The 68,691-nt window shown below is 39.2% G+C and overlaps 2 protein-coding genes across 2 annotated transcripts; both read right to left on the reverse strand.

Moving 5' to 3' along the window:
- Positions 1-2,131: 2,131 nt before the first annotated feature.
- Positions 2,132-9,141, reverse strand: LOC124156483 (dual specificity protein phosphatase CDC14AB-like). The gene is made up of 4 exons (XM_046531054.1): positions 8,668-9,141; positions 7,617-8,033; positions 4,315-4,859; positions 2,132-2,513 (listed from the first exon to the last, which is right to left on the reverse strand). The coding sequence occupies exons 1-4, from the start codon at positions 8,695-8,697 to the stop codon at positions 2,243-2,245; spliced, it is 1,263 nt and encodes a 420-aa protein (XP_046387010.1). The 5' UTR covers positions 8,698-9,141; the 3' UTR covers positions 2,132-2,242.
- A 16,373-nt stretch (positions 9,142-25,514) lies between these two features.
- Positions 25,515-39,840, reverse strand: LOC124156484 (phenoloxidase 1-like). The gene is made up of 13 exons (XM_046531056.1): positions 39,536-39,840; positions 35,668-35,860; positions 34,695-34,918; positions 32,991-33,193; positions 31,948-32,098; positions 31,031-31,132; positions 30,747-30,914; positions 30,337-30,465; positions 29,749-29,937; positions 29,301-29,439; positions 28,958-29,193; positions 27,349-27,608; positions 25,515-25,749 (listed from the first exon to the last, which is right to left on the reverse strand). Exons 1-12 carry the CDS (start codon positions 39,659-39,661, stop codon positions 27,375-27,377), a joined length of 2,094 nt encoding a protein of 697 aa, XP_046387012.1. The 5' UTR covers positions 39,662-39,840; the 3' UTR covers positions 25,515-25,749; positions 27,349-27,374.
- Between the last annotated feature and the right edge of the window lie 28,851 nt (positions 39,841-68,691).

Genomic DNA, 68,691 nt, shown 5'->3' on the forward strand with positions numbered 1-68,691 from the left:
TTAAATTCAGTCGCCGCTAGTGCCTGGCAATAGGAATTTGTGGGATTTTGAATTACAATAAAAAAACGATATACCACTGTCTGCTAATTGCAGTGGCGAGCTCTAAGAGTAATGGACAAGTTTTTCTTTAATCGATCCATTCCTCGTCCAGCAAATGAGTCACACAATGTTGCGACATTTTGGGAAAATATTTTGCTTTCCATATTGATTGACAATGCCAATCACATAAGCGAATCAGTAAGCTTCACATCCATGCATACCACTTCCAATTCCCTAGTTGGCTCGCGAGTTTTTTTCTTAAGTAGTCGAACATCCATGTGAAATCACGACTCATTCCTAAATAAACTTTGGGCCCTACTTTTATCATATTTTTAGCGATTTTTGATGTAATGTTACGGAATGTAAGTAAGAGCGAGGGTAAGAGTTCAAATCATGTTTATTTTTAAGATGTGAAAATGAGTTGTTGGTCGCGTATACGTATTAGGCGTACATATTGCGTTTCGGGTGTTCGTGAAATTTGGATTTTCGTGACTTTCGCGATTTTTTGACCTTCACTCCCCCCTTAGTGAGATATCGTCAGATTCCGCTCGATCCCCTCCCTATATTCTCACGTGAGATTGTTCCAAATGCATATTTTCAGTGTAATTACATTAATCTATCCTTCATTGCGTTATACTTCTAAAAAAACAATTTGTTTCGTTATTTTTATTTAAGATTCGTCAAGACTAGTATTTAAGATAGCTAAGATCGTAATTTCACTCTGTTTCTCACAGAAAAAAACGTAAAACGTACATTAAAAAGTCACGTAAGTGAAAATATGCTTAAAATACGTCCCCTTCTAAACGCCTCACGTAATCCCCCCCCCTTCCTCCCAACTTGATTCCCTCTCATTTCCTTGGTTTAGGCGACAGCGTCAATGACGATCTTCACCCCCCCTTGGAGTATTTCTTCAGCCCATATTCATCAAACTGTTCGGAGAAATATTGGATTGGAATAGCTCCCACGGTATTGCTGCAACGCATAAAAATGGAGTTTCAATGAAAATTCTCAAACCAGATAATATTTACGACACTGGATTTACGTCAGGCGTTAAGTGGCTTGCCTATCTATCAGGAAAACAGTTCGATATCATACCACTCGTCCGTCACACTTCGGTATAGTATGGTGACTGGAAGAGACAGCCTCAGTTGAAGTAATTTTCGCCATGAGGTAAGAGTAGGGGAGGAAGGGTGGAGAGAAACCCAGCGTTGGAATCAGCCGACGAAAGGCGCCAGTGGGTACCACTGTTTAACGTCCCATCAGACAGGCGGAATGCTGTACGTGAAGTACCCTCCTCAAGGCACCCAAGCAGGAATGGGTCTCTGCAAAATCTTCCCCACTGCCTGGATTTGGACTCGGCCACTCTTGGTGAAAAGACAGCACTCCGGCCTCCACACCAACCGTCACGCTATCAATTGCATACAATATATGACGCATAAATACGTAATGTGCGCCATACTTCCAGATATGATTAACGATCTTGGAATGCCAATCTTATACCTGGAGCTAGCATATTGAATGCATGACCTTATACCTCCATGCACAATGGACATCTCATCGAGCCGATGAATTGAAAAAAAATTCGTGGGGAGAATATGCGATTGCGAATATTTCGCTTCTACATGTTTCCATCGAATAGAACGAGTATAAATACATCAAGCACGAAAATCGATGCGACTAATGGTTACTCTGAGTTCAAATCGAACTCAAAAACGCTGCATCAACCGCATCTAATGGTAAATATTGACCAATTGATAATTTATCGCAGATCAATCATTAAATGAAACGATAATACTCTTTTAACAAGAATTACATCGGCTCGAACGATGAAATTATCCCTTAACTGATTAAAGATGAAATGAAACGTAAGTTCCCGTTACTGCATGCATCTCACTAACAGCTCTAAGTCTCATTCTAAGTCTAACAGTGATTCCAACGTAAGATGATTAAAACTAATACTTTTGTTGAGGCTGAAGTGTCTACGATCATCCGATTACATCTGTGTGGAACAAATATTTAACTATTCTATAATTATATTTAATGATTTTAGGGCCAGGGAACAGATAAGAATTGATGAAGTAAGGAGACAGCATTGGGGTGCATATGGGTTTTAATTATTCGAGAGCGATTCAAAGGATTTGAGGCGACTGGTTATTCAACGGTCAGATGAGACGGAAGTTAGATGGTGTCTGAACTTCTGATTTCACCGGGGCGACGACACCTTGGTGCCCCAGCCTGAGAGGCGGCGCTTCCCGCCTTCCGCGTGCCGCTTGTTGCCGCGCCGCACCCGACGATGCCGCCGCGCCTCCCCGATGCGGCTCATGCCGAACCGGATGCTGTGGATGCCGAACGGGAAGACCTCGGATGCGGTGTTCGGGTCCAGCTGCTCCGTCCGGCGTCCGTCGTCCACGGATCGGAGGAAGCCCTCGTTACACTCCAACCACTCCTGCTGCGAGCTCATGATGGAGCCGGGCCTGCGAGCACAATCGCGGTTATGGGTTAGCACGAATATTACATTAGAGGATTCTCAAGTCCGACGCTAGAATAGGGTAGTTTTCTTCATAAAAATAACGAAATGCATTGATTGCGATTCGTTACCCACCATTTGTGTATTCATAATATACAAATTATTTTGTTTTAGAAATCCCAGTTAAGATGAATGGCATGGTCAATTTTATCCTCATTTGAAAAAGGCCAGATTGGCGCCCATGCGATGCCACTCCACGTGACGTCACATGGACCTAGTTTCTATACGAGTAGATAGGAGTTTTTCATCGTCTGAGATTACAAATGCACGCATGAGGCACAGAGCTCAGGGAAACATGTCTTAATAATCACCCGTTAAAATTGCCTAAGTTCGGAAATTTTCCTTCGTTTGATAGGGTAATAATAATCCTTACTTAAGCCAAGCGCTACCTGCTGGCAGGGTAATCTGCTACCTGCTGGCAGCCTGCGTCGTATCAGCGCCCAAACCCTCGCCCCAAGGTCACCTCACACGGCGACAGCTGGAACCAGAAATACGTCACACGAACTTTTCCCAGCATTCCTACTTAGCCATCGCGATTTCGCGCGCTTGAAAATTTTCACTTTTCGTTTAGTCGCGAAAAATAGATATCGTCATTCAAAAATCTAAGAGTTTGAAATGCGTACTCCAGGAGTAATAATCTTTCGATTTAGGCAGTAAAAAAATAATAGGAAACCACCCTGTTGTTGCCGCTCCGCGCGCATTAAAATCAGATTTCAAAATTACCACTCGCGGCATTACATCTACATAATACCCTGCGAGCCACCTCTAGGGTGTTTGGCAGGGGGTGATCAATCACCAGCATGCAGCATGCAATTGGACTCCCACATGCACACCACGCGGTCCAAAAAACGTCACGTATGGTAACAAATTATACTACCATATTCAGCTTATTAAAATCACATGTCTGTTTCCACACACTTTTATTTACACCGACCATGGTTTCGGCAACTTGTGCCATTATCAAGGCACAAGTTGTCGAAATGGCACAATGGCACAAGTTGCCGAATAATGGCACTCGAAAGTAGCAAAAAAAAACAAACAGGCTTATTTAAAGATAATCAGAATATGTGAATAAATATGCTTCATTATTAAATTATAGAAAGCTCGAAATATGTCGAATTAGCATCCTATTCTTTGCGTAAAACATATTTAAGGGGATGAGAGGCTAAGGGGTACAAGTGATGTTTTCCTAGTTTTAAGAAAAAATGGTTTAAACTTAAAGTATTCAGGGGTTGTTAGGAAAAGGTTTTGTTAAAATAAATCAGTATATCACTACATGTCAGCGCAGAAGAGAGACTCACTCGCTTGCCTTGGCATCCAAGTTTTTATATATTTCATCTATCGATTTCTTTTCCTAACTCTGATCAGAAAATAATTCACTTGTCCTCCTAGGCTTCTCACTAGGGCTGTGCGGGACTCTCGACCACCCGAGAGTCTTGACGGTCGAGACGACAATTTCATTTCTCGGCATTGTCGGGACGATATTTCAGACATCGAAAATAATTTAGCAAAAAGATTTTTTAAAGACTTGTTGAATATTTCCAAAACCAAAAATAGTTGAAATATAGAATCGAAATTGACAATTTAAGCATATTTTATTATTTAATTAACCATAATTGACTGGTAACTATGAACCTTAGTTACCATATATAAACTATGCAATATATTAATATGCTATATATATTCTGCGTCAAACCAATCTTAGGAGTGCTGACCAGTGAAGACCACCGGCATGACGTGGCTCTCACCTGCAGAGGCGCAGCCACGCGACGGCCTCCCGTGGTCTGAGGCCGTATCTGCTTACGAGTCGGCTGGCTATGAGCACGCCCGTGCGCCCGAGGCCCGCCTTGCAGTGCACCGCGAGCGCCCCTCTGACCGCTTCGGCCTCCGTGCACAGGCGCAGAAAGTGGCGCGCCAGGCCGCGGGATGGCGGCGTGCCGTCCGGGAAGTAGAGGTCGTGCACCCGCAAACCGACCCGCTCGAACTCCTCGGCGTCGTACTCGGGGCGGTTCAGCCGCACGACGCCCACCACGCCGCTCGCCTTGAAGTAGTCGACGAAGGCGGAGGGCCGCAGGCCAAGCCCCGAGCCCCTGGGGCCCCCGAACGCCAGCAGCCGGCACGGCACCACCCAGCTCATGTCGCCGCGGCACCGCGCACGCTCGCAATCCACCACGTCGAAGTCGCAGGGGTCGAAGAGGCGAAGGCGGCAAGCCACGGCCAGCGCCGACAGGCAGTCCGAGATGCGGATGTGTCGAGAGCTGGGATTCGCAGAGGCGTCGCGGTACGGCGGCACCTGTTGAAAAAGGTCCATTTTGTACAGGTCATGTCACACTCCCATAATGGAATTCGGTTTTACCATCTTAACTGCTGTTAACGTGGTTTTTACTTAGAGCTTGTGAATTAATTTTTTTTAAATAGCTTGACCTAGTGCTATACATTGCTCCATTTCCTCGAGGAGTATTAACTTTTCGTTTTCCTTCTGATCCTAAAAGAAGGGGTGTATGTTGGATAAATTCCCGAAGAAACAAATGGAAACCTAAAACCGCATCACGCTTGTGTGGTGTGAGCTAGTAGCAATTTATAAGTATTTTTGCCAGCAATTGTTCCTTGTAATTATGTTTATATTCAACGTAATACTTAACAATGCCGCTACTAATTCATCTCAATGATATGGCGTCTCATAGTATAAATATAGGCATCTTTTAAGTTGCAGTTAATAACGCGCATGGCACCAGCACAAGTTGACACGGTTACATCACGTTTTGCCTTGAATTTATATTTAATAATGCAAAAGTCTCAATATTTTTGTTGCTACAGAGCTTCAAAAGTTGGTGAAAATTAAAGTCGCCCGTGCGCGAGGCCACAGTCAATGCCGTGTGTTTTATTTGAACTCCCCAAAAGCTACTAAATAGTTGCTTTGTAAAGTTGCCAGTGCGCGGGGGCCCCTTACTAAATTCATTCGCGCTACAATAACACCCTGTGACGTCATAATACGAATATGCAGATTCGCTCCATGGCAATAACAAACGACAGTAACGACCATAGCAAAGAGATTCGGCTATACTGATTCATAACTTGAAGGGCGCGTCAAAAACAGTTTTGAATGGTTTTTAAGATTTTACGGTGTAGGTACGTATTGCGCGACGGCTGATTCCGACTTCGCAAAGGCGCGTTCTGGGAACATTCTGAAGGTATATTAATTCATTGTCGCTGATTTCTTCTCCGGCAATAAAGATTTCTCGGCGCGGAGTTGAGATTTTTTCGAGTTTGAGAGTTTCGGAGCTGCGAAATTGAAATATAACATATATTAAATCAACTATCTTGTTCACTAGTAACCCAGAGCTCAGTTTGTATCTCATTTAACTACTGTCATTTACTCATTGGTTTTAATGTGTACAGGGTGCAATAATGGAATATTTGAAGGTAGCGTTTTGGAGATATACAACGGAACATATTTGATGCCGATTTTTCCTTAGCATTCCTATGGTCTGGAAGATAGGCATACGGTGATTCAGCAGTTGCATAGGTTCAAGTAATAACAAATTTGAGCGCTTGAACTGTTGGGGCTAAGGTGACACCAGAACGTAAAATGAGAACAATAGACTTATATTGTGGAAATCGCCGTAGATGAGGAGGATGAAAAAGTAATAAGCGCTATTTGCCAAGACTGTGTTGCATCTTCCAGTATGCATATATTCTTTATACCTGTCAATTATTCAGAATAAATCTTTCACATGATTGATAATGAAATTAATATGCATTGCTTTTTTTTGAAACTGGGACGAATAGTCTAGTGGCACCACGTAAACGTATTGTTTGCTGGACTTTGATGTCACGCTCAGCCAACATGGCGATGGGTCGTTTGGAGCGCAAGATTAATATCCAATTTTCAAAGGGGAATTATAAGAATAATACGTAGGTTAAAGAAGATCTGCTTTCAATGTAATTTTACGTATGGAGGTTATTTCTTTATCGCATACATATCTATTTTCAGACGAATTCCCCAGTTGAAACATTCCATTGCTTCCTGAAGGCGTATTTTTTTTTCATTTTTTTGTATTTATTTTGCGGAAACTTACGTTTAACTCCTAATTTTACGATTTTCAATCGGAACAATGTTTTTCTGGGTTGAAAATTTTTCATATGCGCATGATACGTTTGTTTTATTATCCTTTTTATTTAAGTTGGTTTTTATCGAACTGCTGTTGCCATTTTGATAGAGTTTATCAAACTGGGATGGTAATTGTTACCGAAATATTCAATGTTCCATAAGAACCGAAAGCTTGATAAATTTCATCAGTTTTTTTTACGTAACATTTTTTCAGTGTAAGTTACGGCAGTAAACACTGTCATAACAATAGATGTGAGATATTACCTTGAAAATGACAGTTTATATTTTCGAAACCTAAGTCGGATAAGAAATGAAATCTGTGGAATTAAAACAACTGTTTTATCTTTATGGTGATATCCCTTCCTCCAAATTCCCATTTTCCTCGCTAATTTCCCATTTTCCCGTCATGAATTTCAAGCTGAAGTTCGTGACGGGAAAACTTTATAAATCCCTTTTACTTTCAGCGGATGCAAACAAAGTAGGGATGGTCGGATCGGATACCTCGGATCCAAATATCCGCGGATATTGCCAATCATCGGATCCAAAGTCGCGCAAGACATCGGATCTGGATCCGAAATTTTGAATAATAGCTTCAGTGAATGCAACAGCAAATGCATAAGGGTGGAGAGGTTTCCGATTCTCTCTTGTTGAGATGTTTTTTTGACAAATATGTTTTTTTAAACAGCTTGGAATCCTATAAAATGATTTTTAATTTATAAAAATATTAAAATGTGTATAAAAATCTAAAAAAGCATTTCTATGATTGTTTGTCCCCAGAATAAACTTGAATAATTACTTCGTTTAGTAGCAGGGATTTGAAAATGCATTTGTATCCGAAAATATCCGATCCGAAAGATCCGGCTCGGAAAATCAAGGATCTGATCCGGATCCGGAACCGAAAAAAATCCTGGATCCGCCCATCCATAAAACAAAGAATACCTTGAGTCCTGGCGTGGAGCAGCGCTCGAGGGCCTCTGCGGGGCTGTGGCCCAGGAATAGCACGGCGAAGGCGGAGATGAGGAGCGTGGCATTGGCCCGGTCGTACGGTCTGTCCAGCGACGTGTAATGGATGATGCGCTTGTCCCTCAGCTCGATGCTAGACAGCTTCGTCTTGACGAGGTAGCAGTAGCGGATGATGCTCGGCAAGCATAGAGGCCCAAAATCGAAGTTGAACGGCAGGTAGATGAACACGTCGTCGGTGGTGAAGAAATGGTCTTTGTCGGTGCCGTGGGGCCGGCCGGATGTTTTGAAAGTGGCGAAATACAGGCGCCCGGGCAAGTATTCCGCGATTTGAACCACCTCTCCCTCATTGGGGGAATATTTGCGGGATGTCCTAGTCTTGGCATAGTGTGTTTCCTGGTTGTATTCGGAGCAGGATGAAATCAAATAAAAAAAGCGGTCCAAACGAAATCAGATAAATTTTGAGCTGATTATCCGGTGAAAATGACCACTGGTTTAAGAGTTAACGATGAAATTAAGAAGATGGCGGATGTAAAAAATAGCATGTCTCGATACACGGATGTTATGACAGATTAATATTGAGACTGACGAACTAAATACTAGAATAAAATCCGAAGACTCAGGCGTGAAGGAGTGGAGTTTTTCCACATTGAAATAAATACTTTCAATTTTCCACGATTATAAAATTTACTTACGTTTCAATCTTACTACAAGAAGTAATATACCTTGAAGATGAGTAGTGCACCTTGAAGATAATATATTAACATTGAAAACTAGGTCGTAATAATTTTTTTAACTTTGGAAAATCGCAAGTATATATTTCAATATCAACACTAGTACTTTCACTTAAGCTTTAACGGCATTAAAAATGTGAAAAAAGCTGCATATTACATATAAACAAGTGCTATTGGGAGTAAACATTATCCAATATAATGACGATGGAATATTTTAAAAATTAATTTGACGTAAAAATATTTTAGCAGAATGGCTTATATTTAAGTAATCGTATATTTATATGGAAAATATTTACCTCAGGTAGAGATGAGGGAGAGTGGCTCATCGCCCAAAGGATGACCCTGTTTGTCGAGCTATTACTATTACTTAATCATTTTGAATTTTGGACCCAGCATTGCCCATGTTTATGTTTTTTCGAAACTTGAGAAACCCATTGCCTTGCGCCGGAATATTTTGTTTGTTGTCATCCTTGAACGCCTTGACGACCACTTATTGTTTATTCATTCCTCTAATATTTTAACCAATTCAGCCAACGTGTTCAATACAATCTCCAGATTAAATGCTAAACATGTAATTGTGCGTAAGTTTGAGTTTATTTTCCGGTAAGTAATTGCTGTCGTTATTTTGTAGACATGCAATTTATTTGCTACCTTCAGTCACAGATTCCTCCGCTCGGGTAATCATTGTATCTGAAATTCGTTGAGTAACAGCTTCTGAAAATAACTACGACAAGTAAGTGCGTTAAATATTAATTTAAGGATAGTTAAATGTTGTAAGCAAATGTTGTAAGAACCAGTCAAAATACAATGCACATGACTCAGCTTTCGACACCTTAGCGTCACGATCATATGCGGTGTCATATGTGCATCACCTGTGTCATATGCGGTGTATATCTACGAGAATAATGTATCTAATAATTCCAATGTATCTTATAATGCCATAATGTTACTGGAGAAAGTATTTTATTAATTGATGTACCCAGTGTAATAAGAGGTCGTCTTACGAAAGCAGAATCAAAGAGTATTTTAAAATAAGCGTTGTAAATAGAGTCAGGGTCAGAGCTAGGATAATGTGATGGGGCAGGGGGGGGGACACTACATGGGGGATTAGGGAGGTGGATAACATGTGAACATTTTTATCACTAGAAATGATAACTTCATGCTATTTTGGCAATTAAAATTACAACATCATCGGGAGGCTGTTTTGCCAAAACACATTGGTGGAGTGAAATAATTTTGTTTTATAATGTTTTTCCTGCTAAAATTAATTGGTTTTACGGGGTGCGTGTCTTGTGGCTTTTTGGCTAAGCAGCTGAAAAGAGCAGTAAATATCAACCGAAATGCATTTTAGTCAATAAAACACGAAGTGATACGATTGCTTGTGTTCAAATTTAGCGATAATTCACCTGATGCTTGCTAATGGGAGTTTGAATGGCTTGAATCCTGCATGCAAAAACTTGCATTTGTAATCATCGTGGCTATCGATCATAATATAAAAAATTCACTAAAGTCCGATGTTCTTCACTCAAATTCCACCGAGCTCAAGTGCACATCGTATCACTGAAGATGGGAAAGCTAACTCTATACTGCGATGAACTCGCCATAATTCGCTCGGATTTATAACAAAAGATTAAACCCCAGTATTTCTATGCCAGGTACGTGGAGCAGTATTTAAAATGGATGAAATAGATGGGATATAAGCGATTTTTATATCCATTATCATGGATGAAACGGTATGCAATTTGATCCAATAAAAATGTACCATAGATGTCGGAATTCGACGCAGGAAGAGAGGAAAAACGAAATACTTGAGCAGCAAAGTATATTTCATTGAATACATCATTGTGGAAGAAAAAATTGGCGATGTCTGTCTGGCTGCTCAGCTGCTGTATCCATTCACCTTTCCTAAACCGCAGGAAGGTTTTCTGGCAGTGGTGATGCTATGATGGGTGTCTTCGCGCCAGCCATCTTCTTCACTCTTCATTTCATTTCAGTAACTGCCGGAAGTACAGGAGGAACAGTGCTATTTGAAGGTGAGAAGAAAAAAATTATTACGGGGCTATCAGAGCTCATGAAAACGAGACAAAGAGTGCATGTCGCATCATAATGTAGCCAAACGCCAAAGGAATGCCAACAGTTCCAAAAACAATATGTGGTATTACATTTTACTCTTAACTTGGATTTGAGAGTTAACTTTGGTGAAAATTCTGAGCGCAAAAATGCGGTCCGTATGCTTCTAAATCAACGGTGAGTGGATCAAGGGTAATTACGGCACGTGATACTATACGAATAACCGCAGAATACGATACGACTTTCAGGGCTCAAATTTAGAGGAAAATGCAACGATGAATATAATTTTAAAATGAAAGGCAATGATCAACGATCGTATTATCTTCGGGTAAATTCCGCGTTGATTCAATCGGGGGGAGAGAAGTTTCGCCTTCCTTCCAGTCACGGTCATTTATAAATAACTGTGGAGGCCTCCGTACCAAAATTCAATGATTGTTTAATCGCAGCAATAGGTAAAACCGGAATGATATACAATTCGTCCAGGCTTCATGCCATTCGTACACATGAATTCGGAATAAACACGAGGTGTGCTCAGAAAATAACGGGAATTTTAGTTTTTTTTTTTTAATACTTGATAATTCCCCTACATTAATAATTTTTTGTCGCTTAAAAATGGTCCCCATTGGAACTATGCACTTGTGCCAGCGCTTCATCCAATCCTCAAAACACTTCTCAAACGCGATCTTTGCAACGGCTTTTCGCTCTGTCAGCGATTTCTTTTAATGCCCTGCATGCTTGTTAAACGACGCCCCCGTAAGGTTATATTTAATTTTGGAAATAGGGAATAGCCACACGTAGCCATGACTGGAGAATATCGAGGTTGGAGTATCATTACATTATTGTTTTTGGCCACAATTAACGAACATGCAATGAAGTGTGAGCCGAAAAGCGCCGAGTTAATAGATACTTAATATGTATTACATGTATGTATTACATATTTAACCGTAGCGACTGTCACAGCTAAAGTAAACAATTAACTCAGCTGAAAATTGTATCATACTTCAGAGGCTTGTGTACCAACATAAAAAAAACTCGACAATCGGACTCTCCGAACTCGCGAGAAATAAAAAAAAATTGGTTCCCGTTATTTTCTGAACACACCTCGTTCATCTACGCATTATTCCATCCAGGAAACCTGCTCTCATCTCCAACATGTACCCACGCTTAGCTGGTATTCGACGCAGGAAGAGAGGAAAAACGAAATACTTGAGCAGCAAAGTATATTTCATTGAATACATCATTGTGGAAGAAAAAATTGGAGATGTCTTTCAGGCTGCTCAGCTGCTGTTTCCATTCACCTTTCCTAAACGGCAGGAAGGTTTTCTTGCAGTGGTCTATGATGGGTGTATCTCGACCGCTGTTTTCAGCCTTCCGTATTAGTGCAAGCACACCAAACCCAAATGTATTCTCCATTTTTTCTAGAATTTTCCTAATTTCACCCATCATGTCTAAAGCTACTTAACCGATTTTTGCTTATCCCCTTCGTCCCTAAAACCTTCTCTGTACTCTCCTTCACTCACAAATAAAACGCCATCAGTCAATTTTCATTATTCTTCCTCAGCGCCTTCATTTCTATATCGTAAAACACCACGCTCCAGGTCAGTGGCGCAGCGAGGGGGGGGGGGTTTTGGGGGATAAAACCCCTCCCCCCCAGAGCTCAGAGAAATTTTTAAGTTTAATCCATTTTACTTAATTGGATTGATATTACTATTAGAATAGTGTAAGGATTAATAACATATCCCTCGGAAAGCCGTAAACTCACCATTTTGAACCATTTATCTTAAAATTTCGCAATTTATTAATCTCGCACCTAACGCTTATCCTGGTGGGTATACCATACCCCCACATACACCGGTATTAGTTGCACCTAAACCCCCCCAGCCTTAATTACTGGCTGCGCCCCTGCTCCAGGTAAGATCAGACTAGGCTATTACTACATACGGAGGCTATTATTTCGCAAATTATTACGCTAACCCTTTCTATGAACTTTTACAAAACCATCCTCACGTCAACTATAATTCATTGCAAATTTTGAAAAATAATGTTCTCACTAAGAGACTCATTTTATTTTTGATCAGCTATCTCTTTCAATTTCATCTATGCCTGTAAAACTGCGACCCATTAAGGTACTCTTTATTTTTTAATATATGAAAAAGTCACACGGACCCATACCTGGCGAATATATGGAGGCTTGAAGCGTCGTTAAACTATTGTTTTCGCCCATTAATAAACGAACGAGCGATGAAGCCGAAAATCGCTGAACTCGTAAAAGCACGTCTAACCGTATCAGCTGCCACAGCCAAAGTAAACAATGAATTCAACCGAAAATTTTATCATACTCATTAGATGTACAATTTAAATTATCACTGGACGGAAAACTCGAAGTTAAAACACAGGAAAATCTAGTACAAAAGAGAAATCTTATAGCTTTGTGAAAGCCTGTGAAATGCAGAGTTAAACATATCTTGAATATTGTGGTAAAAAAAATCCTCCTTTTTGAACGTGGCTTTCAGCTGACATCCTTTCTTGATCCTTTCCGACAGCAGCAGCTTTTATCTTCAATCTTAATACACTCTGTTGAACCCTCAATTTAGTATCTAAAACTATTTCTTATCTCCGACGACCCCACGTCATTGATCTTAAGGCGAGGGAAGGTTTCCCGACAACCTCATGCAAGTTTTACCCATTTTCTTTCGTCTTATAAATCGCGTGGCAATGTAATTATTCTAGGAAATTTCACATAGATCGTATGATCCTCCTTCTAATTGTCTCTTACGATATCAGAAGTTGAGGAATAAATGTTATATGATTTTTTTCAGAAAAGCATACCGTTTTTTTATGCTTTTCCCATAAATTATTTCTTGAGCACTTTTCAGACAATTCTGCCGGGATATTCTTTCAAGCATAAACGTAAGCGTGGGTTAAATTTTGTGGTACTGGAAAGTTGCGGCTTACGAAGAAGGTTGGTTCCTTCGTGATTCTAGCGGAAATTAAAAAAATGGTGTTAAATAGCGTGAGACGAATTCTTCTCGGGTTTCCAACCGGATCAGTTTAGCTGCCGACATTTCAATATCGTGGTTTCCCGATGCAATTTTTCATAAAAGTACAGCACATAATAATTATGCGATTCGTGCATTATATTCATTTCCACCAGTTTTTTACGGTTCATGTTCTCCCATCGCATTTCTTATCCACAGCGGTCGTTATTCTAATTATTTTCGCAGAGAAAATAGATAAGAAAGTTCATCGTCGTATCTTCGAGGTCACTAGGCCGTTCTTCCATAAAACATATATGTTATCCCGTTCATCGCAGTCTTCCGCATTAATCTGTCGGTATTTGATATGATGATGATTTTTTCAACAACTCTAACTTGAAAACAGCTCGGCATTAGAGTCGTATATTAATTTTTTCCACTCACTGCTACAAATTTAGCATTGCTCAATAAAATTTACTTAACCCACAATATTCATCTCTTTTAGCTCAGACACTGAAATTGAAAATCCGGACTTCATAAATGTAACGATAAAAGTACGAATGTTCAAGGAAAAGAATGTATCCTAAACAAAAGTTAAGTGGACGCCCAAGTGATAGAAGCATCTTAGTTAGCGGATACACATTTTTTTAAAGCTGGTTTTCGTAAAATAAGGGAGCTCAATAACTAATGCGATGGTGGTTGGCGTAACATGGTGAAACTCCTTCATGATGCACAAAGGTTAAGAAAATACTTAGCTGTTTCACAAAATAAAATATATTGCGACCGGTTTCGATACAGCGTATCGAAATCGGCAGTTTCGATACGCTGTATCGAAACCGGTCGCAATATATTTTATTTTGTGAAACAGCTAAGTATTTTCTTAACCTTTGTGCATCGAGCTCAATAACGACGCCTATATTTTTCACTGGTGTGGGTATTGATAAACGAACGTTATTGTGGCGGAAATATTTGGTGAAGGCAGTAATGTAGCCACGATTTTGAAATGGTGGGTGGGGGGTTCACAGGCGTTTTCGGGGCACTGTCGGGGTGTATGGAAAACACCCCAGGGCAAAGGAGGGTACTCCCCCAGAAACTTTTGAGTTTTTTGATGCTGAAAACGTGATTTTTAGGACTCAAAAACAGTAATGTAATAATACACATTCTATGGATAAACGTGACATTCCTTTGTTGAAAACGTATCTTTACAACGACATGCATGGTAAAAGGTTGCTTAAGTTTGTTTTAGCTCATACCTTAAATTCTATGCCAAGGGCTCTATTTAATCTAAAACCTTTGGCCGAAATTAAAAGAAAAGTGGAAGAATGGTTAATTAGTGATACTGTGGTAATTTTCTTTAATTAATCTGAAATACACAAATTATATTAAATTCTCATATTTTACTTTCTAAGTTCCTAAAACTTTTTGTGTCATGTTATTGTTTTTTTTATGAAGTTGAAGCTTGGAATGTAAAACAACTACAAATTCTATGCCTTAATTGTTCCACTGTGTGGGGTAAATGGAACCTTCTGACAAGTCATATGGCTTAGGAGGACCAAGGTGTATATGCTCTTAAAGGCAATCTAGATTAATAAATATTAATAATTTTGTACGAGTACTTATTGAGTTATTTGTGGCGTTCCTCTTACTCGTTTTTGACGCCTCTTTTAAAGGCATAAGGGGGCTTGTAACCCGGAAACCCCCCCACCTCGGTGGCTACGCCACTGGGTGAAAATGATTGGTTATTGATGAGGAGTAAGAGAGGGCAATGCATGAACGCAAAGGGTAAATAAAAGACACCCAAAGCAGGCAGTTATATGGAGAAAAGTGCCAAAACAATGCAAGTCTCCAAATTTTCTTTTAATGGAACATTTTCAATGCCGAACCCACCTGGAAACAAGATGATGCTAATGTTCCGTCGTTTCCTCAGAACTGCTGTTGGATTCAACGATTGTATTTTCCGAAGGGGCAGCTATTTCTCCGAAACATTCTTCCGATCCAAATTCAGGAAATTTTATACAGTCTAATGCCTCCGGCCACAAGAAATTAAACTTGTTCATCAATCCCTCGCAGCCGTTACGAGACGAAAGGCATAAAGAACGGCAAGGCGGAATCGGCCTGGCATGCTCGTGATGGCACTTAGGAAAGTACACGGCGCACATAAATAGTTTCAGATCCAAAGAACAACGGACTCTGATAAGAGGATAAAACTGATACATGTGAAGCGCAGCATCTTCTTGAATTTCATCATTTACTAGATTGGGCATGATGGTTTCGTTATACGGAATATCTTGACAAAGAGGAAATGTGATTGATTCACAACGTCCATTGCGTAATAATACGTCAACATTGGAATTCGAAGCTCGTGTTTCGGATGAATCTGTAGGATAAGACGATACCACGTCGGTCAACAGTAGCCACATTATTAAAAAAACAAACTGTGTTACGAAATATATCTTTCTACACGGCCGAACACGTTCCATTTTTCTCGGCGGTTGCAACTTATCCTTATTTCAAGACACGATTAGGATTTAAAACACTCCAGCAAGCGCGCTTCTCACAGTCTCTTTCCACAGATATCTCAAGCTTCAAGAATTTGGCCCGTTACAGTCACTTCAACACACATCAAACACTAAAACTGCACTCGTAGCATCGACCGATGGAGACGTTTAAACACAGCTCGAACGCCGTCGGTTTTTAAATGCCAGCCGTTCGTCACCACTCCAAGAACTGAACTGGATCGTTCTAGGCGCAACCGATACGTCCTTGCCCCTCATCTCCTTCATATCATCAAGGTTCTATGGGTTTAGTCTGTTAGTTCACTCTAAGAATCACGACCATCGCATTTCTTATCCATAGCGGTCATAAGTCTATTTTTCTTCGCGGAGTAATAAAGAGCAGAACGTTCAACGCCGGGGTCACTAGGCCGTTCTCCCAAAAAAAACATATACTATCCCGTTTATCGCATTAATCCGCCGGTTTCTATGTGATGACGGTTCCATTCAATAGCTTTAACTTGAAAATAGACAGTGGTTACATTCTCATGTTTATTTTTTCCAATAAATGCTACAAATTCGGCATGGCTCAGTATAATTTACTTAACCCACCATATTTATTTTCGCCAGCTCACGAGCTGAATTTGAAAATTCGAACTCCATTGGGTAACCTTGGAAACCGAGTAACAAACAAAGCACTACAAGTACACGTCAAGTACAAACGACTACAAGTACATTTCTTTTATGCTTAAATTTTGCGTATTCATATTTCGAGTGTTGAAATATGCCTAATTTGCCCAAAGAAAGGAACATATATAATCAATCCTGTTGCTTTTACTCATGAATACATTATTGGCACACAGTGGTCCTACCTTACTTAAACGCTCCATACCAGTTCTTTTACTTCTCTTGGCTTTTACCTCTATTCTCTACCCTTTACACACCAGAGCTGCTTCTGGGAGAAATTAGATTTATAGACTTCTCAAATTAAAAAATGTGAAAAAAATTGTGAGAGTTTGAAATGTGAAAAAAATGTTAAATTTTGTTGGTACTGGAAAGTGGCGGCTTACAAAGAAGGTTGGTTCCTTCGTGATTCTAGCGGAAATTAAAAAGATGGTGTTAAATACCGTGAGGTGATTTCTTCTCGGGTTTCCAACCGGGTCAGTTTAGCTGCGGACATTTCAATATCGTGGTTTCCCGATGTAAGTTTTCATAAAAGTTCAGCACATAATAATTATGCGATTCGTGCATTATATTCATTTCCGCCAGTTTTTTACGGTTCATGTTCTCCCATCGCATTTCTTAGCCATAGCGGTCGTTATTCTAATTATTTTCTCGGAGAAAATAGATAAGAAAATTCATCGTCGTTACTTCGAGGTCACTAGGCCGTTCTTCCATAAAACATATATGTTATCCCGTTCATCGCAGTCTTTCGCATTAATCTGTTGGTATTTGATATGATGATGATTTTTTCAACAACTTCAACTTGAAAACAGCTCGGCATTAGAGGCGTTTATTAATTTCTTCCACTCACTACTACAAATTTAGCATTGCTCAATAAAATTTACTTAACCCACAATATTCATCTCTTTTAGCTCAGACACTGAAATTGAATATCCGTACTTCATAAATGTAACGATAAAAGTACGAATGTTCAAGGAAAAGAATGTATCCTAAACAACAGTTAAGTGGACGCCCAAGTGATAGAAATATCTTATTTAGCGGATACACATTTTTTTAAGCTGGTTTTCGTAAAAAAAGGGAGCTAAATAACGACGCCTATATTTGTCACTGGTGTGGGTACTGATAAACGAACGTTATTGTTGCGGAAATATTTGGTGAAGGCAGTAATGTAACCAGGATTTTGAAATGGTGGGTGGGGGGGTTTACTGGCGTTTTCGGTGCCCTGTCGGGGTGTATGGAAAACACCCCCGGGCAAAGGAGCGTACTCCCCCAGAAACGTTTGAGTTTTTTGATGCTGAAAACGTGATTTTTTGGACTCAAAAACAGCAATGTAATAATCCACATCCTATGGATATACGTGATATTCCTTTGTTGAAAACGTATCTTTACAACAACATGCATGGTAACAGGTTGCTTAAGTTTGTTTTACCGCATACCTGAAATTGTATGCCAAGGGCTCTATTTTATCTCAAACCTTTGGCCGAAATTAAAAGAAAAGTGGAAGAATGGTTAATTAGTGATACTGTTAATGGTAATTTCTTTAATTAATCTGAAATACAGATATTATATTAAATTCTCATATTTTACTTTCAAGGTTCCTAAAACTTTTAGTGTCATGTTATTGTTTTTTTTTTATGAAGTTGAAACTTGGAATGTAATACAAATTCTATGCTTTCATTGTTCCACTATGTTGGGTAAAGGGAACCTTCTGACAAGCCATATGGTTTAGAAGGACCAAGTTGTACATGCTAATAAAGGCAATCTAGATTAATAAATATTAATAATTATGTACTAGTACTCATTGAGTTATTTGTGGCGTTTATCGCCCTCGGTTTTGGCGCCTCATTTAAAGGCTCAAGGGGGGTTGTAAACCGGAAACCCCCCCGTTTCGGTGGATACACCACTGGGTGAAGGTGATTATATTAATAATTTGGTGAAGAAGGTGATTGATTAGGTATAAGTGAGGGCAAAGTATAAATGGCAAATGGTAAATAAAAGACACCCAAAGCAGGCAGTTATATGGAGAAAAGTGCCAAAACAATGTAATTTTCGAAATTTTCTTTTAATGGAACATTTTTAATGCCAAGCCTACCTCGAGACAAGTTGATGATGATGTTCCGTCGCCACCTCAGAACCGTCGTTGGATTCACCGATTGTATTTTCCGAAGGGGCAGTTATTTCTCCAAAACATTCTTCAGATCCAAATTCAGGAAATTTGATGCAGTCGAATTTCTCCGGCCACAAGAAACCAAACTTGTTCATCAATCCTTCGCAGCCGTTACGAGCCGAAAGGCATAAAGAACGGCAAGGCGGAATCGGCCTATCATCCGCGTGAGGGCACTTAGGAGCGTAAACGGTGCACAAAAATAGTTTCAGATCCAAAGAACAACGGACTTTGATAAGAGGAAAATACTGATGCATTTCAAGCTCAGCATCTCCTTGATTTTCATGATTTACAAGATTGGGCATGATGGTTTCGTTATACGGAATATCTTGACAAAGAGGTAATGCGATTGATTTACAACGTTCATTGCGTGATGAGACGTCAACATTGGAATTCAAAGCTCTTGTTTCGGATGAAGCTGTAGGATAAGACGATACCACGTCGGTTAACAACAGCCACATTATTAGAAAAACAAACTGTGTTACGAAATATATCTTTCTACACGGCCGAACACGTTCCATTTTTCTCGGCGGTTGCAACTTATCCTTATTTCAAGACACGATTAGGATTTAAAACACTCCAGCAAGCGCGCTTCTCAAAGTCTCTTTCCACCGATATCTCAAGCTTCAAGAATTTGGCCCGTTACAGTCACTTCACCACACATCAAACACGCAAACTACACTCGTAGCATCGACCGATGGAGACGTTCAAACACAGCTCGTACGCCGTCGGTTTTTAAACGTTCGTCACCACTCCAAGAACTGAACTGGATCGTTCTAGGCGCAACCGATACGTCCTTACCCCTCATCTCCTTCATATCATCAAGGTTCTATGGGTTTAGACTGTTGGGTCACTCTAAAAATCACGCCCATCGCATTTCTTATCTATAGCGGTCATAAGTCTATTTTTCATCGCGGAGAAAAGAAGATCAGAAAATTCATCGTCGGGGTCACTACGCCGTTCTCCCAAAAAAAAACATATACTATCCCGTTTATCGCAATAATCCGCCGGTTTCTATGTGATGACGGTTCCATTCAATAGCTTTAACTTGAAAATAGACAGTGATTACATTCTCATATTTATTTTTTCCACTAAATGCTACAAATTCGGCATGGCTCAGTATAATTTACTTAACCCACCATATTTATTTTCGCCAGCTCACGAGCTGAATTTGAAAATTCGAACTCCATTGGGTAACCTTGGAAACCGAGTAACAAACAAAGCACTACAAGTACACGTCAAGTACAAACGACTACAAGTACATTTCTTTTATGCTTAAATTCTGCGTATTCATATTTCGAGAGTTGAAATATGCCTAATTTGCCCAAAGAAAGGAACATATATAATCAATCCTCTATCTTTTACTCATGAATACATCCCCATTATTGGCACGCAGTGGTCCTCCCTTACTTAAACGCTCCATACCAGTTCTTTTACTTCTCTTGGCTTTTACCTCTATTCTCTACCCTTCATAAACCAGAGCTGCTTCTGGGAGAAATTAGATTTATAGACTTCTCATTTTTAAAGTTTTTAAAAATTTTATGCCCAATCATAGTTATTGTGGCAGCTGCGTTTTTCGTCATTAAAATTTACAGAACAAAAGAACAAGGAGCATAAATATTTCCTGAGTAGAGCTGAAAATGTTAGCATGTTTGATCTTAAAATCCTGAATCACGCGATTTTTTTTCGTCCTTTACGCACGATCACTCCAGCGATCACTAGAGTGTTTTATCGGAAATGATCGTCCCGTGCAATTTTTTTTTCGAAATCACTCCAACGATCAGGATTCCCATCACTTTTTTCATCACTCGTATGGTCGCTTTTTCCGTCGCTGAAACCATCACTGGAACCCCATATCAGCCAATCGGAACGCATGCCCGTATGCAGGGCCGGCCCTAGCAGGTGCGGGGCTAGGGGCGAACCTTCAGTGCGGTGCCCTTCACTTAAAATATTAAACTCTATACCCCATCTACAAACTCGAGCATTTTGAATCCGTACCACTCTCTGGCTAAGTATGTGTTCCCCTCCCAAACTCAGACTTCGTCATTACTGCGTTGTGATACCATCACGCAGTTGAGTTCAAAATAGTATGATACAAATAAAATTTATAATTATATTTATTCATAAAATTATAACGTTAAATAAGCATAAAAAGCGCGCTTTTTCAATAGGTACGTATTTTTTTAAGTTAGATTATGAAAGTTAATCATTTGTAAGCCTAAAGCAATTACTGTAAAATGAAAAAAGATAGTTTTTAGTCTGACTCGTTGTTATCACTCAAACGACACAGTACTGTACTGACAAACGCATTTGCACAATAAAAATTACTGCATTATTATTCCTTTTTCATAATATTATTTTTTGTCTAGCACGGACTTAACAATACAGTAATAGTTGAAATTGCGTTTTCAAAACTATCGTATATTTTAATTTTTTTCACGAACGCGGGGCCCCCCAATGCGCGGGGCCCGGGGCGGTCGCCCAGGTCGTCCCGACCTAAGGCCGGCCCTGCCCGTATGAAGCGATTGCAGCGCAACGTTTGATAATCGTGGGAACGACATAGGTAAATATAATCACGCTATATATTTTCGTGGTGTGGGTCCTATGACAACGAGCTGTGATATCGCAAATGACGCGAAAAGCGACGGCGGGAGGGACCGTGTGATTGAGAAAAATAATCACCAGAGCGATCACTTTTCCGCTCGAAAAAGCAATTTTTCGAGTAATCACTAAGTGGGACGAAACAAAAGATGGTGTGATTTAGGCTTAAGCAACATTGAGTTGCAAAAAAGGTCAATGGCTTACCCTACCATATTGAGGGGGGCACATTTCTCTTATAATTAGTATCTCTTAACATTCGGAGGGAGACACTTTTGTTTCAATTTTTCTCGTTATTGCGCCGTGCACTTAATTGGTGTGTCTGATGACAGGCCCAACATACTCATCTTTGACATCCAGTAATCCTCAGTCTTATTTTCGTGACTTCTCAGTGTCTCCTCCATTTTATCGCTCTATCCGCCCTTTCTCTCCGCAACATCCTCTTCAAGCATCAAGCCCCATATCAGTTTTTCGGAAACGCTGAACCTTTGACCGCCTTATCTACGCAACGGCATTTCACTACGATTGAGGACACACTGAAAAATGTGAAAGTCTCTGTTTCAGCTAGAACACCCGAAATGCAAAAGGGCCACCCACATAGCAATGAACCTCTCAGAGACGTCTCACTATGGTCTCGAATACCGCGAATGTCTAAGTATGATGTAATCGTGAGACGTTCAGGAATTAAAAAAAAACGTATTTTAACGCCATCAATGCCTTCATACATATTTTTCGGTGCAATTCTGCTGTTGTGATTATTAAAATCACGACATTTAATACGGGTTTCTTATTTTCAAAAGGTCATCCATCAAAAATTTGTCGCTAAAAATGATCGAGATAAGTAGGCCATAACTGTATAATTTGCATTTAATTATTTTTGGCCTACATTTTTTAAGCATATCATAGTACAAACTCTCACGAGACATCTCAGAGACCATTTTTTTGGACATAGTGACATCTCAGTAAAGTCTCAGAGACGTCTCTGAAGCTCTCAGAATGTCTATGAGACGTAACATGCGATATTCGAGACGTCTCAGAGACGTATCCGAGACTATTTCTGCTATGTGGGCATATGACTTCCAGGAGTCAATATTATGCGTGATGAAATTAAATGTGGAGGGATGGCTCATCAAATGCGAAGAATCTGGTGTTCATTATGCTGTGCCTATCGTATTGTAGCGATAGAATTAATTATCTTACCACTACTTACAGTTTTTTTTTACTTTCTTTATTCGTCATCTTTTTAAGTACAAAAAATTATATAAACTTTCGTGTTCTATCTCTGTCGTGCCAAACACAAACAGCAATCCATTATTGGTTTTTTCCATGACAACTTTAATGTGGAGCTATTGAGGGTTTTCTATTCCATTTATAACATACACGTCATGCCCCTTGTTACTAATTTGTGCTCTACCTGATTAACGGTTTTAGGTGCATACAAAACCATTATTCCAATACAGGAGTGTTGCTTCTCGAAAAATAAAACTGATTACTGGAATGACCCATTCACCCTTTCTAACCCAGAGCCTATTCTGGGAGAAATACAATTTCAAGTTTTTTCATTTTGAAAACTTGAAAATTTTACACTCAACGATAATTATCCTGGCAGTTAAATATTTCGTCATTAAAATGTACTCTACAAAATAATGGGTAGTCCAGATATCCCCTAAATGGAGCTGAAAGTTAAAACATTTTTGATGTTGCTTAGAAGCAACATTGGGTGATATAGGGTTAAAAGACTCTGATTGTGAGATTGGAATGATTTACGGATGAAAGTGATGATAAACCAAAATATTGCCATAAATAATGAAAAAAGATCAACACAGGGTTCCTCCATTATGTTTACCTTACCTGGAAAACTCTTAAAGACGGTCGACTTTCTCTATTTTCCTTCTAATTTACAAATAGTTGTGAAAACATATTTTTAGTGGCCCGCAATCTCATCAACATATGTAAGAATTAGTTTTGACCTGAGACATGACATGCTTTCGTTAGTTTAAATGGGCCAGAAATTCGACTTCATGCATGACGTTTGAATAGCTTTAAAATAGGTCACAAAAACAACGAAGCATGTGTTGCCCCACAAATACATTTCCTAGTCGTTCTGATTTTGCCAATGAAAGATTGTGATTTAGGAACGACAATGTTCATAAAATGAAATATTTCTTGAAATGCTTCTGTTCTGAAGAGAATTCGAAACCAGCTTTGTATTTAATTATCTTTATCACCACCAACGTTTTTTATGCCTAAAATGTTTTGTAAGCAACAAGTGATTTAGTATTTTATTTAAAAAAATTTCCAACAAGTCAGTGCCAGTAACATAAGTGTCATATCATTAACTCGCTAGGAAAGATAAACGAAGAAATACAACAATGGAAAACATTCACAATTATTTTAAAGTACTAGATTAAGAAGGTCCCTCAAAAGTACTCAACGAAAATTTTGTGAATGAATATTTTTTTTTTAATTGAGATATGAGTCTTCATAAATTACTCGTCATGAGCTGCTTGAAAACACGGCGCGACGCTACGTCATCGGGGCGCCCGCGCGTGATGTCAAGGCACGGAGTGCAACTGATGACGGAGGAAGTGGATAGACACTTGGTCGATGTAGGGGCTGAAGCGCAAATTTAGCGAAAATAATTGCTGTTTTGACGTCAGACTACGGATTGTGAATGTGTCGGGTTGCCGAGGCGTTGTTGAAACGAAGAAAGGGGATTTTTTTGTGAGATTTGGAAAGACTTATTTGAAAATAAGTTGATTATATTGACTATCAAACATAAATTGGTTTCAAAGAAAGAATTTTATGATCTACGTTACAAAATATATCATTTTTTAATGCAATAAGTGAATTATTATTCACCAAAGCAGCATGTGTATTCACGAGAAAAACGTATGCTAACAAAATAAATTGCGAAAGTATAGTGCCCCGTCGCTCAAGTACCCTCTATTTCCCCATCGGGGAAAGTTTTTGCTTGTGTGCCAAAGGACAAAAATAAGAGAAGAAAGTGGTTGATGACCAACAGAATGAGTTTTGGACCAACAGAATGGACTTTATCTTCAATTTCAACGGGATAATTCTCAACGTAAGTACACTCATGGATTTTCGTACGGTTTTATCGAATCAGCAGTTTTTCTCGGATGGTCATCAGATTTAATTGGCATCACTTAATTCACTTTTGGCTGTAGGTGGCTATTCGCGAGAATAAATACTAATAGCGATTAAACTACCGAGAAATAACAAGGAATATTGCTTTCGGCAAGGTGAACACAATACTTATTACTGTGATGCCCATAACGTTCGCTGCATGTCAACGCCAAACCTGAAATTTCGACTTGTTTTGCAGTGGGTCTCGGTTCAAAAACAGGAGCTCGAGTAAATACAGCGTAAATAGCACTGGAATCTTATTTGTGTATCTATGAACTGCTTTTTATTACCTTTTAACGATCATTTGGCTCTAAACTCTGGCCGGATGGAGAAAAATATCTAAGAGCCTCAAGTCAGGTTTCTAAGTAAATACATAAGATAGATTTGAAGCTAGCGATGGATCTATTGAATCTCGCTGGAAAATTATTTAAAAAAAAAAACGTTCGTAATATAATTTTTATTAATGGTATAATTATTTGCCTACTTGCTTCTACTCCACGCAGCGCAGTAGAGACGAGTAATCACTGTTTTTCAGGACATAAGCCGCCATTAAAGAGTCTTCCAGAGGGAAACTGTCACATTGTGCCTTATTAATTCCCTCTTTCGTCAATTTTTCATTAGAGAAGAACTACTACAAAGCTCGACGATGATTGTTTACTTCTACCTCTTTCAATCAAGGTTCCAATCCCTATGCGAAGTGAATGGTGTACCCTGTGATGACGTCAGAAGGCGTTTCAGGTCACGTGACTTCAAGCGATATTACCGAACTTTATTTAGCGTTTAGTGACGTTTGTTGAGTAATGGGAGAGTTTTGGCTTATACATTTGAACTCGTGAGAAACTTGTCTATTCAATGACACTTAGTAACATGATGAAAAAGTTTATAGCATGTTCGACATTCTGGGCGGAAAGGACCAGGTAAGTTGGAATGATTGAGGTATTATTGCTATTGGTTCAAAGGAAATGCAGCTGTTGAAGGCTGGCCTACAGAGGTCAGGAATAAAATTTCCGAGATTTCGTGAATTTTCTCTCTGCCTTTTATTTCCCATGTACATACAAAGTTCAAATATAATGATATTTAATTCTTCATCTTCTCATAAAATATTTTTTTTACAATTTTAGTGATGGCTTCATATCGCCCTATGAATAAAAATAACTCATCCTGAGGTATATCATATCAGACTTGGTCCATTCATCATTCAGTCAGCATCGCGGATCGTGTAAGATCAGCAACAACGGCATAGTTCGTCTGAAAAAATGGAAAAAACATTAGATTATCTTCTGATGAAACACGGTTCAAACATAAAAAAGTGCGCTAAAATTTCTTTATTTATCATGCGGTATGTAAACGTAGCACTGATGTTATTGTTGAAGTTGACTTCCGAAAAGGAACATTTAAGTGCTGATATTTAACCGTTGTTAAACAGATTCTATGGGATATACTGAGCTAATTGCTTCAATAGGTAATGTATGAATAATGCGAAAGGTATGATATATTTTCTGTGATATATTGTGCGTATTTGATCAATTTAAGAAAATTTTAAGCCAGAGAGTATTACTTGACTTGTCAAATGGCGGGAGAAAACCATAGAGACAAAGAAAAACCATTCAAGAGTTTTATGGCATGCTCTCTGTTCACGACAAAATCAGTGTTTTAGTAAAGATCACAAAAATATCTCAAGTATAAAATTGTCTTATTTGAGAAAGACCCCCGGAGCTGTCATCCACAATTTTGAGGTTAACAGACGCAATTGGCCTACAATTTATTACTGTTACAATTAACAGAACCGAAGTTCCTTTATGAGGAATGAAATTAGAGGTATTCAAATTATGGTGTCTTCCATGGCACAAAATGAACTGGCACAATGACTCGAAATAAGTAAAAGGCGGTTTAATTGATGTCATCACCCAATTTACGTTCTATTTGAGCAAAGACTTTATTCCACGGTTAAAGAAACCAGGGCGTCCACATTATTCGCATTTCTCAACCTCGAATTTAAACATTACCAGCTATTTCTAAGTTTTCAGCGGTCTAAATTTTTAACCAATTCACTTGCTTAAAAATAACGTGAATGCACAAAGATACTAATCGGAATATTGTGTCCAAAGCTACTGGAAAAATCGGATGGAAATGTGATAATAGGGTGGTTTCCTATTATATTTTTATTGCCTAAATCGAAAGATTATTACTCTTGGAGTTCGTATTAACGCTTTTATATTTTTAAATGACGATATCTATTTTTCGATATTAAATGAAAAGTGAAAATTTTCAAGCGCACGAAAACGCGAAGGCTAAGTATGAATGATGGGAAAAGCCCGTGTGACGTCATTCTGGTTCCCGCTGCCGCCGAGTGAGATGACCTTGGGGCGAGAATACGTGCGGCACTGCGATGCAGGCTGCTAGCAGGTAGCAGAGTACCCTGCTGGCAGGTAGCGCTTGGCTGAAATAACGATTATTAATACCTTATCAAACGCAGGAAACTTTCCGACCATAGGCAATTTTAATAGGTGATTATTACGGAATGTTTCCCTGAGCTCTGTGCCTCATGCATGCATTGGTAATCTCAGACGATGTAAAACTCCTATCAACTCGTATAGAAACTAGGTCCCTGTGACGTCACGTGGAGTGGCATCTCATGGGCGCCAATCTGGCCTTTTTTAAATGCGGTTAAAATTGACCATTGCCATTCGTCTAAACTGGGATTTGTAAAACCAAATAATTAGTATATTATGAATACACTACTGGTGGGTAACGAACCGCAATCAATGCATTTCGTTTTCTTTGATGAAGGAAACTACGCTATTAGAACCCTCCAAAATTAGGAATAACACCATTGTCTTTACTTACAGTAAGTCCTGCGTTCGTCTCCAGAATTAACCCACAGTGTTTGGGACGGCCCCTGGTGCCTCGGTGCGGTTGTCGAACACAATGCGCACGTCTGTGACGGCCATGTTGGGCGTGAGGAACTGCTGGAGGGTGTCAACCCCGGTGCGCGGCATGCGGTCGAATGGGAATCCCATCGAGCGACGGTCGGGGTACTTCTTGTCTCGGATGCCGCAGAAGCTGTTGGCCTCTGCGCATGCGCCGCTCGCGCTCGAGCCCTCCACCTGAGAGAAACAGCGACACGAAGAAGAAGCGACGTCAGCAACAATCACTGAAACTCAACAAACATTCAAACCAAGGATTCGTTAAGAATTTTGAGGGAAGGATTTCGGATGAAATAGTAAAAAAAGAGGTGGCTCGCAGGTTACTATGTAGAAATGAATGGAGCTTCGCCGTTCTCTTATTATGCAAGATGTATGCGTGATTCTGCCACGTTGACCCATTTCCGTCCACCGTTGGCACACGGCTACGTCTTATCATTCTGAACATCTGAGGTGGCCCTTGAAAAAAACCCGCGATTGAAATAAAGCCACTGACGGAAACATACGGGTGCGAAGCGGAAATTAAATATGAGCATTAAAATTAAAAAGAAGAACTTTGTGCTTTCTCATTTATGATATAATATTATTAATGAATACTGATAGCGATCAAACCACGGATAAATAATAAGGAATAAAGGAGAAATACGAGGCTTTCGGCAAGGTGAACACAATACTTATTACTGTAATGCCCATAAGCTTCGCTGCATGTGCTGCGATGCAACGCAAAACCTGAACTTTCGACCTGTTTTGCAGTGGGTCTCGATTCAAAAACAGGAGCTCGAGTAAATACAGCGTAAATAGCACTGGAATCTTATTTGCGTATCTATCAACTACTAATTTATATCTTTTAACGATCATTTGGCTAAATACTCTGGCTTGTTGGAGAAAAATATAGATCCTCAAGTCAGGTTTGTAAGTAAATACAGAAGATACATTTTCAGCTAGCGATGGATCTATTGAATTTTTATTAATCGCATAATTGTTTACCTACTTGCTTTTACTGCACGCAGCGCAGTAGAGACGAAGTAATCCCTGTTTTTCGGGAAATAAGCGACGTTAACCACTTTCAATGTCAAGTCAATGTCATTCTGTTGATATTAATGTGAAAGTACAAAGTTCTCCTTTTTAATTTTAAAAATGAATCGCTTTAACCAAGTTACGCCTCAAGCAATCAATAAATATGAACACCTACTGCCTGTGAATTAAATGAAACTATCGTAAAAGTAAACAGGAGATGGCATTGTAACTACAGGTTATTTTAATTTTCATCGATCCAAAAATATCCACGAATGTGTAGAAACAACTTGGTGTGCTACCAAAAGTGTTCATTGGATTACTCCAGACGATCATAGGAGCCACGTACCAAAAATATCTCTACAATCGTGAGCAGAAAGTTTTCTGGATGGAAATAGGTAAATATATCGTTTTTCGAACTCGACGAAAACACTTATCCACGTCAAAATGCCTCTAATTCCAAGGAAATATCGAAATTTCCAAATAGATCAAAATTGAACTTTAAAACGATGATTTACCCTGTCATCATTGAAGTTGGAAATCATGACAAAGAGTTGGCAGGGGAATCCTTCGGGTGTGCCTTTGGGCACCAGCATGTGCTCCGGCCATCCACAGCCGCAGAAGTTGAATGAAGCGAGGTCAGCCTGGCCGGTGGGTCTGGACTCCAGGTCACGGAACGTCCTCTCAAACGGAATGGTGATGGAGGATTTGTTGGATTCGCGTTGGATGGTGTTTGACTTGGGGTTGTTCTTCACTGGAATAACGAGAATGGTCGCACGTAAAGAGGATGGAGCATTCCCCAAATATTCTTCGATATTTTAGCTGACAAGAGTTTCTGTGAAATAATCTTAATGTGCTTACAATTCACTTGGAATTTGTCCATTTCGATGAAGAGCAGCCTCTGGTCTCTGAAAAGCATGGGAAGACCCCTTTCGTCGAATTTGGGAGCCAAGAAGATTCTCACAGTGCCCATGCGCTGTTGGCTGGAGCTGTTCTCGACCTTATTGGGGAATGAATTCATAAACGTTGTAAGTTATCTCAGGTAGAAGATTTATGAGAGCTAAAACTTGGTAAGAATTTTTCACAAGGAATTTTTTAGACTTTTTAAATTGCCAGATAAAAGGGTGTACAATATTGTGTGAGCAAATACTATAGATGTCAACTTTTGTGGCAGCCAGCATCATCGTTTCCAGAAATATCTCTAGGAATTCTATGAGCTAAATCGCTACAGCAAAACCATTCCATCCAGTGACGTTATTTAATTCAACTAGAAGAATCAGCGAGAGATAAGAGGAACATAAAATGTTACCGTGATCCTATAAGTAAATCTTTTGTGCGCCAATTGTGTGAGTCGTGCGTAGACTGATCCACGGGGAGCGAAGTCCATTCCACGTGACAAGTCAATGTCATTCTGTTGCCAGAAGGTGTTGAGCTCATTTTTGGCACGGCCCTTGGTGATGATCTCCACGTTCGTTATCCTGATTCCCTGGTAGTCGAGCTATTCAGAGCGAAGGAAAAAATATAAGTTAATAATAACTCCACCAAGCGTGTAGTATCTCTGTATTTCTCCGCCTTCCGATTAAATACAGATTCATTAAAGATTGAAAATAGTGTACGTATTTTTTCTGTTATGTAAAATTAATTTATTTGAAATGAAAAGTCTTAGGTGATATATTGATGTTATTATCCTCGGTCTTTTATCATACGTAAATGTATACCATGCAGAATATGAGAAGAAGTTATTTTGTTAATGACATTTCTGAGCCATTTGATAAGTGTGAAAATAGCACAAATATTTAAGGAAGACTTGAGCTTTCTAAAAGAAAAGGAAAATGAAGGAAGATAAATTAAAGGCAATGCTTCAGTTTATGTTGACTACACTTCCAGGATAACCAACCTGATTAGCGGTGTATGTCGGAAGAGTTCTCTTGTGCATTTGGAAGAGATCATCGACAAAGGCGTGCCAGCGGTAGAAGACTGGGTCCCTCATGGCTGTAGCAGGATCTCCCATGACGCTGAATGTTTCCTATGCGACAAATTATTGTTTAAACAGATAAGTTTTTTGGCCCCTGCAATTACTTGCTATCATATATATTATACAACTACTGCGAATAATATTCATGCTCATAAAAAAAATACAGAGCCAAAATCGTTCTGTAGTCAATCAATTTAGAAATTTAGTACAAGTCATTATTGACGAAAGTTATACGGCCAGCATAATAATCCAAATTTACCATGCATATTAAATATCCTTATTAACAAAATCAATATCCAAAATATGATTTTCATAATGTATTCAGTACTTACCAAATGGCGGTTATCAGGGTCATGTGAAACTGCAATTGCAACGTGACCAAAGTTGTGCATGTCTCCGTAAAGGTTTCTGTTGATGGACAACACAGGGCTGGCTTCAATCATGTTTCCTAGGATATCAATGCCTCCCATTTCAGTGAGCTCCACATTTTGACCTTTCTCCTGAAAATTTGATAGCATTTCTCTCAGTAGTCACACGAGATTCATACTTTAAACAAGAATAACTAGAGATACGAATCAGTTGCGTATAAAACCCCTTTCGTGACTGCAGAACTTACGTTGATCACACGTCCCAAATGGATAGCTTCAATGATGCGGTCCCTCCACCGCTCGATGTCAGCAAGGTCGAAAACAAGTTGGTCAACCTCTCGGTTAACGTCCTGATGAAATTGAGGGAAAACAATGACAATATTAGCATATTTATCACAAATATGGAAATAATAGGACACTAATCGATTTTCTGAGTCATTTTGGAATTTATCTCCTTGAACCATTACTTGACTACGGTCGGCCAAAGAAATTGAACATTAAATCATAACGTTTTTTGAGCATGTAGCTAGATCTCCCTTGATGCTGAATTTTTTTGCGAAAATGATTTTTTAAACAATAAGATAGGTGCTTCATCCCCTCGAAATTATCAGCTGTCATTTATTGAACCTTTAGCGGACAGCCCATCGCGGAAACTCTATATTCATATATATGTCGTAATAATAAAAAAATGGAAGGTTATTGTTAGATGAAGAACCTACAGTCCAAAGAAGACTCATAAATTGAAACTTGCCCAAAACCCGACGAAACTTTCTTAAAATCCTTCAAATTTAACAACAAATAATCCAAACTGAAGATCTTACTGGTGAATTCCGCACTCTGGGGGCTTATTGTTCAACGACGTCAATGAGAAATGTTTCCGCTAAAAGGCAACGAACTCAGGTTTTTTCTCCTTGTGCTCATGTGCTTAGGCTAAGAGCCACACACCGTGTTTTGCAGTAAAATGTAGAAAAATTGTGGCATTAATAATTGCCTTTAATAAAACAGCCAGCAAGTGAGCAACATAATAGTGGCTACAAATGAGAAGAAAGTTGAAAGCCTGGGTTAAACATGTTGCAATGATTCATTAATGGACTAGGATGCATTGAGGGAGTAATAATTCCTCAGTCCTCCGCATGTAAGATTGACTTCGGCATTCACTACTCACAGAGAGATTAGCTCCGGCGGGGCGGGGTGCCCAAGTGCGGCTGGCGACCACGCTGTCCAACTTGGGGAAGTATCCTTCCTCGATGGGCTCTCGTAGGTTGAGCAGGCGCCGGACTCGCCCAAGGCGGTTGCACAGCCTCTCGAAGTTGTACCTGTGAGGGCACAGATGAACTTAGGTGTAGATGTCATTGCAGAGATGGTCTCCTTCCACGCCGTTATGAAAGCATTAAATCCTCAAGTAGTCCCGAGAGATAAAGTTACGTAACTACTCGCGTCGGGTCGTTTTAAAGTAATAATGGTCACAGGAATGAAAATAATTATAGGTTTTATCGATAAGAAGCTGTGACTTTTTAAAGTATTTTAAATTGTTTTGCCCATAAGATTCAGTGTTAAATTATAATTCATAATGCATATACTTATCCAGACCCAAAAATTACATGGAAAGAAAAAGTTCGTTAGGAGATTACATGGGATGCAAATCGCTAAACCATTCCTCCGAATTTAAGTTTTAATCATAAAAATAAAACCTGTTGGGTTCATATAGGCTCTACGCGACCACTGAAGGGTTCAAGAATGATTCGAATGCCCGCTGAATATGGTTCAAGTGCTAGAACAGACCTGGTGAAAAAAAGTGAAGCCAATAATATGCGGCCAATTTCCAGCCTGTCCGTTACAATTAATACCACGCAATTTTTACGCTAGAATGTCTATTGAGCGATCTGCCAATATTGTTATAGTGTTGTAGAAACTCTTTCTTTTGTCACATTTCATAATCTTTAAAAAAAAACTTGAGGGATAATAATTGGGTGACGAGCAATGATAGAAGTTTCGTATTATGAAATTTGCTCAAAATCTCATGAAAATTTTTCGAAGAACAGAAAGAAAGTTTAAGATTTAGCAATCAAAACTAGAGATCGTCTGGGTGTTATTTTTCCGCAGGGCTTTCATAATTGATGTTAACAAAGAGCGTGGTTGACAACTTGCCAGGAAAACATTATTCCCCAGGGAAGGCTCCACCGTTATTTCATTGAGATTCACACGCACCTGGCAATAATCTGCTGGTGCATGAAGTAGAACAGCTCTCCTCTCCTGTCCTTGTCGACAATGTTCCTGGCCGCCTGGAACGGGTAGACGAGGTGCCAGTGCCAATGGTGGAGGTTGATACCCAGATCTTCGCGGAAGTAGGCGACGCGGTGCTCAGGCTCCAGGTCGCTCGCCGTGTAGTCCTTTGGGATTTCCAGGGGCATCTGCGAGGGGAGTTTCTCAATTAAAAACCATTCGGCGTGTGAAGTGGCAGAACGCTCTAGAGCAGGGGTCTCCTATTTACTAGGCCGCGAGGGCCACATTCCAAGTTCCGAAGCGCCCCGCGTGCCGGATAGCAAATTTGCCGATGACTAAAGTATTCGATACCAACGTCTACTGAAGTTCCGGTGGCGTATTTCTTATTTACGATTAGTTGAAGGCGACTTTGACGTGCAGTACAGCGCTGCCATGCTCCTAGCGGCGTCTCACAGAGTTAAACGAGCGAGAATCGTGCGCTACTTGAAACGAGTGCGCGGGCCGGATGCAAGCCCTCCGCGGGCCGTATTTTGGAGACTACTGCTCTAGAGTGTTTAAGATTTTTCCCTGAGAACAATGCGGCTAATTCATAAAGGGCCCATATTGGTTCAGTGTCATAGCAACCTTCTGTTAGGTGAAACTTTTTGACGGAGAATCCGTTCTGTAGGTGTAAAAGATATGTGAGTAGCTTGCAATGGAAACTTGATTGACTTTGAAATCCACTCGATGGTAATCCTAAAGATGATAAAACCGTCTCAGTTATTCGTATTTCTTCGCTATTTGGTTCATTTTTTACTCCATTGACTTTGAAAACTTTTTTTTCCGAGGGTCTTAAATCTCGGTGGTTTTAAACCCTCGGAAAATTCTTATCTTCGGATTTTCCCTCACCAAAATGTGCCGAGTGTAGGAATACGAAAATAAAGCAGAAGACCCATACTTTATAGATGTTACACTCGGAATGCGTCAAATTAGTTCTTCTCGACTTTGCCGTACATTAATACTTTTCTGTGGCGACTTTGATGATTGAAGAGAATACTCCAATCCTTCGAACAGATTGAAAGGCAAAACTGCGTCATATGTGGCAGAAAGACGCGTGTACCCAAGGGCAATGAGTAGGTATAATGAGCGTAATCATAATTGAAAATAAATTAAGAGCAATAGCCCCCTCAAGGCAAAACTGAAAGAGTTATATAAAAAATATATACTACTCAGTGGCGTAATTCATAAGTGATGAATCATCATAAAACTTACGTGAAGAGTTCGTTTTTTATGAATACTTTTTAACATCGTGTATGTTATATTTCGCAGTGCGTATGTGATGGATTTTTTGCAATGGATTTATTTATAAATTGGTACTGATTTTTTTACAATTGATTCTTTAGCTTTGATTGACTGTTTTTTGTACAGAAATTCATGTACTGTAATTAATGTGGTAGTAAAATTCGTATGAAAATTATTTTTGTTATTTTTAACATCATCCATTTTATGTTTAGCAGTGAACCTGCAATGAATATTTCTTAAAAATTGATCCTGTAGCTATTTATTGGCAGTATTAATATGCAATACATTCTGAGATTCATGTACATTGTGCATGTATCTTTTTGTGAAGAGCCATGTGTCGTAAACCGTATTTTCTCTCGTAACTGATCCATCCGTGGCAAATGAATAGGCATGTTGGGATAGACTCACCCTCTGTCCCTCGGGGACCACGCTGGCTTCCTCTCGGGCCCTAGCGAACAGACCTCCGTCCACGTACTTGTCAGGGAACATCTCGTAAAGGGGTGGCAGTTCCACTCCCCTGGTGTCGGGACGATGAAGAATGGCCACGGACAGCGCGTACACGAACATGTTGGCGTTGATCCTGTCGCGCGCGTAAACGGACACGGCGAGGAAGTCCTCGTAGGTGCGCATGCCTGAGGAGAAAAAATAGACAGAGTTTACACCACCATATACAGCGAAAAAAATACTTTGGTAACGATGAAAAACATTCTTGGACATTCCTCTAGGAGTTTACATCTATATTATTATCCCAAAAGCCGTCTCAATAGTCGTATGGCGGAACAGGAAAATATCTTTCGAATATCTAATCTAATATCAGGTATCTTTATTTTTCAAACTCTTATGGAAGGTCGTTAAAACATATTGAACGAGCCCATTATTCCTGGACGAAGTAGATTAATTAGTTACCCCCTACAGGTAGGTATAGCCTTTCATTATGGTCAATAGCACACTATTAAATGAATTTTCTGCTAACGAAGCCGTAATTTTTAATTATAATAATTGTCATTATTGAATTGTACCCAATTTTCGAATGTATCAGGATCGACGGTTGCTTTTCGCGAATAATTACCAATATGAATTGGATGGATGAGGCAGATACTTTGTGGGGATCCATTATGAGATATGAAGTGAAACACTTTGCACTTTCCACACTCGCAAACATTTGAGAAGTGCGTGCAATTTGTGTATATATATTGGTATGGTTAATTTCTTGGTTTAGTCTTGATAATGCTGCAGTGCAGCGAAACATGTCGACTCTAGTGTAATAAAGTTGTATGTGGAAAGTGCAAAGTGTTTCACTTCATATCTAATTATCAATAGACGTGGAACTAGCTCACTTTATGATGGTTTCTCTCTGGATGGACGAGTCGATTCGTCTTACCCATGAAGATGTCGATGAGTCTGGAGGCCATCTCTCGGTGTCGTGGGATGAAGAGGGAGAAGTTGTCCCTCCTGCCGAGCTGCATGGGGAAGGAGAGGTCGGGGAAGGTGATGTTGGTCACCGGAACACGCACGTTGGTGTCCTCGCCGAAGCGGGTGCCCAGCTCACCGGCCACCGACTGGAAACGCTCCGCCTATGGGAATTTAAAAAAAATTAATTATTCAATAATTTAAGCTCACCCGACATGAAGACACAATGGTAGGGTGCACTATTTCCACATTTACATTTATTTTTTTCACTATTACATCCGTAATACAAAAATAACTTATCACACAAAATAGGTTTTTAAAAACCTTAATATTACAATTAATTACCAAAACAGTCAAGGCCGGCTGAATTTCAGGTACAAAATTCTTTACAAATTTATAGTATCGCTAACATCGACAATATCTGTCCACGAAACATTTCCTTAGGTAATTTTATATTTAATTCAATTGAATGAGTATTAAATGAGGTACATTTTTTATTAATAGGTGAATTCTTACTAAACTTTTTAATCACACTTCTCAAATAGAATGTCCTTTTTAACCTTATTTTTGAATTCAGGAATAATTTGAGCATTCTACTATGCCAATTCACGATGGCAGCTTAGCACATTCCATTCCTTTGCTCAAAGGATAATCAACTCAGTATTATTATTCTGAAAGAATTCATAATTTTAGCAGCTAGGGCTTCATCTGAACGCTCTTATCTTCGAGGACTCTTTCATTGAAAAAACAGTAAACATAGGTTTTATCTTTCGGAAATTTTCAAGCATGATGAAGGAAACAAACTGGATGAGTGGAAAATTACTTAAGTTGATTTTTTCTTCAATTATCGTTAATTTTAATTTTTAAGCAAATTTTATAAGAGAAATCAACAAAAAATTATTTTGAAACAACTTTACGATTCATAAATTTAAACCAAATGCGACAGAAGAAGAAATTAATGGCATCCATCCTACAGAAACATTTTCTAAAATTTTCAATCTCATCCAAACCTTAAGTTGTTCCCATCTTTTTAAAAACAGTTTCTTTAATCCCGACGACTTTCAATGTGAGCGCCATTGGTTCTGAAATCCACCTCTTCCACAATTGTGCATTTCAAACACAGATTTTCTCCAAAATCTCACGTCCTAATTTTTGTGCTGCAATGATTTTTTCTGTTCGTTACAATTGAAGATTTACAATTCCACGAAAGCCTCAGTAAAACAAACAGAAATATTTCCCAATGCATGATAGATCAACTTGGGAATTTTTCGGGCGCATGGACTCAAGTCCATAGTTTTGGGCCCTAAAACAGCTGCTGCCAGTTGAAAATCGTAATTTGTACTTTGGAATAGATTACTACTTATTTTTATAATTATTTTACTGATGAAAGCATCTAAGCGGGGAAAAATAAGAAATAATTAGACATCGCGAAATAATTACACAATAATAATGTGCATGCATTACAGCCATGCATTCATGTGAATTTGTTCCGCCTGCTACGATTATGCTTTTGTGCGCCATATCCTCTTATGGGGATTTATTAGCCTCCGTCTCGGTGGCCAATCGCATGTTGTAAATGAAAACGTTTTACGAGGAGGCATATTGCGGGCAATTACACCACACAAAAGGGCAGCACGAGGAAAAATGCTGTATTGCAAGTTTTATTGGAAGAATCATATTCATTTTCAACGGAATTTATTAATGCACTTTCTTTTACTGCAGAACCTTAATTTTCATATAAGCATAAGAATTAAACCATCTCATAGAACACCTACTAGAGTTCGAAATGAGGTATTGAAAAAGGCTGCCGAGGTATAAATTGCTATTGAAAACGTGGAGGCGTTTTATTTTGCCAACTCCTTGTGAGTTTCCAAGTTTGTCTCATGGCGAATTAGAGATAGATAAACATAGTCATTTCCAGTGCAACTGGCGTAAGTCGATGAATTAACATAGACACATGGTTCTTATTGGCAGGAAAGAGATGTAATCATCGACAGAAAGGAGTTATACTTCGAAAAAGAAGAGAGTTGATAATCGAGGGAAATATTCTCTCTATCCACATCAATGGAGGAGAGACTATCCACAACAATGCACAGCTTCAAGACAGCAACCCCGATGTCACCACGTGGTAGGTCCTATGTTCGATCCCCCCCAAAATTTAACGGTTTCCTTCACAACCTTTGTTGTGTACTTCGAAAATAATCTCTTATGATTGGAGATTCCCATTACTTATACCGTTTAGATCAGAATGCGTGTCAATGGCTTCGGGATAAATTTGTAGACAGTCAGTTAAAGATGTTCATGAGCAGTGGCGCCGACTCCATGGAGCCTGAGGGGGCCCGAGCCCCCTCAAAAAATCGCCATGGGTGTGAGGAAAAAATGTGTCAGGCTTGTCGATTTTCTCCGGATTGTCCAGATATCGAGATTCGGGTTATGAGGGTGCCAATGTTAACCATATGACTCTTCTAAAATGCTTAAAGCTAAAAATACTTATAAAATTTCCGGGGGCAAGATCCTCGGTTTGCGCCCCGTAAATATTTTTTTTGTAACTCGGCATCCCTGTTCATGAGCGGTTATTGTACGCAATATAATGCCCGCGTAAAAGTCCAAAGAGGCAGTCTCCATACGGTTGAAAGTAAACACAAATTGGGCGATCGTTGAACTTCATACCTCTCTCCCACCCACACCCAACGCAACGCCTATCTTTCTGGATGAATGCAGCAATTCACGTGGAACACACTCTCGTGATTCACTGATGATGAATGGCCTCAGACCCCCACATCCCGTTCTTCGGCGATCACGGCATTATTTATAAGAGAGTTTCACACGGATATTACCATAGAGGATACGACTTTCAGCATTTGGTTGTGTCCACTGCGCATTTAAATGTGTCCACAAAAAGTCGGCCGGCCACGGTGGCAGCCGGTTAACGTCCTCGCCTGTCTAACTAGAGATCGCGGGTTCGAGTCCCGCATGGGTAAGTTTCCTCGATCCAGGGCATGGTTGTTCGTGTACGTTTACTTGTTACATTTGCTAAATACCCCGGTATGAATTGGCCAATAAGAGCTGTATCCGGTGGTTTGATAATTAAATATAAAATAAAAAGTCATCACTCCCATCGCTGACGGCCGAAGCCATCCGAAATTCAAATATAAATAAGCTATATTTTGGAATGTTAACCGAAGTTTGTACAATCGCAATGATATGAATCATCACGTTCTCAACTCGCCACAGCGATTCCTCGCGATTGTAAACTTTTTATAGTAAACGCTGAAAATAAATGGATACCTTTACACTCATCGCCATGCCGCGGACATTTTCTGCAACCGACTAAAATGTCCCCAAAGTGACAACGTAAATCAGGCTCCAACGTGACGGACTGGACAGTGCTTAATTTCTAAAATTGTAGGTACCACCGGAACGCATACCCATACATTTAATCCTCGCATGATTTTGATATAAACAAGCCACCCCCCGCGAATGTTGCGATTTTTAAAACTCGTAATACAAGTTAGTATGAGGAATCACGTTTTATCAATCATAAAAAAACTGTTTTTAAAAACTGTTTATGCTTATATACGGTACTCACAAGTGAAGACAAATCGTGTCACATTTACTTCAATCATTAGCTTAAAAAACTGTCTGGAGCCGAACTTGAATGCGGAAAAAGACATCCAAAGTACAATGCTGCCTTCATCATTAACTTTCTCACTTCGCGGCGCCGAATTACAGCTCCTGATTTTCCCTGAGAGGTACTGGAACGTTGTTCCGACAGAAATAAAGCACTGGGACCGGGGCCACTCCTACGCAGTTCCCAACAAAGAGAGAGTGCTACTCACCAAGAAGTTGTTGTTGGGCACATCGAAGACGGCGCCTTTGTCGCCCTTGGGCACGAAGAAGGGCTCCTGAGGACGACTGAGCAGGTAGAGCACTTGCTGCTGCTGACTGGTGGTCTGGGCGGCCATCGTCGATGCTGTTTTGTTTTATTTTACGGTGCCGAGTCTAAAAAAAAGATTCAAAACGGAATGCTTCGCTCTCCTCGAAGAATGCCTCTCTATATGCTGGTCTCAAACTGCCGTTGGCGAACCTCGTGGTCGTCAGGGCAGAACTCGAGGAACGATGAGCGGAGAGTGGTGTCGGCGAAGAGCGGAGCTGAGGATTTATAGCGACTTCGCGGCGGAGGGGTGGGGGGGGGGGGTTGGTCAGGGGGAGGTGGGATTGGACGGGTCAGAATGGAAGACGACTGTGTTCCCCTCCGCGATATGCATCCCCCCAAACCCAAACCTCAACCGACAGGAGACCACAAAGTGACCGGTCACACATTCACACACTCACCTCTAAAAACAGTGTACGACTGATTGTGGAATCTGCGTGCGACCCTTATCTAGTATCTCCTCGGGAGACCAGCAGAAGGAGTGTGGTCTCTCGAGACAGCTCGGGAGCCTATCTGCGGAAGTGACAAGCGACGATAGGGAGAGAAAGGGCGAGCTGGGATTATTGTTTCTGTAGTCTCCATCGGCTACCTCTAAAAAAAATCTCTGGGAAATTCTTCTTCATAGAAGAATATTCTATTTGCTTGAGTATAAGTTTAAAGAGATCGATTCGGCTTTCACTTAGTGAATGAGAATTCATGCTAAATGAAATTATACAACATTCGTCAATTTTCACGGATTTGTTTATTAGGTACGACGAGTTTCGACGTTAGGGCGTCATTTTCTGGTACAAAGTTTTACCGGATAATTCTAAGTATATATTTGTCCTAACACGTCAATTATATATACGCCTTATAGTCAAAACTCGTCGTGCCTACCTAAGAAAAACTGTTAGAATTTACTAAGATGTATATCTTCATTCACAGTGTAAATTGTGTTAGTAACTGCATTTATGCTGTACACCATCAAATTCCAATATTTCATCAAATGAAAAATATAAACATCCATAACGTTTTACGAGCATTTGATTTAGGCACGAGTCGATTTAAATTCATTTGGGAGTCAAAGTTTTATCTTCTTTTTCAAATTTAACATGGGCCTTCAACATCATGCTTGAGTTAAAAAAAATTCATGTTCATGGGATTATAATAAGCTGAGGTCACAGCCTTCCTTGATTCATGACAGTACTGGCAAAACACTTCGAGAGAGTATTTACTAACACATATATTGTGCCCAGTCCCAGGGTATATCCAAAGTGTGAGTCCCTTATGCCTCTTATATAATTCGTACAATCTCTTAGATGAATGCTTTTGAAATTTTTTTTCCAAAGCATTCGTCGAACTTACATTTATGCATCAAATTTTCTTGCAGTGGTTTCCTAAGCTAAGGGAATAATAATACAAAACAAAAATACTTTTTTATAAGTAAACAAAGTCTTTATCGCGAACTAAAAAGAATACAATAAATTTTCTATGAGCCTTACAGAGTATCTGAATATGTTTAATATACAATGAAAAACGTTGGGCTCATATTCCACTATAACACTCAATTTTACTTATTGTATTGTGCGTTGCGAGTGACTCCGTAAATTTTTCACCGTGGCTAGTACCGGTATACTTAAATTAAAATTATGCTTCACATCATAACTCAATAAAACTACGAAATTCAGTGAAGTAAATAGACAAGATAGCAAACTAAGCGAGTTTATAAAAACGTTATTAAATGAGCGGAAACCTCCACTATAAGGAAGCATATTTCATTAATTGCATGAATTATCTTTTTTGTTATCAAATGATATTTGAGTTCTATTAAATAGTACTCAATTATCATTTCCCTCGGCAAGTTTCCCTCGTGGATTTCGAATACTGCCGAAACTTTTTCTTAAATTTCCTTAGCTTTTACTATTTCTTATTTCATAAATCATGACCATTTAAGAAATGGCCACTTTCAAGCTCTGCCTACTGTCTACAATCAATTAATAATATTAACAATAATAATATTAACAATAATAATATAAACGAGCGTGCTGCGTCCGCTCCCAGCGGGCTTTCCCCGCTCTTTTCAATGCAGGTCCACAGAGGATAGGCGCGTTTCTGATTTTAAAATGTAGAGAAAAAGGCAGGGTCTTATGTACAAATTTAATTGGAATGTTCATGTACAAATTGAGGTCAGAGGACCTCTTTAAACACAACATTGGAAGTAATAACACTATCCTCTGTTAAACGCACATGATGACTCATACTTACGTATCAACAGGAGACTTGAATGTGGAATCAGCCGCATTTTGATAAAAGTTATTTAAAGAATGCGAGATATTGTTGCAAATGGACAAATGTATCAGTTTGTGCGCTGTTAACGTCAGGAATATTTACAGGTTTTTATTTTTTTGTTTTTTTAAATTATTTAAAAACCAATTTTAGGAAACAATAGTAATATTTATGAAGCAATAAGATATGCCGTCGCATGTTTTCTGATAAATTCTGTGCATTTTGGTACCTCATTTGTAGAGCTTGGTTTCGTATACGTTGAAAAAAACGTATCTATACAGTAGAAATAATATAGAAGTTAAATGGTTTTAAAGTACTATACCCTAGTAATAGCAATTCCTCAAAAAATCAAATACATGGACTATGAAATTTTAGAAAATAAATGGTAGAGATCGATGCTGCATTTTTCTATAGTATGTATGCACTGAAAATAACACCACTGAACTTAAAAAATGTTGCTAATTATAGAACAACCAACACAAGAACCATTCAATTACATAGAAAGGTAGAAATATGGACCCAGAAAGAATTACAAGGACGACCCCTCAATGACCTCAATCAAGGGTTCATGATAGTCATACAAGGAAAGGTTATCCAGGCTAAAAATTATTAAAAAAAAAAACAAACTAAATCATAAAAGTACAACAGATGATAAGTGTAGAAAATTTTTTCAGGTACGAAAAGCAACTAAGTACATCATATCTGGTTGTAAGATGTTAGCCAATGCAGAATATTTAATAGACTATCAAGTCGCAAAAGTTATTCAGGAAAAATTGGTCTACCAGGGAAAATTAGTAGATACCAAGACTCCATACTATGAATACCACCCGGAAACTGTGCTTGAAAACGGTTCGTATAAACTATATTACTATTTGCCGATCCAAAAAGATAAAATCGTTGTCAAAAATAGACCAGATATAATGTTGATCACCAAGGAAAATAAAATTTGTATCATAGTTGATGTTGCAGTGCCACCCTCAGGTAACAGAAAAGACGATAGCCGAAAAAATAAACAAGTACCTACCAAGAATTGGCAATAGAAATAAAAAGAATATGGAATAGGTTTTTGCAGTGTTCCTTCCTTCCGGACCGCGGCAAGGAAGAAGCGCCGACCGGCTTCATCCTTGCTACTGGTTTACACTCAAAAGAAATACGAAATTAACATTGGGGAAACTGGCCGCATAATCGAAAAACCGTTGACGGAGCATGAAAGATGCATACGCCTGTTTTATCCGCTGAAGTCGGCAGTAGCGGAGCATTGCTTGGACCTCATGCAAAGGATGGACTTCAAAAATACGAAGGTTCTCTGCCGCGCTAATGACTATTGGGATCGAATTGTAAAGGAGGCGATTGAAATTAAACTGGAGGAGAAGAGCATAAACAGAGATAACGGCTTCCAACTGATCAGTGCCTGGAATTTCATAGTTAATCTCTACATCCGTAAACAACAATCAGGGCAACCAAGGATATGAATAAATAAAATACCGTAAAGATTCTACCCCTGAAGACGATGGCAGACTCAGCCATTGAAACGTTGGGAGAAATTACCCAAAACCACACCCTGTGGGAAACCCGAGAAATGTTCCTTCAAACTATACCTACTCCGCGAAAAACTAAGATTCTACAAACACTGAATACGAGTTACGATTTAATGTCCTGAGGGTTTAAATTCATTTAGTGGTTTCCTGTAATTGCCACATTCAGGGAAAATTACGATAGGAATAAAATAAGCGAAACAAAAACGGGTCAAGTAGTAAAGGAAGTGGATGGACAAGGGCTTCAGATTATGTGAGAAATTTTCCTCTTGAGGAGTTATGTGTAACTTCGGAAAAAATATCGCAAAAGACTTTAACTCCTGAGTGAGCCACAGACACTAATTTTTGGTGACTGCAATTGCACCTATATTTCTCCCGTGATTTCCCTCCATTGACGACTCAATTTCAATAATTCTGTATTTTTTGCCCAGTCTCAGCTATAAAGCTGATTTCGCAGCCCAAAGCTGAATAACGGTGAAAGGAGCACAAAGATTTGTTGCACAGCGGTTTGATGCCCAAAGATTTTCAATGTAACTTCAACTTTTAACTTATCAATGGTACAGTAAGGCTGTTAATCCATAAAACAGGTAGAATTTTTCCATTCATGAACTGCATTAGCCAAACCTATAGCTAAGGTGATTTTATATTGCAACCGATTTTGGTGAGCTTTAAATAACTAGAAAGGTCTACGTTGTTTGGAACTGAAATATACCACGTTTTAGAAAGTCTTGTAAAAACAACTCGGTAACTCTTTTCACTAGGCTAGTTGCATTCATAGCTAAATCCACATAATTCATGCATAGTTATTTTGAAAGTACGCTCTCATTTCCGGATATGCTGAGAATTAAAAATCCGGATGGTATAATATAACGGTGGACTAGTGGGGCTAAGTACGCCGTGTCGTGTTGGTCACGTCATATAAGCAGTTGTGACCAATGGCAAGCAAAGAGAGGCCGAAAAATAATGTTTCGGTCATAATGGCTGAAGCGTCGCGGCGTGAAGATAAAGTACACGTTACGGTCAGAATATATAGTACAAGAATTTTCGGTCGGAAAATAACGTACATGTTTAGAAAATTGTTTGAAATGTGTGACTAGTTTTTTGACCTCTACATGAGATCTCAGTACTTGATCGCGCCAGTCGGAAATAACCTCCACCTTCTGAGATTTGATGTGAAAACTTAGAAACATGATCAGTTTTACTGCTATAGAAATGCCTCCCTTCGAGTACAGTGATCATTGAATACTAAAATGGCGTTAATTTCACGTGTCAGTTTTCATACGCTGAAATTAAATTATTAAATTTATAGTGTGAGACAAAGTCACGCCATGGTGAGGTGAGATTTGCCCCCAACCTGTTTTTAATACACAAGAATTCAGGAACTGAATGAAAATGTAAAGAGTGTAAATCAAAAGAGAAGCTTTGTTATGTCCCACCAATTCATTTTTATGTGATAATATTTTTCTTTTCCTTTCCTATAAAAAGGAACTTCCACCAGGTTGAACCTAAGATGAAGGAGGTAATATGAAAAGTGGCTATAATTATTGTATTGCATCTCTACTGCAGGGAAAAATTATTTAATATAAGAGAGTAGAATTAAAGGCTTGTTTGAGTATATTTTATACAATAAAATCCAAAAATTGAGTACTTCACTTTACGGCAATGAAAAAAATCAACATAATTATGTTTTGTAGCGGCTTTATTCCGCTTCTAAATTCGTATCTCTGCATTTAAATCATGTAATAAGAATTTTCCCGCTCGAGATACATAGAAATATATGGGACCATGTATTTTTCCTGAAAGCCTAAAGAATTTTTTATCGGCACCTTCTCCTAAAGATGAAGACGAAATGAAGGGACTAAGGAGAGAAATAAAGTACTTGCTAATAAGAGAAGAAGAGAAAAGAGTCCAAGAAATCAAGACGAAGTACGATACTAGGCTAGTTTCCTTCATCAAAGAAAACAAAAGACATTGATTGCGATTCCTAACCCACCATTAGTGTATCCATAACGTATACATTATTTGGTTTTATAAATCCCAGTTTAGACGAATGGCAACGGTCAATTTTAACCTCATTTGAAAAAGGCCAGATTGGCGACAATGCGTTTCCGCTCTATGTGACGTCACAGGGACCTAGTTTCTATACGAGTAGATAGGAGTTTTACATTGTCTGAGATTACTAATGCATGCATGACGCACAGAGCTCAGGGAAACATCTCTTAATAATCACACATTAAAAATACCCAAGTTCGGAAAGTTTCCTTCGTTTGATAGGGGAATAATAATCCTTATTTGATCCAAGTGCTACCTGCTAGCAGGGTACTCAGCTACCTGCTAGCAGCCTGCGTCGTATCAGCGCTCAAGCCTCGCCCCAAGTTCACCTCACAAGGCGGCAGGGAGAACCAGAAATACGTCACACGGACTTTTCCCATCATTCCTACTTATCCGTCGCGTTTTCGCGCGCTTGAAATTTTTCACATTTCATTTTATCGCGAAAAAGATAGATATGGTCATTTAAAATCTAATAGCGTGAAATGCGTACTCCAGGAGTGATAATCTTTCGATTTAGGCAATAAAAAAATAAAAGGAAACCACCCTATGTGGAAGAACTCAAAGTGAAGTTGGAGAAACATGACTGGTTTTTCGACTTCCACATTGTTTTAAAAGGCGACAACTTGCAATAGAGTAAAATTACAGCTCTCCCTTTCCAGGCATCAAGGCACGTGTTGTGTCGTTAAAGGATTTGCAAATTAGAGTATTCAGAGATAGTTTTTCCCTGTAATATTTGGGAAAACACTCGATATATCGAGTGTTTTCCCGAGTATTACAGAGTATACCCATTGTTTTTAATGTTATCCACGTCCTTGACGACATTATGAATAGTAAAATTACTTCGTTGGGGAACCAACTTTAAATTGAGAAAGATGATATTAATTTTAAGAAAGAGACAATTTGCAATGATAAAAGAAAAATAAAGTGGGCGATGAAGTAAATTTTTTTTAATAGATGAACTTAACTTCATGCATTTCTACGAGTTTACATGCCTCTAAATATGCGAGACTGTGATAATTGCCTTCATTTATCATTACTACATCCTCACATGCATTTATTAGAAGATCGGTTGTGACTGCACACTCTCATTCCACAACCAATAGGCAGGAGTATGCTGGCTATTATAATTGCAGCGAGCATACAACTTTTGGTATCTCCCTCATACATGCGAAAACCGTCTTCTGGAAACTTAAAAGATAATACATTGAGAAGGCCATCCTCATAATGAATGAAATCTATTCAAAAACTTATGTGAATTATGATGGAGGTAATGATGCAGATTTTTGTCACAATCACTCGTTAGTTGCGAGATCTGGCTATTTTTTATGAATTTCTACTTGACATCCCATTTTTATGCGGTGTTTTATGTACTCCCTGTCTGAAATTTACCTTCGTAAAACAAATCAGATTCCTCTAGATTTTCACGTACGTAATTATTACGAAGTAGAGTCGTCGCATCACACCATTGCTTGTAACATCAATAAATGTACATCTACATCTACATAATACCCTGCGAGCCATCTCTAGGGTGTTTGGCAGGGGGTGATCAATCACCAGCATGCAGCATGCAATTGGACTCCCACATGCCCACCACACAGTCCAAAAAGCGTCACGTATACTAACAAATTATACTCCCATTTGCTGTTAGAAATAATAATTGAATTAAGAAATATGCATTAATTTTACATAGGTTAGTAGGCTACACTACAAGTCATGCAATCTATTTATGAGTTCTATCGCTGCCGTTATAATCTTTTATTGATCGTGGAAAAAAAGACATTCTGAACCTGTCCGTTCTACAATCTATCTCTCTCATTTTATTTATATGATCTGATCTTCCGTAGTATGTTGGTGTTCGTAAGATATGGTTAACTTCGCCAGAAAAGACACTGCTCTTGAATTTATCTAAAAGGTTTAATCTATTTTTCAATCTACGGTCCGACAGAGATTCCCATCCGAGTTTATCTAAGAGGTCAGTAACACTAACAAGACTATCGTAACGACCTTTCACATACCTGGCAGCTCTTCTTTGCACGCGTTCTAACTCTGTTATTAAGCCTTTTTCATGAGGGTCCCAAACATTGGCAGCGTATTCCAAATGTGGTCTAACGAGGGAAAAGTAGCTAATTTCTCTCACTTTTTCGTCACATATTCTTTTAACAAAACCCATTTTACGATTGGCTTGACGGGTTATTTCTCGAATATGTTTATTCCACGATAGATCATTATTGATTCTAACTTCTGGATTGATTTTAGCATAGGCGTCGCAGAGTCTATTTATTATCGATTTTCAGAGTGAATTGAAAAATGGAATATTCCTCAGCATCAAACGATTCTAAAAACCCCTTGAATGAGTTCCAGTTTAATTTCCAGCTTTCACTTTATTTTCGACGTTCCCGCAGTTGTAACGCCTAAAATTTTTGTTTTTTTGATTCTTATAGGCTCCGGAAGACACCTTAATTCTTCTTGAAAGCCCGAATATCTTCGTGTGTTCAAATTCTATGATAAAGTAAACTTTAAGAGAAAAAAAGAAACCTGTACGTGCCCATTTCCTGACTCTGACTATAGGGGGTGCTTAAGCTAGAAATGGAGGGCAACACTAAACAGCACTTACACATTTGATATGAGTTTAGGACCGGTTTTACCGATGAATTTAGTATATAGGGTATCGGAGACCTGTCGAAAGAAAGGCCTACTGCCGTTATGCTTACGATAAATCCTTTCAATGAAATGGCTTGCAATAGAGCTTGGGCTGCTTTTTTTCCTGTAAAGCTTCAAATGGACTGCCTATGTTTATGGACGCCTTGTGGCAAATTAAGTCAAATCTCCGGCTTAGCTTCAACTTAGGTTCGGTAGTTTGAACTACACTTTTATTTTCCGTGTACTTAACATAAACTAATATCGTTGCTAAGGATTTATCGGCGTTAATACTTGGGAAGCCCCTCTGTAGCGAAGAGGAAGAAAAAACTTAAGTTAAAAGAAGAATAGTAAGATTTACTACGCTATTAGAAGCATAACTATCCCATCAATGTATTACATTATGACTAAATTTGACAAGGTTTTTGAAATATCAATCGGTAATTGCATTACATTGTAACTTAATTTAGATTTCTTGATTTGATTTCCAACCATACATCTGATTTTGTTTTCATTTTTCGCATTACCATATAGAAAGGATTCCTCGTTACAGTTCAAGTGAATACCGTTGAATTTAAATATATTGCAACTTCAGCTTCATTCCAAATGTACCACTTATAAGTGCTACAATCGCTTTCGCTAACTTCAATGATTTTTATGCGGGAGAGTCCGAAGGTTTCATCCTCTATAAGCGTCCGAGCGCTCTATCCTAACCTACTCGGCTGCAGCGCTAACCTGGAAGGATTGAATAATTTACAGTGAGGTCTTGTAACGAAGTAAAAGTAATCGAATTACTTTTAAAGATTAAATACTTGGTATATTTTACTTGTAACCGATACATCAATTAAAAAGCAATTTTTATTTTATTTGTAGGTTCGAAGATTTTCGCGGCGTTGATCAGATAATCTCTGCATTCTCTTCGGGTTTTCACCGCGTCCGTTGGGGTATATCATTGTATTTTATTTTGTTCTCATGTTTTCTTTCACAGCCCTGATGATAGTTTAAAATAAACAGAAACGTTGGTTTAAACTTTTTTGCACCAAATACATTGACCTATACTCCAAGAAATATTTTACCAACAATCTTAGGGTTGCAATCCTGTGCATGTATATCCCAGCATAGCTTCGGGGCTATGACCAACAGAGTAGCGGTCATGACCTCTCCCTGTTCCTATCAGTGGTCGCACTGTCCCTTTCGCCCTCGAAGAGACCACGAGGGAGCGTGAGAAATACCCCCAATCAACCCTCCCTCCCCTTTTCACTATCGCCCAGATACGTCGGAAGGAGGCGAGACGACGAACCCCACGTGGCAGGCAGGATGACGGAGATACTCCCTTCTAGCGTTATCTTATAAGGAGGCGGCTTCGAGGAGATTGCGCTATTCAAAGAAAATACTTTTTGCATGCGTTAAAAATTATTTGCAATCATACACAAATATTTCGAGGTTCAAACCCAGATTGGAGACAAAGCGCGTATGGAATGGTGATGAGAAAAGTATTGAAGAAATATAATCGGGTTCAATTGCACTGCCAAATATGTAATTAATTACAAATACAAAATATGCCTTCTGGAAAAGAACTCAGCAGGATTACAATTACTTAAAAATTTTCTCCTGTGCATGATGAAATCCCTGACAATATTTTCTCAAAGGGGGAGAACTGAGGTGCTAACCAAAATTTTTATTACCATTTAAAGCCATTGAATAAAATAATAAGTAAATTTCTCGATTTAGGTACCTAATTAGGGCATGTTCAACAAAAAATTCATACCTGTGTTTGAGGTTTATGTGGCTGGAACTGCCTTTCAACGAGCGCGCATGGAAATCATATTTTCACTTTTGATTACTAAAATATAACCATTACTCAAATGTAACGATTACTCGCATGATATTTGGAGTAGATTACAAGATACCTCACCTCAGACTCTCTTCACTTTGGGCGGCCCCGTGAGGGGGGGCGGGTGCACGCCATGTATCCGCTACTGCCTCTATGCAGGGGTGGTTGGGGGGCACTCGGCTGTGGCTCATTATGGGGACCCCTTAACCCGGGAGATCCTCTGGAAAATTTTAGGAAGTTGCATATATGGAGATGGCTTTTTGAAAATTTTTTATTTTTTTCTCATTTGATTCTGGCTCATTAAAAAGCAGCTTAAAGTTTATGAAAATAGCATTTCCATAAGAAAAATACAATTAAAAGTGATAGTTTCACAGAATTTCATAAAATTTAATAATATATTACGGTTCTATCATCTATTCAGTGCAGTGGCGCAGCGAGGGGGGGTTTTGGTGGATAAAACCTCCCCAGAGCTCAGAGAAATTTTTTAGTTTAACCTATTTCGCTTAATTGGATTAATATTACTTTAAGAATAGTGGAAATATTAATAAAATACCCCTCAGAAGGCCGTAAAACTCACCATTTCGAACCATTTATCTGAAAAATTTTCTAAGGGAGGGCCCCCGCACCTCCCGCTTACCCTGGCGGGTATTCCACACCCTCAGACACCCCAGTGTATTGCGCCTGAAACCCCCCTAGCCTTAATTCCTAGCTGCGCCCCTGATTCAGTGAATTCGTTCCTTGAAACGGCACTAAAATCTAAAAAAAGCCTATAAAATAACCATTTTGAAAAAAACCCTTTCAAAAAAAAGCATCAGGTTCTCTTTTATCTCGTGACACGTTCATTTTATTTGTTGTCTATAGAAATCGCAGCACTGAGCATGGTATAATAAAGCAAATAATGAAAACTTTTTTTTAGAATTTTAGAAATACAAAAAAACTTTCATCGCCTGATGATGCGTCCTGCAACGGTCGCGAAAGCTTGCACAACAAAGCGCAACACGCAGCTGCACCCGGAAGCCGTTAGCAACGATGCCCCTCGCTGCAAAAACCTGCGTTCAAAGCTATAAGGTGCATCGACTATCAATCATAAACTACAAATGTATCTCAAATACGTATTTCAAAATACTTGTATTTGAAGTACTGCCCTGCCTATTCACTTCCGCAAAAATGACCAGCTCGAGCATAGTGCGCGGAGTATACCCGAAAACTCAAAATACAGCCGTGATGACCAGCCAGAGCTTTCACTAAGAAATAACATCCTTGGCTATCGTGACACAAGGTAAAATAATAGGTAAAAAATAACCGAACCACGATCACATCATCGATACCACGGTCAACAGATATTGACAATACCTAAATCACTAAATCCGCTTAGAGGAACAACTAAGGATAACTTGCTTAAAAATGTATAATGAAAATATATAATAAAAAAATATATGAAAAACTGAGCTACCGATTGCACTTTAAGTTCGTTACTGGCTTAAACGCATCAGTCATGATCTCGAATAATATTTTGCGATAAACACTGTTTTTAAGTTTCATTTTGAAAATATACTTGTCTACCGTGACTTTTCATTAATATTTAATGAGAAAAGGTGGGGGGGGGGGGGGGAAACAAAAAAAAAGTTGTTAGTGGGGCTCGATCCGGTGACCTCCGCATTGACAAAGTCTTCATTTTTTTTCAATGGTAAGAAATGAAAATGAAACAAAAAATGAAATGGGTGAGGACGACGTGGTTCCACAAGATGTGAATTCCCTGGAGCGCGTCCCCGTTGGGGCCGGAAGACTACAGGGAACTCCCGCCTGCCTGAATTCCTCCGACACCCACTGGACCGCAGAACCAAGACTACGCCGCCCTCAAACAACAAAAGCGAAAAATTAGGTATATAAACACCGATCCTACCGGTAACCATGGTAATCCTTCTCGAGTAAAAGGCCCAGTTACGAGGCAGGCCTTTTCGCGCAAAATTTACTTCACCAATCTATAATGTGGACGAGACTGGCCCGAAAGAGATTAACAAATTAAGATAATCTAATTTCGATATTTACGTCACAATTTTGGCGTATATCTCACGTTCGTATAAAATTTCATATCGCCGAAGCAAGTTAATATACGTCTCCATAGTGATGGACTATTGTTGTCCACTTGAATTCCAGTAATTAGAGTAATTTCATTATGGTGCAACAGTTCTTAATGACGCTGTGGTTACTTCTGGATACTGAAATGTAATGAAAAAATAAACGCGGAAAAACTAGGACATACGTAAGCAAATCGGAACACTGCCCATTATTTTCCTTTTATCGTGAAATATTTCTCGTTAAAAACTGCCGTCATCTTTGTGTTCACCTATCGCATTTTTAATCCTTTTTGCGTGTGCCTCGAATTTAAAAATACGTTTAAGAAAAAGCCGAAAAAAAATTCCAAATTTTAGATACAGGAAAATGTTGGCGAGGATAAAATTTATTAAACAGGAATATTTTAAGATTATAGCACATATTTGAAACAAGTGATAAGCCGGAAAATTAGACGGTCCGAGCGCGAGTGATGCATCCTCGCATGTATTCGCATATACATCGTCGGAATAAGGGTGGGCACGGGGGTAAGTGCCCCCACAAACGCTTAAACAATAGACAAGATATACGGCTATCATTAAGTTCGTTTTGTTTTGTGTATTATGGAGCCTCAATCATTTACTTTTATATTAATAACTTTCATATTAAAATAAAGAGAAAATGTCGTGCTGTAATTATTGCGTGTTGTTTTTATCTCAATTATGAGAAGACCGTTTGCCTCTCAGACCCTTGTGCCCCCCCAGAAAAAAATCTGCATCCGCCCCCGCTTCTAACCTATTATACCTCCTATTTAACCTCCATATGTGAGTCTCGGCGCGGGCGATGGTAAAGTTTTTGGAGGAGGCGACCGACTGGTGAGTTCATTTTCATGGCGAATTCCATCCTTGATACATATAACTTTGCACCTGACTGCGTGCGAAGTCACTTGTTCTAGGCAGTGCTTTGAAAACTCTCCGTCGGGTTTGTTCTCCGACAGTGGTATAGTAATCACGATCTCCATCTCCTGTGCCACACTGTGAACACGACAACGACATGTTCGGTTGGCGCAGTCTGAGATTCGCCTTGCAAAATAATAAGGTCTGGTGGTGTGGTTGGTAGGATAACTAACCGGCAATCTGGGGCATCAATATGATATCGATTCCTGGTAAAGTCGATTGATTTTTTCATGGCGAAAGGCGCCTAGGGGACCACGGCTTAACGTCTCATCCAACGGACGGAGTTCTGCGCTTTAAGTGTTCTCCCCACAGCATTCATGCAGGATTCGGGCAATCTATGAAACGTTTCCGCAACCGCCGGGATTAGAACCCGATACATCGGGGCGTGAAGCCAACCCTCTAACCACCGCATTAACCCGATCCCACATGTGACTGGATAGCCTGAAATCTGGATAGAGTTCAAAGTGCCCAGTTACTTTGTGTACGATTCGAGCGTATATCCAAAGGTTATAGTGATCAAATTCGACGTGTAAACTACTTATAGGAGTGCAATGAAGGCATTTTCGATCCAACGTAGCAAAGATGCGCATCGGATGAGAGTCGCACTCGAGGGACGCGATGGGTCGAACGCGTGGGCGGTGGCGTTCGATTGATCGAATAAATCGCCGTCAAATTGGGCAGACTCGTGTCCTGTCCTACTCCATGTTTAGGAGCCATAAAGAATCCGCGGCCAGAGGTCAAGGGGCACGAGTTGTAACTCATGCGGGAGGTGGGAGTAGATGCAGCGAAGGAAGACCACGGTGCGGAGGGGAGGGGGCGTGCACTCCCAGCCAAAGGAAAAGTTGAGATCACGCCCGCCGTTCATCTTCATTCACGAATCCAAACCCCTCAAACACACAAGCGCTCTTTGGCGCCTTCCATGCGCTGCAAGAACGAATGCGCACGGTGGCCAGATGGTGAAAAAAGCTGTTTTACTCGGGGCATATACGAAATTTGTTCAGAATATATTACGGGAATTTAAATTTTTTGAAAAAATATTTACTAATACGTCTACATTAATGCTGTCACCTTCAAAATATTCCCCATTAGATGCTCACTATATTTATATAGCAATTTCTTCCAATTTTCCGCCGTTTTCATGCGCTGAGGTATCCGGGGCTCGTCATCTTCAACGCCTTCACGGCCATCTAGGAGACGTTTATACCACTCGAAAATTCTTGTTTTACTCGTAGTAGATTCACCATTGGCATTTGTAAACATAAGAAAATCCCACGCCAATATCTAGAAATGCAAACTTTAATAGTGTTTCAATCTCATGAAGTTCAGCATTTCAAAATTCACAAACTTTTTATTTAAACATCACGTAACTACAACAATAGCGTGAAAACCCACATGCCAACAGCTCTGGCTTCTCTGCTGCTGCTTGCGTGGTGCTGCCACCCGATGAAAAACAGGTAAACCACACCAGAGAGATCACAATATCTCCAACATCTGCTGTGCCGACAGACACCACCTCCCGCATCACAGTCAGACATTTGGACTCTAATTCCGATAACTTCTCTTCAACAAGGACGTAGGCTTAGGTGTGGCTTTCATTCAAGAGTCCTTGCCGCACGCATTTCTTTTAATTAAGGCATGACATTATTGCCACCGTTTACCTTTTTCCGTGGTTTAGTACGTCCTCACTCATTTAGTATAGCTGTCAGAGTGGTTCACCGCTAGACTGATTTTTCAAAGCCCATGAATCGTACAGCTGTAAAGTTATCGTGGGCAAACAATTTGCCTTACAACAGACCCATCTGCCGTTTGATCACAGGTCTTTTTCCTGGAAGAATAATCCAGAAATATTTAGGTAATTAAATTTACTCTAAAAATATTCTTTCCTTTTTATTTCATATATCTTTATCACGTGTTGTATGACAACGTTTGCTCGACAGAATTCTGACTCTCTATTTAGCATAACGTACCAGCCATTACATTTTACGACTTTTGCTCTATAGGGCAGTGATGTTTTCGTTATTTGGGTCAATTACGGAATAATGATGTTTAGATGATATTACCCAATGTGCATTGAATAATCAATATAAAACTGATCCACTACATTGCCGCCGGGAACAAACTCACCAGAGGATAATTTCACCGCAGTAACATCTATAAACCCCATCTTTATTCATATGATTTTAAAATTTTGAAAACTCTCTTTCTAAGTGCACTAAGAGCACATTTCAAATTGCGTCGCATAAGGCGGTGAAAGCACGCGTGAATGCGTGAATGCAAGATGTTAAAATAGCCCATTTTCTAATTTCGCTGATGAACTCTAGCAATTGCGCACCACATTGAGAAAAAATGCGATTCAGAATCGCACAATTATGGGAGGTGTGTTCAGAAAAAAAACAGGAATTTTTACTTTCACGGGTATGGAAAGTCCTAATGTCAAATTATGTTGGTATACTTTCCCCTGTTGCACAACAAAATTTTAAGTATCATTCGTTTACTTTGTCCATGGCAGCCGATAAGGCTAAACATATTTTTATGATCTCGGCGATTTTCGTTTTTTTTACAAGAAATGGATCTAAGAATGAATTCAAAACAAAGAATGATCATCAAATAAAGAGTGTGGAGCTGTCTGTGTCTGTCGACACAGCAGATGTTGGACATATTGTGATATCTCTGGTATGTTTTACCTGTTTTTCATCGGATGGCAGCATCATGCAAGCAGCAGCAGCGAAGCCAGAGTTGTTGGCATGTTGGTTTTCACGCGATTGTTGTAGTTACGTGATGTAAAAATAAAAAGTTTGTGAATTTTGAAATGCTTAACTTCATGAGATTGAAACCCCATTAAAGTGTGCATTTCTAGATATTGGGGTAGGATTTTCTATATGCATATTATAGTTCACTATTAATTACCCTAACAACCTTCCAGCGGATGTCCGACAGATATCCAAGGCGGACGTTACGGATGGGCCACGGATATCCGACCATATTCGGCGGATATCTATACGTCCCAAAATCCGATATCTATAGGATATCCCCTTCCGGATATTAATACCATTTTTTGCATATTGTTGCAAGAATATACACCAAAAAGGTTCCTTCACATGATAGAATACCTTATCAATTTGGAAGGATTATTCATTCAAAAGTTTTGCGGGTGCTGGTGGATGTATACATGTTTTTAATCACCAAGATGGAAGAACCTAAACGCTCTGATGGCACCTATAGAGGAACTGGTGGGATTGTTAACCATTGATGAATGAATATTTTAACTAGTGGCTACTGATTATAAAAAAACATAGTTACCCTAAAAAAACTATTTATTTTCCCATCAATTCAAAAGGTTCAACAAAATTCGGCACAGCCAAGCCTCACAGCCAGAGGCTTCCTCTTTGGAACTAATTAGTTTCCTGGTCCCTGCAATAAACAAATAATAGGATATATCATAAAAAGCATTCACAGAGCAATTTGACCCTCATGCAGTCACTAATGAGGTAGAAACATGTAAAGGGGCTTAATAACTGACATTATATTATTTGTAGGTAACCTTTGCAATCATTCATATGTGTATTTTGCAATTTTAAAGGTTGGTTCTTCAGCATTCAAATTTGCAACTAGCTAAATATAGTAAAAACATTTTCTTTAAGACCGGCAAAAGGCTGTTTAAATTTTTTAAAATGAATTAAAACAAAAATATAGATACAAAAACTTATGTAGTTAGCAGCAAAGTAGAAAATACAGTTAAATAGTCAGTATGCCTCATAGGTTGCGTGGAATATATAGCTCTTCATATACATGAAGTCAGCAGTCCTTTAATAATTATTATTTGCAAGAAAATTTAATTTCCTTTACAAAATGAACTAGGTATATTATGAATGTATTCGCATGATTGAAGACATTCTCTCTTAACAACTGGTCCCATAAGTCGGATTTTTACGATAGAAGTTTTTGCTCCATAATATTTTATGAGAAGTTGAGAAATTTATCTGACTCATGTCATGAATATTAGACACAGTGCTATACATACAAGTCATAGCAACAGGTTAAGCTTCTAAACGCCATGGTAATTATAATATGTATATCATCAGCATGCCTCAATGGTATTGCACCCCAGCTGAACAAACAAAGCCTTCAAGTTTCCAGCCTCCTGCTGTTCACATAGAGTAATTATTAAATGGCACTTGTTCTTTGTTATTTTTTCCCACATATTTTACTTATTTAGAACTAGCTGACCTGTCAAATGTCATACAGCCTAATTATCGATGAACAGATTGGTTTCTCCATTTATAAATCAAGAGAGACTGCACTGATTTAAATAATTTTTTACCTATTACAATAATTTTTTTAAAATTCCATGAAACTAAAAAATAAGCATTTTAATGGAATGCTATAAAGACATTTTCTCCATACAATGTACATATGGTAGAGTGGGGCACGTATGCGCAGAGAGATTTTCCAATTTTTTGTGTCTTAACTTCCACTTGTGACATTGTGGTTTTATAGAGCAGTTAATAGTCAGTCAAATAGTTGTTGGCCTATTTTCATATTAACCTTAAAAAATGTTTTTAGGTCCAAGTCTCTGCCCCGTTCTGGGGGCAAATTTACGCAATGCTAGACCGATGCTTGACTAACGCTGAATTTCTCATGAAAATAGCCCCTACAGAGCAACATTAACATGTCATGACTTTTGGCTCGCTAGATATAACTCGGTTCGGAAAAGTGCACCGCATAAAGCTACCCCAGTGCCCGATGCGTAAACGTGCCCCGGGCTACCCTACACGTCCAGCTTTATTCATTTGAGTCAAGTACCCTCTGATACACAACAGTTTTTGTTTTGTTACCTTGTGGAAGAACAAAGGAAGCGGATGGTTTACTAACACATGAACATGCGCCTATATATTTGACCATGAGAAAAACATGGCAATTCTGGATTCTGTGCACAAACACTTCCCTTGTGATTTGATAATCGTCATCAAGAATGCAACACGACCCGAAAATTGAATTCGTTTTTACTCAAAGGGAATACCGGTTGGAATCACGGGAATTCTTGGAATGAGAACTTCCTCATCTTTGAATTTTCCTGTGAGTATAGTCACGCGAATCACATTGATCATCAGTTTTTTTATCGGATCTCCGACGGATATCCTGATTGCTAAGGGGCCTATATGGGATATAGTGGACCTGCAATGGATATCTGACGGATATCCGGTGTTGTTTGGGTATACTGGCATTCATCCAAATGTACTTGAAAAATTAATTACAATTTTCTCATTGAATTATACATTGCGGCTTAGCATACGATTTAATTCATTTAGTTCATGTTTTAATCTGGTAGCTGCTTGAGACTCTAAGGCTACGCGCTACGCTAACATCGCTAGGGCAATTGAGAATGTGTACCTTTCAGAGTGCACGGAGAACATCATATTATAGAACCCCACTTTATTTCCAGGTCCAACAGGAATAATAAATTAAGAGAGATATTTTGCAGAACGGATGGGTATGGGAATTCGAATATGTCCCGAAAAATAAACGACTTTAATAAATGCTAGGCGGAACTTCGTCAGACTATTTACTTTTTATATGTTTACGGCTGGTGTTGTAGCTACACGCATATATTGAGGCGGCTTACAGGGTAGTATGTAAGTGCAGATGTATTGTCTCCTCAAAATGAAGATGCATTCCTCCATGCCTTCATGCATCATTTTGTGCAAGATGGCACATGAGATGGCAATATGGGCTTCAACCATAGGACCATAATGCAGCACTCTTTCGATGTAGTTACAACGCCGCTTTATTACCACGTACATTCTTTCAACGCAGGTTCTTGTCCTGCAGTGCACTCGAGTGTAGCGTTCCGCGGGAGAAGCTGGAGGTGTACTTTTTATTCATGTTAGCAAATAGGACAGCAGAGAGTCCCAGAATATCCAGAGTCTCCTAAAATGAAAGAGCATTCCTACCATAAGATATGCTATTCAGTTACTTATATCAGCAAGTATTATATAATCACCCACCTACCCAAAAGCCAAGTGTTCATGATTTATATCCACCGCATAAGCTCCACGACAGTTCCGACATTCCGCATTAGCCATGCATATTTTCGAAAGGAAGAAATTTCCAGAGTTCGTCTTAAATATTGTTCGTCACGTGTTTAATACCAGGTCGATTTCATATTTTGTGTCATTGCCATGATATTATTAACTTTTTGAATGTTTGAAAGGAACTCACCTTAAGGAAATATTGATAAATATGGAAACCGTGTTCTTAAAGTAAACACGTGCCAAGGGATACCGATGGAGGAATCTGCGACGTTTGACGGACCAAAGTGCAACAGTTTATTTCCGATCGCTCCTTCGCCTAAAAATCAAATACTTAAAGCGGATTACAAACGTTCGAGCGCCAAGAAAGAGTTATGCGTTCGAGTCAATCGGAGAATTCCTAAATCGCTTTCTCACGCCAAAAAAATGGACGCACTATAAACATAAGCGCACTGTATCATTCGCTGTCAATGCCATTTCCCCTCCACCTATCCTCTTCCACGGGCGCCCTTTGGATAAGCGGCAAAGGCTGGAATGGAGTGCCTGCCGGGACCAACTAAAATGCGGCTGAGAGCTATGGGCCATAGTAAGGAACCATCTGATTTCCACTTTAGCTTGCACTTGAAGAATATGCAAGCAGACGAACGTTTTCAAAATAAGGAGAGCGAGAAACACTTCGTGGGAGGATTGGTGGTGCCGTTATTAAGAGGAAGGATTGGAATATCGAGTCAATCGCTACAGAGAGTGTCTCGACAAACTTGGAAACGGCGGGGAAAAGTTGTATAAGATATGCTCTTTCTCGTGCAGATAAAATTTTAATCCTAAAAAACTTGTTTACCTACTAAATTTGTATTTTAAAAACGGTATTAACTTTCTGGGTACACCCCGTAAATTCAAGTCATAGGTTCAGAGGAGAGGTTTACGGATTAGACACTGCGTGTTTACATATTTGTAGACAACTGTTTCGCCAACATTTTAGCTGGCGCTAAAGCCTGAATCACACGATCATTTTTTTCGTCGCGAAAGTGATCACTATCGCGATCACTAGAGTCATCACTCGCAAAATGATCGTCGTCGGGAATTGTTTTTCGCGATCGCGATGAGGATTCCCATCGCTATTTTCATCACTCGTCCGGTCGCTTTTTCCGTCGCTAAAACCGTCACTAAAACCCCATATCAGCCAATCAGAACGCATGCCCGTATGGAGCGATTGCAGCACAGCGTTTGACAATTGTGGGAACAAGACATAGATAAACAAGCACGCTATATATTTTGCTGGTGCGGGATCTATGACAACGAGTTGTGATATCGGAAATGATGCGAGAAGCGACGGCAGGAGTGACCGTGTGATTCAGAAAAATGATCACTGGAGCGATCGCTTTTCGCGACGGGAAAAGTGATCACTGCAGTGATCACTTTCACTTCCGCGGCGAAAAAAAATCATCGTGTCATTCAGGCTTAATCTTCAAGTGGATGAAGTGCAGAGAGGTGGTATCAACCGTCTTTTATGCACTTACGTCCAGAATACGACTGCCTCCAACGGATGACGATAAAAGATGGTTGATACCTCTACCCTCCACTCCAGTCATCTGAAGAAGTCAGCTGCAATTCCAGCTAAACTATTGTCTACAAATATAGACAAACGTGGTTCTTGTCCCGTTAACTTCTCCGCTGATTCTTCACCACACCGCAAAAGCTTAACGCAAGGATTTTAATGCATGCGTCTTCCTGAAGATATGATTCCTCGATTTTCTGAAATCTTGCCTTTTAATGGTAGAATTAAAAGAAAATATTTGTAAGACTGACAAAAAATTATGCATCGATGAAAATTATGACCAGGGATTGGAATCAGAAACGAGTATGTCGACAGATGGAAATCGATACCATTTCTGGTAAGACGTGCTTGACGTGCCACTGTACTTTCATCAACCCCTAGTGCTTCCGTGTCACTTTCTTGAGAGGAGCACATTTGAAAATATTGTTAGAGATTCATGACACATTTCTTCAGTTCATCGAAGTACTTCATAAGAATAATGGTTTCGTCATGGGGTCTTGGTTTTGTAGAAAATGTGAGTGAACCGTTGCATCGTGAATGAAAGTTACTGCTACCAATTCCATACTTAAATAACTTGGATAAACAAAGCTTTTTGGTGCTCCTTGATCATTTTCAACGGCACTGCACGAAGTCCAAAAATCCTCAGGTCCCAATCAAATTCCCGCCAGAGTTTATAAAAATATAGCGACTAAACAGCGCCTTTTTTATGTTAATATTTGAAAAATCTCTCACGCAGCACGTGTTCCTCAAGATTGGAAAATAGCGAAGGTGGATCCTATTTTAAGAGTGGTGATAAAAAATAGTGACTATAGACCTATCTCCCTCACGTCCATGTCATGCAAAATACTAGAACAATAGTCGTCAGCTCAGTAATGAGGCATTAAGTGAGCGAAAACTTGTTAAGTCAAAATCAGCATGGATTCCGAAAAGGTAGGTCGTGCTAGACTCAGCTAGCCCTCTTTCTAGATTAAATTCCTTCTCCTGTAGAAAGGCTCGTTCAAGTGGACACGATATTTTTAGATTTCAAAAAAGCTTTCGATAAAGTTACGCACACGAAATAATTAGTTTAGGAATTTAAATTTCATTAAGTGTAATATTCGTAAGTTATGGAGGAGTAAGATATTTGAATAAAATCTTCTAAAAAGTATTTCATTAGCTAATGTTTTTGCTATCGTTAAAAACATTGAAGCTAGGGTTTAAGTTTATGCCTCATCTTTTGATTACTGGGTGGTTCCATGAATTTATTGCTCTAAAACAGAAACATTTTCGCAGTTATTATTGTTATTTTGAAATTTAAAGCCTTAAAAGGATTAACTTTCACTCATTTATTACATTTAGTGGGTGAATGCAGGTACATGAATTATGCTCAGTCGTGGTCAGAATATAAAACATTCGCAAAATAATTATTTTATTGATAGAGTATTACAATAAGCTCACCATTATTGCTCATTTTCTAAGGGGTCAGTATTTTTCGGGAGAGGTATCGTAGATGAGGATAGTGAAAAGAAACACAAAGATGTCGTAATATCTAGTAACTTTGATTTCAAAACTTCACGTGTGTAGTGGTATTTTGAAATTTAAATAAGTATCCCGTAGGATATCAGTGAGTATCTTTTCATTTCCTAAGCATTCAATTGTGACATTTTATGCCCCAAAGAGTTTTATGTTATTTTTCGTCCTTCGATCTTCAAATCCAATCATGTTAAGTTTTAATTTAATCTTAGTTCTGAATATTCCATTAAATTACTGCGAAACGCCGATAAAAGCTGAATTTTTAAATATTGACCAAAACAGAAGAGTTAGTGCTCAAGGCGAACAATTTATCACGAGAAAAACTATGTTCCTAACTATGTTCGGCCAATCTTCACTTACGAACACCTTTACGACTCCATCTTCTGTCGAGTTCAAGAAAGAGATCATCGAAACTTTAACTCAAGAATTACTCTCTCTCTCTCTCTTTCTGGTGAATCAAAACTTCGCATTGATGTTAGAATCGATTCTGACCAACCAACACAACATTCTCGGTCTTCCTCCAATTTTACACACAAACTCAGGAATGCCCAATCCCCACAACTTCGCTTTTCCGCCTCAATAAATCTGCTCAACACCTGCAACAAACCGTTTTACGACCGCCGCCGCCGAGAAGGTGGGCACCAATAGAAGAGGTCATCCTTTATGTCGACTGCATATATATTTCGGAACGTTTATGGCTGCGAGGCCGGTCAATTTCACGGCCAATCGATCCCAAATTGGATGACGTAATCACGGACGCTCATTCGGAAAACAGAGCGAGTCCATACACAAAAGCTAATGGAGTGAAATAATGGCGTTGTGATTGATACTCGGACGGACTCGGAACAAGCCGTGATGGCTCCGATGGAACAAAGCTCCGCTCTCTGTTCTTTTTGCCGAATGCGTCTCCTCCTCGTAATGGCGGAATACGACACACCCCCACGAGTCGGTTTTATTCGGAAACGTTTTGAGGAGGAGGATGACATCGTGTCAAGGCCACCACTGCCTCCCCCCTCCGCACGTGACCAATACCTACCAATCTAGACTTCAGCCCGTTGTAAAGAATTACATTAAAAACTATCAAAATTTGTGTTCCCCCGTAGAATAATATCCTTCTAAGCTATCATCTACATCTACCCATTGCCCCGCAAGCCGCTTCAATAGGCGTATGGCGTGGGGTGTTGGGACACCAGCCGTTACCAAAATAAAAAGTAAATGCGCATATGTGAAGTTTCGACTAGTGTATGAAGTTCCAGCATGATGTTATCCGGGTAGCTCTGGAAAATATCTATTCTTAATTGCCCAGGAAATCGAAGCCTAGCGGGCAGCTTTCGGGTCTCTAGCGGTTCCGAGGCCAATGCGTTTATCATCTGTGTAAGGCTTTCTGTGCTCCCGTAGCAGTTTTTTTTGCTAATCGCGCAGCTGGGGGATTTCATCTCAAATCAGGCAGAAGGGTGTCAGGTGACTCTTTCCTTTGTATCTAGCAAGTTTACGGATTAAATTTATCTGTGCCGAATCCCATATGATGGCTGTACATTCAAGCTGTGGCTGAACAATCAAGGACGAGAGCACAGGCATGCATAGAAATAACAAAAGGGGGCCGGTTACGCTACCTTGCGGGACATCTCATTTCACTTTAGGTACATCAGAGCAAATTCAGTCAATTACTAATTTTTGATAGCGAACAGTGAGAAATTTGCGTATCCAGTTAATTTTATTTCAGGTTATCCAGCCCGAGCATGGATTTGTATTATTGTTCATCTATACTCACCGTGGAACACCCCGATGCAAATGTATTATTGAGCTGTTTTCGGGCTGGTCAAGATAAATGAAATTAAAAAAAAAACAATACCTAGTCAAACCTGTCAAAGTTTGTTTTCGAAAAAGCGCATTTCGTACCTTTCCACATCCTTATTTAGAATTGTAATTCGTGTAAAGCAATGGTTTTGTTTAATTTTTAAAAAAATATTACGACCCCTGCCATTGCTGAAAATTATTTTCCTCTGTTACCTACACCCTGTGTTTATAAGCAAGGTAAGGAAATATAACAACCCTGGGCAAAGAGAACGCGTATATCAGTTCAACTGTCTTGAAATACATGGTGAGAGGTAAAGGCGTAAAAAACATCACCCCTTCCTCCCACAAACGATCGACACTCCAGCTCGTAAAAGGCAACGTCAATACTTGTGTGCTCCTGTAGCTCAATTCCGCAGCTGTCACAAGAATGGAGTTAATACAGCCGCAACAAGATATTCTACATCAGGCTATCATAACGAGTTGGACCCCTGCACTTCTCGATGACGTTCTTTATAGATATTTCGTGACTTATCACAGTTTTATAGCTACTGCTTTATGCTTATATTATCCTTGATTGCACAATAAAATGCCATTATATTGCTTTAATAAAAGTCCTTGCATGAAGCGCCTCAAGTTGTTTTTGATAAATCAGAAAAACACCTAACTCATTGAAGAGAGTTTTCTAATAAATGCGGGCTAATGAGATTCGTTTATGATGATAATCCTCAATAAACTGGTGATTTCACGGTTTCGCACCATTGGATTCATTGAACTGAGAATTATGCCTCTCTACCAACTCGGTACTTATAGTTTCTACCCATGCCAGCAAAAAGTAATGTCATTGAGAACAAGTATGTGCCAGAAGGATTTTGAAGATATGAACGTGGACTGTACAGTCATAGAGAACTTAGTATCTCCAGTCATCGGGTTCTCAAGAACTAGGGGATGGATTTGGAAATTGGCCTTGTGATGAACATAGAGTAATTAAATTCGCCACTAATTTTGGTAATATTCATTATTAGAAATTTATTTATGTACCGCGGAATCAATTCACTAAAATTACGAAGAGCCTAGGCTAATTTTTCAAAGAAAAATAAAGCATGGAATGAAAATTTATTTCGCCTTCTAACTGCTTTTATTTATTGCTTTAATTTTTACGCTGGAATCATAATCAGCCAAGACCCTCAAAAAGCCATTCATGCACATTTTCATTTAACATCCGAATTTCTTTCATATGATCGCCATTTTACTCCACTTGATTTCGGGCTGTTCAAGATAAATGAAATTATAAAAACAATACCTAAAGGGCAAAGTTTTTTTTAAATATTGAAAAAGCGCATTTCGTACCTTTTCACATCCTTATTTGGAATTGTAATTGGTGCAAATCAATGTTTTTGTTTAATTTATTAAAAAATAATTCGTGATTCGTTTATAATGATTTGATGATATGATAAATTCACTATGATGATGATATTATATATTCGTTAAAAAGAAGGCATCGGGACGTTACTCCAGTGTGTGCTGCCGAAAATGAGGAACAATGTCCAACAGCTCCTGGAAATTATTAATTTACCTTATACGATAAGAATTAAACAACAGCACTACATAAATAAGTGAAACCGTTCGTAGTCTCGTACTAGGTTGCGAATATATAAAAATCAAGAAAGTATAAAAAACGAAGATATTACTCACCGTGATCAGGATTCGAACTAGGCATGAAAGCCTGCAGTAAAAAATAGGTACTGGGTAAATACATTACTAATTGCTCCGTGTTACCAAAGGCAACGTGCACGATCAAATAGCAAAATTAATTTTCAATACATTTATTGATACCGAAATATTCATGACTTTCACAATTAACAGGTGTCCACTGTATTGTTCATCGACTCAATTTCTCAATCGAATATTGCAATAATAATGCGAACAATAATTGGTGCTATGAAACATTTCCCCGGAGTGGAACCAGATGTGATTGATCTTACACGCAAATAAAGAAATAGCAATTGCATTCTGAACTGCTCAAAGGTGGGCATATATTTGAAGGTCAAAGTGCCCGGCGAATTGCTTCTGTTCTCCAAGTTCGCCGCAATCAAGTTGATAGCGGGAGGTCACGCCTCGGATTATCCCGTGAACGAGCAGCGGCGTGGACAGACAGACGACCGCAAAAGGCTACCGCGTACAAATCTAATCGTTGCGGGGAGGCTCTCGTCTTTTTTTAAAGTCGCTCTTTCAATTCCAACAGCGAGGGAAACCGAATTGGTCCGCGGAGAGAGAAGGGGAAGAAGCTCTTGATAATCTCACTTCCGGAGAAAAGATTAGGGTGTGGCCGCACGCTAACATGGCTACCGCGCGCTACGTCTGAGACGACTCCGGGTCAATGGCTGAATTCCAATCTGAGTTTACCACTTTAGTATATACCAAGTACTAACTCAAGTACATGTTCGGGGAGTACTAGCAAACCGAAACGTACCTGTTTACGACCGAAGCGCTCGCACACCAATGCGGCCGTCTACAAACTATAAACCAAAACAAATCTCTTAGCGCAGCGTTATGCTGAAGGATATGGATAAAATTGGTTATTAGTAATTAACTGGCCGAATAATTATATTTATGCGTTGCTTAGAGATTTAATGCGTCCATTAGAAGGTTGGGGGAATAAATTCTGTAGCGTGATAGAAGATGAAAATTGTCGACGAAGACCTTCAATTTTGATGTAATATGTTACTTTGCATTCATTATTAGTGAATCGGGCAAAAATTGTTTGAATTCGTCACAACATCATGGTAAAATAAAGGAACATTTGTTATTCGTGTTATGGGTCACTAGATAGTTACAATTTCCGGCGAAACGAGAAAGATAGGGTTAAAATAAGCTATTTGGAGAGGAATTCAGACACATAAAAATCAATTGTAGTCCCCAAGTGGAGTCCATCCCCGAAGTCGTTGTGGGCTCTCCCCATTTATTGTGCAATCCGTGATTTCACTTTGATCGCGATGCGTTACCTTCAGAATACAGTGCTCATTTGCCCCACTATTATTCATGACATCCTTCTTCTTGTAGTGATTATTCTTTATTGTTGATTTACAGAGAAAATACAAATACAAGGTAAAAAGAAAAAAACAAGCCGCGTGGGACGAAGTACCTACACAATAAAATTCATGGAATCGGTTCATTATAATCTCTTCACCAAAAATATGCTTGTGAGGAGGTATTTCTTTGAAAAGTAAAGCGTATAAGCATCAAAAATCTACACTATGCGCCAAGGTAACTGACTTTAATTCATCCAAAATTAGAATATAAGTATATTTCTGAGACCTTTAAACTGCAAAAGCCTATAACATCCATTTAATAAAGGATATGAAGGAGGCTGGATGATTTGATGAAGGAGGCTTAAAAATATCCTTTTCATCACTCGCAAGTCAAGAATTACCTTCCGTTTTAAACATGCGTCTCCGAAGAATAGGTAAGTTGTGTCGGTGAACGCATAATGTTTAACAGAAATATTTTACCTTATACTCTGATACTTGAAATTCATTCACAGAAATCATTTATAGAATTCATTGTCAGAACTCAACTTTTAACGCAATATTCGGATGAATATCTTTAAAATTGACTCAATATCATAGGAGATGTTTCAGATAAAATGTGATTTACGTCGCTTTTATAATTTCAGATGCAATGCGAAGAAAATTTATGCCGGCATTTTCAAATATTACCGTCCGCTCATTCAAAACTGGCATTTCTAAAATGGAAATTCGTGTGCACAAGTAGTTTTATGAGAGATATTTCACTTGCAATACCTGCTAGTATAGCAACATCCATCTGGAAGCAATCCAAGGGGAAGGAGACCCAGTGTACGTCCAAAGAAGCGATGGAAGGGCCAAGTGAAGACAGATCTGCGGAAGCTCATAGGAACAGAAAACAATGCATTGGACAGGGAGAAGAGGGTGGTTTCCTTTTATTTTTTTATTGCCTAAATCGAAAGATTATTACTCCTGGAGTACGCATTTCACGCTTTTAGATTTTTTAAATGACGGTATCTATTTTTCACGATTAAATGAAAAGTGAAAATTTTCAATCGCGCGAAAACGCGACGGCTAAGTATGAATGCTGGGAAAACTCCGTTTGACGTCATTCTGGTTCCCGCTATCACCGAGTGAGGTGACCTTGGGGCGAGGCTTTGAGCGCTGATACCACGCAGAATGCTAGCAGATAGCAGAGTACCAAGCCAGCAGGTAGCGCTTGGCTTAAATTAGGATTATTAATACCTTATCAAACGAAGGAAACTTTCCGAACATAGGTAGTTTTAATAGGTGATTATTAAGAGATGTTTCCCTGAGCTCTGTGCCTCATGCATGCATTGGTAATCTCAGACAATCTCCTACCCACTCGTATGGAAACTAGGTGCCTGTGACGTCACGTGGTGTGGAATCACATGGACGCCAATCTGGCCTTTTTCAAATGAGGTTAAAATTTACTATTAACATTCGTCTAAACTGGTTTTTCTAAAACCAAATAATTTTTATATTATGAATACACTTATGGGGGATAAGAAATCGCAATCAATGCATTCCGTTTTCTTTGATGAAGGAAACTACCCTATTGGAGGCGGGTTGCAGATGAGGCCAAACACCACCTTGGGCATCCATCGCCTTAGGAGTAAGGGAGTAAGCTTGAAGCGACCCTTTCACGTGACCATGAATATTTTCAGTCTCCATTTTCAATTTTTGCGTTTTATTTATGCATATCTTTTTGAAATTAATTTTTAATCAATTTATTTAATAAATTCAAATAGATTTTTCAAGGAAAACAGAAAATTGATGCATTGCTATCAATT

Source organism: Ischnura elegans, chromosome 3, assembly GCF_921293095.1.
Source record: "Ischnura elegans chromosome 3, ioIscEleg1.1, whole genome shotgun sequence".
Classification (NCBI taxonomy): Eukaryota; Metazoa; Arthropoda; class Insecta; order Odonata; family Coenagrionidae; genus Ischnura; species Ischnura elegans.

What these genes read in the sequence shown, in the direction of transcription:
- LOC124156484 (XM_046531056.1), bottom strand. Translation starts at nt 39,661, where the DNA reads ATGGCCGCCCAGACCACCAGTCAGCAGCAGCAAGTGCTCTACCTGCTC. An exon ending in CCGCCGGAGCTAATCTCTCT is followed by an intron (nt 31,133 to 31,947) that starts GTGAGTAGTGAA and finishes CAATTTCATCAG; the next exon opens with GACGTTAACCGAGAGGTTGA. An exon ending in GATTTACTTATAGGATCACG is followed by an intron (nt 29,440 to 29,748) that starts GTAACATTTTAT and finishes TTCCCCAATAAG; the next exon opens with GTCGAGAACAGCTCCAGCCA.
- LOC124156483 (XM_046531054.1), bottom strand. Translation starts at nt 8,697, where the DNA reads ATGAGCCACTCTCCCTCATCTCTACCTGAG. An exon ending in CTCCCTCATCTCTACCTGAG is followed by an intron (nt 8,034 to 8,667) that starts GTAAATATTTTC and finishes GAATACAACCAG; the next exon opens with GAAACACACTATGCCAAGAC. An exon ending in GCGTGGCTGCGCCTCTGCAG is followed by an intron (nt 2,514 to 4,314) that starts GTGAGAGCCACG and finishes TTGTGCTCGCAG; the next exon opens with GCCCGGCTCCATCATGAGCT.